General features: G+C 42.8%; 1 protein-coding gene across 1 annotated transcript; it reads left to right on the plus strand.

The window, feature by feature from the left end:
• The first annotated feature begins 12,682 nt into the window (after window positions 1-12,682).
• Window positions 12,683-41,647, plus strand: OPN5 (opsin 5). The gene is made up of 6 exons (XM_073335090.1): window positions 12,683-12,848; window positions 27,853-27,972; window positions 29,870-30,040; window positions 31,974-32,308; window positions 38,969-39,198; window positions 41,584-41,647. The coding sequence occupies exons 1-6, from the start codon at window positions 12,719-12,721 to the stop codon at window positions 41,645-41,647; spliced, it is 1,050 nt and encodes a 349-aa protein (XP_073191191.1). The 5' UTR covers window positions 12,683-12,718.
• The last annotated feature ends 30,442 nt before the right edge of the window (window positions 41,648-72,089 follow it).

Here is a 72,089-nt window from a genome sequence, read left to right on the forward strand (position 1 = left end):
CAAACCCTGTGCCAGTTCGGCTGGTATTGGAAGATTGTGCTATTTGCTCCCCTACACATTTACATAGCCAGGCTCATGACTGAGTGCAAAGAGAATCCACCCGACTGACACTAATAACAGTGAAAAAATTGTAAGAACTGGTGCAGCCTGGGCCTTCACCACTGGTGTGTTTTTTGGGAAAATTCCATAAAATGAAATTTCATAAGCTCATAATGGCCATACTAGGAGCAATGATTCATCTAGCCCACTATCCTGACTTCCCACAGTGGCCAGTGCCAGATCTTCAGAGGGAATGAATAGAACAGGGCAACTATCAAATGATCCAGTCCCTGTTGTCCAGTCCCAGCTTCTAGCAGTCATAGGTTTAGGGACACCCAGAGCATGGGGTTGCATCTCTGACCATCTTGGCTAATAGCCATGGATGGACCTATCCTCCATGAACTTATCCAATTCTTTTCTGAACCCAGTTAATTATGAGGTTTCAACATTTGGTTACAGACTTTTTGAAAATTTTTCATGAAAAAACAGACAGTGAGCGAGGACCAACCCATAAAGTCAGACTCTCTTTCTTCCCAGTGAATATTTATTTATGTAAGATGGAACAGTTTGAACACAAGTGAGTGAGAGCCCCCACCCGGAATAGGCAGTCACCCGATGTTTAGGGAACTCACGTGGGATATGGGAGATCCAAGGTCAAATTTCTTCACTGAATCAGGCAGAGGAGAAACTTGAGCCTGGGTGTCTCAAGTCTCAGATGAATATTGCAGCCATGAGGTGGGTCTTGCCCCCTCTCTCTGGTTTTCATTGGAAACTCCATTCTGAATCGGAGAAGTCTGCTTTACAAAACTTTTGTCAAAACGGATACATTTCTTCCAAAACTTTATGTTTTGGCAATCGGTATCATCTGATGAATAAATATTTTGTAAAAAAAAAAATTTCTTGACTGGCTCCATCTGTGCAACACCTATATCTCATTGAACTCGGTAAGATCTGACCTTTGTTTTTATAGTAATGTATATAGAACCCTATTGGTGTAACCTCTTTTAAATCCTACAGGCATGTTCCAGAAGGATTAAAAACACATTTGCAGAGTTGTAAAACTTTTATTTTCATAAATCTTACAAAAAAGTCACTCTGAAAAATTTATCATTAGAAAAATGGTGAATAAATCCTTCTGCTATACTTATTTTATAAATTATTCCCACCAATATTCTGTATTGCTATTGTTGTTATGTGTATTGTGGTAGCACCTCTGAGTTCGAGTCATGGACCAAAATCCCCTTGTGCTATGCCCTGTACAAACACAGAACAAAAAGATGGCCCCTGTCCCAACTGGCTTAACGTTCTAAGTATAAGACAAGAGACCAACAGATGGATAGAGCCAGATGGGAGAGCACAGAGAAACAATGAGACAATATTAGCATGACAGGCAGTGATCTTGGTACACCTGAAGCCTAACCCTTGTCAAGTTTTTTGTATGCATCATGGCAAAGGCAAGTTTTAGGAAGGGATTTGAAAGAGGGCAATGATGTGGTTTTATGGATGTTTATGGAGCGCTCCTCTCAAACGTGAGGGGCAACGGGAGAAAGCACAAAGGTGCTTTTTTGAAAATTTAACAAGGATCATTTATATAATGTGGATTTGTAACATTTACTTCCAATTCAAGGAAAATAATAAAGAATGAGGAAATGTTGAAAGAATTGGGCATGCTTAGTCTAGAGAAGAGAAGGAAACCTGCAGCTTTCCTCTGGTGACAATTTAAGAACCAGATTTACTGAAGTGGGCTTCTTGTTGGAGTGAAATGTGGGCTGCAGATTTGAAATAAACAGTGTGATTTACAAATCTAGACAATATTCTCCTTTGTGCCATGTAGAGAACTGCTGTTGATGCCGATGGAGTTTTGCAAGCAGAACAATATGCCCCTACGTATGCTGATATTATGTATTTAGGTTGCAACCAAAATGTGCTGGAAGATTCCAAACACAGAGGAAATTATTTCCCCACTCACATAAATGCATCTACTCTTAAGGTTCAAATATAACAGATGTTTAAAAGTGTAAAGCAACTCTGCACGACAGACATAGAAGAGAATGTAAAGAAGGGTTCAGTTTCAAACTGGAATGGGAGGGGGGATTTTGAAAGGCAGAATGTAATTGCCCAGATTAGAATTAATTTAACCAGAATTCCAGGACTAACACTCCTATTCTGAGGAAAGTTAGTCTTGTGACTAAGGCATTGGACTGGGACTTGGATGGCTGGGGTGCTGCAGACTTGCTCTGTGATTTGGGGCAAATTGTATAATCTCACTGTGCCTTGTTTCCCCTACGTAAAATGGGGATCATAGGAATTCCTTTCTCTGTAGACTCTCTTGTAGAGCACTTAGCACCATTATACCCTAATCTTGGTTGGGGCCTTTAGGGCTACAATAATTCAAATAATAGTAATAGTTTCCACATGATATTTTATATTAATATATTCATAGATTTTTAAGACCAGAAAGGGATCACTGTAATCATCTAGTCTGACCTCCTGTGTAACACAGGCCATAGGACTTCCCCAAAAATTATTGCTAGAGAATATTTCTTAGAAAAACATCCCATCTTGATTTAAAAATGGACAGTGATGGGAAATCCACCATGACCCTTGGTAAATTGTTCCAGTGGTTAATAACTTTCACCATTAAAAATGTTTCTGGTCTGAATTTGTCCAGCTTCAGCTTTCAGCCATTGGATTGTGTTATACACCTTTCTCTGCTAGACTGAAGAGCTCATGTAGATACTTGTAAATTGTAATCAAGTCACCCCTTAATCGTCTCTTTGTCAAACTAAATAGATTGAGTTCCTTCAGTCTATAACTCTGAGGCGTGTTTTCTAATCCTTTAATTATTCTTGAGGCTCTTCTCTGAATCCTCTACAATTTATTAACATGATTCTTGAATTGTGTACACCAGAACTGAATACAGAATTCCCAACCGTGGTCGCACTAGTGCCAAACACAGAGGTAAAATAATCTCTCTACTCCTACTTGAAATTCCCCTGTCTATACATACCAGAGTCACATTAGCTCTTTTGACCACAGCATCACATGGGAGCTCATATTCAGCTGACTATTCACCATGACCCCCAAATCTTATTCAGTCACTGCTTCCCAGGACAGAGTCCCTTATCCTGTAAGTATGGCCCATATTCTTTGTTTCTAGATGTATCCATGTATGTTTAATCATAGAATTAGAGAATATCAGGGTTGAAAGGGACCTCAGGAGGTCATCTAGTCCAATCCCCTGCTCAAAGCAGGACCAATCCCCAACTAAATCACCCCAGCCAGGGCTTTGTCAAGCCTGACCTTGAAAACCTCTAAGGAAGGAGATTCCACCACCTCCCTAGGTAACACATTCCAATGCTTTGCCACCCTCTTCATGAAAAAGTTTTTCCTAACATCCAACCTAAACCTCCCCCACTGCAACTTGAGACCATTACTCCTTGTTCTGTCATTTGCTACCACTGAGAACAGTCTAGATCCATCCTCTTTGGAACCCCCTTTCAGGTAGTTGAAAGCACCTATCAAATCCCCCCTCATTCTTCTCTTCAGCAGACTAAACAATCCCAGTTCCCTCAGCCTCTCCTCATGAGTCATAAGCCCCCAATCATTTTTGTTGCCCTCTGCTGGACTCTTTCCAATTTTTCCACATTCTGCTTGTAGTGTTGGGCCCAAAACTGGACAAGGTACTCCAGAAGAGGCCTAACCAATGTCAAATAGAGGGGAATGATCATGTCCCTCAATCTGCTGGCAATGCCCCTACTTATACAGCCCAAAATGACGTTAGCCTTCTTGACAACAAGGGCACACTGTTGACTTATATCCAGCTTCTCATCCACTGTAACCCATAGGTCCTTTTCGGCAGAACTGCTGCCTAGCCATTCGGTCCCCAACCTGTACCAGTGCATGGGATTCTTCCGTCCTTAGTGCAGGACTCTGCACTTGTCCTTGTTGAACCTCATCCGATTTCTTTTGGCCCAATCCTCTGATTTGTCTAGGTCCCTTTGTATCCTATCCCTATCCTCTAGCGTATCTATCACTCCTCCCAGTTTAGTGTCATCTGCAAACTTGCTGAGGGTGCAGTCCACGCCATCCTCCAAATCATTAATGAAGGTATTGAACAAAACTGGCCCCAGGACCAACTCTTGGGGCACTCCGCTTGATACCAGCTGCCAACTAGACATGGAGCCATTGATCACTACCTGTTGAGCTCGACGATCTAGCCAGCTTTCTATCCACCTTACAGTCCATTCATCCAGCCCATACTTCTTTAACTTGCTGGCAAGAATACTGTGGGAGACGGTATCAAAAGCTTTGCTAAAGTCAAGGAATAACATGCCCACTGCTTTCCCCTCATCCACAGAGCCAGTAATCTCATCATAGAAGGCAATTAGATTAGTCAGGCATGACTTGCCCTTGGTGAATCCATGCTGACTGTTCCTGATCACTTTCCTCTCCTCTAAGTGCTTCAGAATTGATTCCTTGAGGACCTGCTCCATGATTTTTCCAGGGACTGAGGTAAGGCTGACTGGCCTGTAGTTCCCCGGATCCTCCTCCTTCCCTTTTTTAAAGATGGGCACTACATTAGCCTTTTCCCAGTCTTCCGGGACCTCCCCCGATCGCCACGAGTTTTCAAAGATAATCACCAATGGCTCTGCAATCACATCCGCCAACTCCTTTAGCACTCTCGGATGCAGTGCATCCGGCCCTGTGGACTTGTGCTCGTCCAGTTTTTCTAAATAGTCCTGAATCACTTATTTCTCCACAGAGGGCTGGTCACCTCCTCCCCATGCTGTGCTGCCCAGTGCAGCAGTCTGGGAGATGACCTTGTTCGTGAAGACAGGCAAAAAAGCATTGAGTACATTAGCTTTTTCTGCATCCTCTGTCACTAGGTTGCCTCCCTCATTCAGAAAGGGGCCCACACTTTCCTTGACTTTCTTCTTGCTGCTAACATACCTGAAGAAACCCTTCTTGTTACTCTTAACATCTCTTGATAGCTGCAACTCCAAGTGTGATTTGGCCTTCCTGATTTAGCCATATTACAGTGCATACTGATTACTTGCACCCAGTTTACCAAAGCCATCCAGCTCAAATCGAATCAGTGACCTGTCATCTTCATTATTTACCACGCCCTGAATTTTTGTGTTATCCCCTTCATCATGTTTTTGCTTTTAAACAAAATAAATCAAATTATTTTTAAATGGCCTGTATATCTGCAACATATTTTCCTAAAATTAATAAACTCTGGCATAGATATAAGGTGTAATGCTACCTGTTTGGGATCTCTGGCACACCCCATTAGACTTCTTGCCACATGTTAGTCACTCCAAAGTTTCCTCTGTCAGCTTGTTTTGGGACTCTAAACTTTTCATTACCGCATGATAGGGCAGGAGAGAAAGAAACATCTACAGTCAGAATAACAGTCTTACTGCCAGATGACTAATTCACGATGCAATGTTGCACTTCTTTCACTTTGGAAAATGCACAAGACCACATCTCCCATGGATTTACTGTATGAACAGGGGTTTATCAGTATATAATGGAGCAGTGTGTGCTCCTGGTGTCTGACTTTCTTTGAACTGATCTGTCTTTTGTGTGTGTGGAGCAGCTAGAGAATGGGACACCCGTTGTCCAGATGTTAGAGGACTTCCACCATAGTTTTATTTGTCTGGTACATTTTCCCCATCACATGTGGCTGTTGTAGAAGAGACGATGGAGAGAGGGAATAGGTGAGATAACAAAACATATTTCTGCGTGTGGGTTGTGTATAGCTGAAAGCTGTTCATTCTAGCCGAACCGTGGGACCCTTAGCTGCACATTATTGAGCTGGTTGTGCAGGGAGAGGCTATAACTATAGAGCGATGTTGAGAGTCAGACAGGGAGAGTTATGTTTCCAGACAAATACCCCTATTTTTCTCCTCTGGAGAAAAACAAAACGTTAGTTAAAGATCTGTAGAGAAAAGTTTATTTCTCGATCATCTTCTGAGCACATTGAGTAAAGTAAAAGAGGGTATTTTCCCCCCCTCTTGATTTGATTAAGTGTACACACAATAAGTACTTCCCAAGGAATTGACTGTGAATTTAAAAAAAAGTTTAGGTCCCTCCGACATTAGGGAAACGTGCTACTCTGTAATGAACACCTAACCTGCTTCACTGGTATAAAACATGGACTAAATAGAGACACTGGATGTATGGGTTTGAAGGAACAAATATGGACACCGTGTAGAATCAAGCACGTGGGTTTATTACGCACAGCGCTGGCAGAGTGTCTCTGAGCCTAATAAGTGAGGTGACAATGTCAAACAATTGATTACAAAGAATTATATGGATTTTCCATAGGCGGAGGGAAATGACAGGGTAGGCAGTCCTAAACCCCTGGATAGGTCTAGCAGCAAGACAAGATAAGCACAGTATCCAAAGGTCAAAAAGTTACATGTCTCCACCCATGGTTTCAGGTTAACACATGACACTTAATTAGTACACAGGTGTTTTCCATTAAACAATATATAAAGTGTGTTAGTATAAAATATACATATGTTGAATTCTGATTTGGGATCCATAGATAATGAAAGGTTTCAGAGTAGCAGCCGTGTTAGTCTGTATTCGCAGAAAGAAAAGGAGTACTTGTGGCACCTTAGAGACTAATAAATTTATTTGAGCATCAGCTTTAGTGAGCTGTAGCTCCCCTGATTGTCCAACAGGTACACACCTAGGAGTTAAAGCAAAGGACAAATGAAAAGTATATAGCAATAAAGATAGTCTTTTAATTATTTATTTGTGTTTCTAAGGCAGGTACTGGCAATGGCTAGGAGGAGAGGTGCACATCTGTGAGAAGGAGGATATCATATCTCATACTGATATGTTTGAGCCTCTTCCATAAACTCAAGGCTGGTGTGTAGGAATGCACCTCTTCTACAGAAGAAACAGGGCCCCTTTCATTCCTATGGTCTGTTCCTAACTTTGAGATAAAGCCCCCAATTATAATTTCCACCTGGCTTCTTGCCTACCAAGCTTATCTTAGCAAAAAACAAGGTTGTCCTTTGCTTGTTCTGCTTCTTAGCTAAAATTGTTCACTATTTGCTAGGCCTCTGTCTTCTTGACCAAACTCTGGATTTTGGGCCTGTAAAAAGAGCGGACACAGTCTATATATCAGGTTGTAACATAAACAGCATATGGATTTTAGCCCTTCACGTTATTACAACAATCTATAACTCCTCCCCTCCCACAGCTTTTTTTCCCCTTTCCCCCTGTGCCTGGAGAGATAATGGGCCACTTCACTTTGAATGGTCCCTTGAACTATGTATTAACTACTTATTCTAAACAATCTGTTCCATCTTGTATTTAGCTGTGACTGTATAATTCCCAGATCTGAAGATGAGCTCTGTGTAAGCTTATCTCTCTCACCAATAAAAGGTCCAATAAAATATATTCTCTCACCCACCTTGTCTCTCTAATATCCGGTAACTAACATGGCTACATCAGCACTGCATGGAACAATGGAAGATATCGAATTTTGCCATCTGAAGCAATGTTCCCTCTAATTTTTCACAGGCCGTGTTCGCAAAAAAATTATTCTGTGCAAATTATTGTGCTTCTATGCAAATTTTTGTGCACGCAGTGTTTCGCCGTGTGCATGAGGTTTAGGATCTGTGTGCGTGCACACAGCTTAGAGGGAACAGTGATCTGAAGTAGAAATTCCACAATATCAAGAAAAAGGAAGCAAAACTTAACAGCGACATCTACTTACTAACCAAATGTAGGACACAAAACATCATCCGCAGGGGTTTCACCTTCTATAACCCTCTGATCACTACATACAACTCCAAATATGCTGAACAGCTCTGCAAAAGGACTTCCACAAAACTGAGGAACCACTTACTGCATCTCAGATACTCCAGAAGGGACCACCTCAGACAGGAAATCATCACACAATCCACGCACTGGAAGAAAAAATCAGGAAAGATACCTGGAAATCATGCAAGAAACCCAAAACAGTTATCAAAAAAACCTGAGGATACCCAACTAATACAAAAACAAAAAGTGGAACCAACTACAACTTAACAGCCCACAGAATACCACCTCTGGGAGCAACCATGGCACCAGGACCCACCACATGGACACTACACGACACCCCAACATCATCAATGTATCAAGACTACCTGAAATGGGGTTGGCACCCACCTCATGTGACCGTCCCCTCTGGTTGGGTGTGTCTGCATTCTTTCAGTTCTGGTGACCCTTTTTGGTGGTTCTCAAATGTTTTTTTCAGCAACTCAGCCCTCCAGCCAAATCACACACATTGTCTGTATGTGAACCAGAACATACCCCTTCTGAGGGATACTGTCCACCCCTCTGGTGATGGTATCTTTATCCCTCCCTGGGCTCAATCTTTAAGTAGCCCTGGTATGGGGCTGTATCCCCAGAGCTTCCTCCCTGGAGACAATATCTTCCCGTGGTCCTCCCCGGGCTCAGTCCTTACTCAGTCCCAGCAGCCAGCTCTCTCACTCCCTTGGTCCCTGCCAGCAGACTGTTTTTGGTCCTGCTGCTCTTCCAGCCTGCCAGGCATGCAGTCCTTTCTTCTCCAGCTCCAAGCAGCAACTAACTATTGCTGTGTTCTGCAGCTCCTTTTATAGGGCCCTCCTGGCTCCTGACAGTTCCAGCAGCCCTTGTGATTGGTTGCTTCCTCACAACCACTCTAGGCCCCTTGGAGAACCTCTCCACTACTTCTTTCCTGGGATGGGTATGGCAGAACCCTGAGGCCTCCAACAGGGGGCCTTTGGGCCTACTCCACCCCATTACATTACCCCTAACCAGCATTGCTATCTGTCTCTCCAAGGGACTGAACTTCTGCCCCTCCACAGAACCTGATACCATACAAACATATTGAGAACTAGAAGAATTCTTTCACCGACTCTGCCTCAAACAATTTTTACACAAAAATGACACCACTGCACACAATTACCACATCCTCACGAACAATCAGAAGAAAAAATAATCATCTGACTGGATGATGGAACTACAGTCTAGATCATTACATTGATTGCTTCAGGAAAAAAATTGACTATGAAATCCTTAACAAACATCACATCCACCACAACCTCTCCACAGTTGAGACGACAGCTAGACAGTCTCTGAAATCCAACTACCAAATAGGAATCAAACCAGCAGACAAAGGGGGCACCATCATAGTCCTCAACTATGATGACTATGTCAAGGAGGCCAACTGACACCTCTCATAGAATCATAGAATATCAGGGTTGGAAGGGACCTCAGGAGGTCATCTAGACCAACCCCCTGCTCAAAGCAGGACCAATCCCCAACTAAATCATCCCAGCCAGGGCTTTGTCAAGCCTGACCTTAAAAACCTCAAAGGAAGGAGATTCCACCATCTCCCTAGGTAACTCTCCAACATCACTTACTAAAAAGAACTCAAAGAACACCCCACACCACAATTTACCAAGGAATTTAAGGATATCATCAAATTCTTCCCCAAACAACAAGAGAAATTTTATATTCTCATTCCCTGTGAGCTCATCCCAGGGAGTTTCCACAGACTTTCCAAGATACACAAACAAGGAACCCAGGCAAAACTATTGTATCTGTCCTCATCACTCTTACTGAAGGAATATTGACAGGTTTCAGAGTAACAGCCGTGTTAGTCTGTATTCGCAAAAAGAAAAGGAGTACTTGTGGCACCTTAGAGACTAACCAATTTATTTGAGCATAAGCTTTCGTGAGCTACAGCTCACTTCATCGGATGCATACTGTGGAAACTGCAGAAGACATTATATACACAGAGACCATGAAACAATACCTCCTCCCACCCCACTCTCCTGCATCCGATGAAGTGAGCTGTAGCTCACGAAAGCTTATGCTCAAATAAATTGGTTAGTCTCTAAGGTGCCACAAGTACTCCTTTTCTTTTTGAAGGAATATTTGGACTCATATAAAACATCCTTAAGTTGCTCATCACACAAAGGGCCAGCTTTCTCCAGGACACAACCAACTTCCTCCAGAAACTCCACAACATGAACAGCCTCCCTCAGAACATCATCCTTGCAACCATGGATGTAACCTCCCTATATGCCAACATTTCTTTTCAATGACAGCATTGTTGCCAGCCTTATATATTTACAAGATAATGGACAACCATCCAATAGCCACCCCAAACACATCACCAAACTCATCCATTTCATCCTCACACATAATTTTACATTAAACTATAAACACTTTGTCCAAACCATTGGAACAGCTATAGGCACTAGGATGGCTCCCCAGTATGCCATTCTCTTCATGGGCCACCTTGGAGAAGAATTTCTGGACAAATGCATCATGAAACCAATGACATATCTGAGATACATAGATGATATTTTCATCCTCTAGACAGGAAATGTAAACTCCCTCCGAGATTTCTACCAAAACTTCACCATCCATCCACTAAACCATCTGTGGAACACACCCACACTAACATCAGCTTCCTGGACACTACGATCAGCTTCAACAATGGAATCCTCCAGTTAAAATATTGAAAAGGTTTGTGAACAGGACATTCAGAAAAAAATGTAGGTTTAGGTCAATGAAAATGTTTCATTTTGATAATTTTAAAATGTTTCATTCAGATTTCAATCTTTTATTTATTTTGTAATTGTTTTTACTATAATCATCTTAAATTTCAAAACAAAAAGTAATTTTGAACTGAAAAAACCAATTTTTTGGTTGAAAAAGCCAAAATAATAGTTTTGATTATTTCAGACCTTTTTTCAAAATGTTTTTCAAGACAAGAAATTAACTGAAACCATCCCTTTCTAACAAAAAAAGTTGGGTGTTGAATCAGGATTTCCTACAAAAAAAGGTTTTTGAAGAAAATTTCCCAATCAGCTCTACTTATTAGGTAGATTGACCATGTGCCTATGGAACTATGGAATGATCCTTGTTTCCTGACTTTGTGTCCGGTTTTGCAAAAGATGCTGTCCTGGCTTGCTTTTTTTTTCTTTTTTTTTTAAACTCACTGCTCTGGCCACTGGTGAGCTGAGACAGTGAAAATAAAAATAGGCTGACTGAGCCCATGATCAGCCAATCAGCCTCTGTCAGGCATGTCACATGTTACCATCCTGCCATTCCTCGGGTAAGACTTCCTGGTCAGCCCCCTTTCCCATGGGACCCTGAGCCAGCTTTCCTCCAGAAATGGTCTGATACACATAGTCTATAGAGCATGACATGAGGCAACCGCATGGATCCTCAGAACAAAATTGGCTTTTTGCCCTTGATTTCCTGGAATTTTCCATTTGCAGTTGATTTTTTTTTCTTCCTTAGCTTGGCCTTTGCTTTCTTCTCCTTCATTTTGGTGATTGAGTATTGGCTTCTGCCATAAGGTAGGTTTGGATGGGACACAAAAGGTGGCCAGGTTCTCAAGCATATTTCTGATTTTCTCAAGTAGGGTGGGTGTTCCTTGCTCAGGACTTGGCACTAAAAAGGTGGTGCTTGCAGCTCCAAAAGGCATTGAGAGTGCAGTGGTTTTGGAGGGCTGCAGTGCAGAGGCCAACTCTGAGGTATCATAGAATCATAGACTATCTGGGTTGGAAGGGACCTCAGGAGGTCATCTAGTCCAACCCCCTGCTCAAAGCAGGACCAATCCCCAATTTTTGCCCCAGATCCCTAAATGGCCCTCCTCAAGGATTGAACTCACAACCCTGGGTTTAGCAGGCCAATGCTCAAACCCCTGAGCTATCCCTCCCCTCCGAAAGGTAGCTCGATCCCAAATTATTAAGGGCTTTAATATCTAGAACCAGGAACTTGAATTGGACTCAGTAACCCTTTGAGATGCCAGGGGTAGGGAATATATAATCTCAATGGGGCTATTACATCCACATTTTTCTGTAGAAGCTTTATAAGCAGAAATACCCCTGCTTTTCCTTTTAGCCTGAAATGCTTTTGATGGACATCAAGTGAGGGACCCAGTCTTGGACCGTCACAACATAATGGATACGGAAGTGAAATCTGACTTTCAGAATAAAGCTGCTACAACTCCATTTTGCATTGCGCCTTTCTTCAAATCTGTGTTCTGAATCTGCATCACTCACTCACTGAGCCAGCCTCTCTGTGCCTCGGTTTCCCTATCTGTAAAATGGGGATGATAATGCAAACCTCCCTTAGCAGGGAGCTCTGAGATGTATGGATGAAAAGTGCTATACAAATGTGAAGTATTATTTACTAAATATGGCATGTAAGTAGGATCAATACTATGGTTTTTGCATCTAAAAGGACCTGCCTATGTGAAAGTGCTTGGATCAAGAGTTGTAAGAGTGGTTGAAGGGGCAGATAAGAGTCTATTGCCACATGAACAGAGGGGCTGGAGAGTAAAGACATTGCTCAAGTATATTACATTGCTGAGATCCTTATAAGTACTGTACCTACATACATAGAGAAAGTCAGGTAGTAACTTGCAGCAAGACACTGGAGGAGGGGGAGGGTTGAAAGCCAGGATTGAAAGCCAGGAGTGCAATTTTGAACTGGACCCTGAAATGAAAGGAGAGCTGGTAGACCATAGATGGGGATGGGGTGATGTGGTTGCGCTCTTCTGTATCTAAACAAAAGTTCCATTGTGATTCCTGGTGGCAATTCTAATCTCTTATGGATTCCATTATTTCACTTTTCAGACACTGCTAATCTGTACGTGAGTGGCATGGCATCAAATCACAGCACTTCGCCCCAAGATGACCATCTTCCTCATTACCTCCAGGATGAAGACCCCTTTGCATCAAAACTCTCTAGGGAAGCTGACATAGTAGCTGGATTTTATTTAACAATAATTGGTAAGGCTCTTTAATTATTTTGTTAATGGTGTTGTAAGTCACTACATGGTCTGTCAGGCACCCGCAAAGAAGGCTGCAGCCAGTCATGTTTGTGGTGCACCAGATAGAAGAAGAAAAGATGTAGTGGGATGGTGGGTGGGGGACTTAAGTAATAGGAACATGGGTATTGCCAGACTGGATCAGATCCATGACCCATCTGGTCCAGTATCCTATCTGTGACAGTGACCAGTACTAGATGTGTCAGAGGAAAACGCAAGAAATCCTTAAAGGACAATTATTCGGTAAACTGCTCATAGGAGTTGCTTCCTAGCCTCGGACAATTAGTGGCTGGCTTCTGCCCTTATAGCATAGGAGTTTATACCGCTTCCATTTTTAAAAAAGATCTATCTAATATAACTATATGGATAATGAGAATAGCCACAAACACCCAATCATATTTCAGTCTTGCTAAGCTCTTGGTCTCAGTGATCCTGCATGTCAATGCGTTCCATGTGTTGAGGAAATACATCACTACGTGCATGGGTTTTATATTTATTGTCTTTCATTGCATTTCCCCTTGTTCTATTTAATATTGCACGTAATACCAGGGGCTCCCAATTTACCTTCTTTATAATCATTCATTATTTCATATATCTCTATCCGACGCTCTCTTATTTGTCTCCTCCCAAAACAAGCTTGATATTTCAATCTCTTCTGCTATGAAAGTCTCTGCAAGATTTGAGTAATTGTTGTTGCCTTTCTTGGCACCTCTTCTACCTTTTGTTATTCAGTAGTATAATGTCACTCTATAAATCAGGGGCATATGCTCATATAGAGTGCTGTGTTCAGAATGTGTTTCCTGGTTTCAGTAACTGAACCCAGTATTCCATGTGAAAGGTACATCATTGATTGACACAGTGACGTTACACTATTCTCAGTACTCTTTTCCTGCTCTCTATGCAGCCTAGCATTTTGTCTGCTACCCCCTGCTTTTTTCTTTCCCGCTGCTGTGTAAACAGATGTCTTCAGTGAGTTGTCCAAAACAAACCAACCCTCAGGTCTTTTTCCTGAGTAAGTTATGTTGACTGAGATTCCAGGAACTATGTAGGACTCAGAGTAGTTGAAAGTATTCCTTTCAAAATACATTGTCTTGCCTTTAAATACAATAATTTTTAAATGTAGATTTCAATATATAAACTTTAAAAGAAACATCTCTCGCAGGCTCTAAGCAGCTTTGAGAAATAATAAAAAATACAATCAGAGGAAGACAAAGAAAAGCAGTAGTAAACTCTCTGCATAAAAGAAACCAGGCCGCATAACCAGAATTTCCCCACCTCAGGTCCCGCAAACCCTAATCCTTTACAAATAAAACTTGAGTGGAACCTTTGAAAGTGTGTGCCCACAAAGATGGCCTTTGCATGTCATACATGAATGGATGCACTCTTGCCAAAGTATAGAGGGCCAGAGAAGTGTGGGGGGCCCTTAAAAGTGGCCTCTGTGAAGAAGCAGAGCATTGTGTCTTTAGTATAAGTAGGGAATTACTGATACTAAAGTAGAGTGATCATCTAGTCATTGGGATATTAAGCAAGAAACGCTTCAAAAAATTACTGTTAACGCCCACGCTAACTCTGAAACCAATAGTACAAAAGGCTTGGTAATCTTGATTTAGTGAAAATGCTGCCAACACACTGTCTACTAGGCCTCTGAGCTTCTGATTATGTTTCACGTAAACAAACAGTGAAGTTAGATTAAAGGCATAAAATACTCTTGCTGGATGGTTGCAATGTAACACTTCTTTATTTCTAAGAATTCAGAATAACACAGAAGAACCCCAAACAGAGAAAGACAAAGCAGACTGCTCCCTAAAATAGAGAGGCACAACTCACCCACCCCGCCCTCAACTCTGATCCCAGCCATACTTCCCTGCAGAGCCCCCTGCCTGCAAGAAGGACCAGGAAAACCACTGAGAATTTAAAGTGATAGATCACAGTTCTAATAGTTTTCAGTACACCACCCTTCTGAATTCAGACTCCTTCTGCTCTGATACTATAGACCCCAGTGTTCATGAACTTGATTCCAAGCATGTGAGCTTTCAGTTATGCGGCTGAGGGGGATTAAAAAGTGTTGGGCTCTACAATCTTGTCCAAAAAAAGGAGGTGGTCGGTGAGGGCATTACAGAGAGATTGTGGGGCTCACAAAGATCATGAAAGGAGCCATGCTAGGTGGTCCTCATCTCCTTTTGTCTGGAGACAGTGGGAAGGGTTCCTCAACAAACCTTTTGTACAGTATAAAATGGTTTTGATTTGATTCAAGGTTTGAGTGAACCTGGTTTTGTTGTAGCTGATCTGGTTAGCTCATCATCATAGGAGACTGCAGTAGACTTTTGCTTGTATTAAAATACACAGCGTCTCATGTGTCCATGTTTATGTGGAAGATAATCATTTAATGACATTCCACCAAATTCACTCTAATAAATCATTCTGAGCAAATCTTTATTTCTCATGCCAGCCATTTCCCTGTACACCGTTTTGTGGTGTCTTTTCCCATGGTATAGCAGTACTTTCAAAACAAAAATAAGGACTATAGAGACATAAGCCTCCCTCCCCGCATAATTTGACCCCTAACCTAAATAGAGAGTGCATATCCCCAGCACATTGCAGAGTTCAGCTTTGCAGATGTGGAAGAGGGGAGGCTATTGTTGGTTCAGTTGAGAGGGGTCTGTGAGTAAGTGCATCTTCTGGCTGAAATCTCAGTCCCTCAGAAGGGTTGCTGGTGCAGTATTTGGCAGTGCCAGAGGAGGGTTGTGATAGTGCCTGAAGGTCGTGACCTTGTTCTAAAAACCTGCAAAGGGGATTTCTTTAAATTTGCCCATAGAACCTACAGCTGACCAGAACATTTCTGACCTACGTCTTCCCTTGAAAAAATGCTGTTTTGTTGTAATTGAAATATTTCACAGGAACGTGTGGATTCCTACAAAACTTTGCTTAGAAAAAAATTGAAATGAAGCACTTTGGGGATGTTGAAACATTCCATTTCAACATTACCAGCGTGGAACATTGTGATTTTTCATTTTAAAAAATCCTCTTTCATTTCAGAATTTATTTTATTTTATACTTTTTTATTGTTTTTTTTTAAAAAATAAACAGTCAAAATCAAAACAAAGCATTTTGACTTTGGTGGGGGGGAGGGAATTTCAGCTGAAACTATTTCCCAAATTTGACCTGAATTTATGAATAGTTTTCATCAGCCCAAGATTGCATTTTCTGGAGAATATACTATTTGTCCCAAAAATTTTGCCCAGTTGTAAAAAGAATAGCTCTGAGGTTTAAACTATAGTATCTTAATGGCAATGTGTACTAACTCAGATGACAGTAATGATTATTTAAATGTCAACAATTGGGTAAAGCATATTAAATAGTGATTGGTAAACAGCAAGGCAACCTGTTATCCTCTCCATTGGTTTACAGTACAAACGGCCTCTGAAGCATTAAAGTAAATCCTCTGAAACATCTGGTACTGGCCATTATCAGAGACAGTATATTGCACTAGATGGATCAATGTTCTGATCTACTATGACAATCCCTGTATTTTTGTTAATAGCAATGCTGGTATATGGGGTCACGTGAATGGATAAATAAAAACCATATTGCCCACCTCACCATATTTGACATTAAATAATTATTATAATGATTTTGCTTGTAGATGAATGTGTTTTCTGATTAGATGATCTTTGCCCAATTATTAAAGTGTTAAATTAGGAATTTCACTTGTTCATAGTATAGACTACATCTTAATAGGCATATTCTAGAGGACTGACGTCCCCTCTCATTCACCTTTAGACTGCCTCTTTCTGCTTCACATTTACACAATGTCCTCGTAGCAATTGCAACCATTGCTTACATATAAAAGAAATATTAAGCCTGCTAAAATCTGTTCAAAACAATATAATGCTTTTAATACACTTTACCAGTTGCAAATAAGGAGAATCCATACATGCAACCAGCTAGCTCTCACACAGGTGGAGAGCCACTGCCTTATGTAATTGCATTATAAGTTGTACAATACTTCATAGTGGTTTTTAATATTTTATTTTTCTTGAAAAGTGTTCAGTAAACACATGCATTTTGTCACAATGAACAATTTGTATCTGCTGAATGTAGCCCTTTCCCTGTTTGAGAATTGTCACAGTTTGAAGTAAATAAAACTATTTGACATACAAACGCATTTTGGCCTCTGGGTTGTTTGTGTACTGCTAATAATGAGAAGTCACCTGAGTTTTGTTGTTTGGAATTATCTATTCGAGAACTGTGATTGGTCACCCAAGTCCCATAGTATTTTGAACAATTTTGAAATTTAAATACCTAAATTTATGCACCTAAATCCATAGCTAGGCCTCTAGTAAGTAGCCTGGCTTTCTGAGTTGCTGAGCACCCACCGTTTTCATTGACTTCAACTAGAATTGCATGTGCTCAGCACCTCTGAATACTAAGTCACATAGGTACCTAAATATCCCAAAGCTGGAATTTAGGGTATGACTGCTCTGCAATCAGGGGATGTGACTGTAGCTTATGTAGATATCCCAGAGCTAGCTTTAATCTACCTAGCTCGGGTACTGGAGCAGTAGCTGTGAGAGTAATTACCCAGGGTTCAGGGTGGACTTGTACAGTTCACGCTGAAGTTCATGCTGCTGCAGGATCAGTATCATTGCTGCAATACCTGAGCTAGCTAGATGAAAGCTAATTCGGGTATTGTCAACATGAGCTACAATCACACTCCAGGATTGCAGTGTAGATACATCCTTTGAGGGCTCTGACACTCTGACAATGTGAGGCAGCAGCTTGGAAAGGGTTAAGGCATCCCTGACTACCTAGGTGGAATTTATAAGGAAGAGGAAGCTGGGTCCAGTGGCCCTTCCAGGTGCTGAAGTAGATCCAATCCCTAGAGTCTCCGTTTGCTGCTACTTGTGTTTCTTATTGTCAGTGACAGAGCTGAGAAAAATTTGAATTTCCATCCTGTGGGAAATTCCAGCATATTGACATTTGTTTTTGTCTCAAATTTTGAATTTTTTCACAGAAATGAAAGTCTGAAAAATCTCAATACAGAAACGGGGAAATTATTTGTTTCGGTTTATTGAAATGGCTCAAAACACTTTGTTTCAAGTCAGTTCAATATTAAATTGCATTTTTGAAAGAGGCACATGGCCTATGTTCATATCATGTCTAGCACAATGGGGCTTTGATCCTGATAGAATTTCTAGATGCTACTGAAATACTGTCACTGAAAATAATGACTTAGCACTTATTAGTCAGCTGTATCTGAAATAAATTTATTGGAATTACTTTTGGATTTCCAGCCTGTTGAAAATTATTGGAAAATATCAGGAGATGACAAGTATTTTTGAGGGGTTTGCCAAAAGTTATCATTTTATAGCACCACAGATGATATACCTAATTTCACTAGAGCTACAATGTAAAAATAGGTTTCAGAGTAGCAGCCGTGTTAGTCTGTATTCACAAAAAGAAAAGGAGTACTTGTGGCACCTTAGAGACTAACCAATTTATTTGAGCATAAGCTTTCATGAGCTACAGCTCACTTCATTGGATGCATACTGTGGAAAGTATAGAAGATCTTTTTTTCATTCTTTGTGTGTATATAAAAAGATCTTCTACACTTTCCACAGTATGCATCCGATGAAGTGAGCTGTAGCTCACGAAAGCTTATGATCAAATAAATTGGTTAGTCTCTAAGGTGCCACAAGTACTCCTTTTCTTAATGTAAAAATTAGGCATAAAAAGGAGTAAGATTACATGTAAACAAAACTGAAGTAAAATCATTCACAAAACCGCAAGGAACACGTTAGTGGGAAAACAGGATTTTTGTATCTTCCTATAATTAAAAATAAATTCCTAGTAGGAAACTATGGCGACATAACATTTTAAGATAATCAGATTTCTTATTTAAAAAAACCCTGTGTGTGTGTGTGTCTCTATATAATTATAAAATTATTATTATTACAGAACTACAGGGCAATATTGATGGCTGGATGTCATGACTGGGAAAAAGGAAATGAAAGAAATTACTTTTGCCTTCGATTCTGAAAGTGGTTAGTTTCATGATCATTCATATCTATTATGATCTTGAGTTCCATAGTCTAGGGTCCAACTCCTGTCAAAGTTCTGTCTCATTCATCCAAGAACCTCCCCAGCATGGGTGCTGGAACTAAGGATGCTGGGTGTTCCCGCCTCCCTGGCTTGCAGGGGTTTCCATCATTTGCAGGGTTTACAGTTTGGTTCAATGGCTCTCAGCACCCCCACTATAAAAATTGTTCCAGCACCTCTGTTCCCTGGTTGGATGATGGTTTCTTTGTTCTTGTTGAACGTAGCTATCATGGGTTCTCTGAGAGGAAATGAGCAATTCATTGGTGGCATTGGAGACTACTTGTGTTTTGCTAGCTTTTCAATCATATTATTTAGAAAATGCGGGCTAGATACATGATAATATTTTGCAAGGTCTCTAGCGTCAGTCAATGGTCTCTTTGGTTTTGGTGGAACTACTGTATGTTTAGGAAGTGTGGCAGATTCCTCTCATAAAGGAGATGTTGATAGTCTTTATTAGTAGGATCTCTGTTATATTCTACTCTTCTACCATGCAGGAGAGGCGGGAATCAGAATCAAGATGGTGATCCTGATTCCTGTTGGTGTCTCCATGGCTTCTGTTTGTTTGAATGGGCTAAAATCTTGGCAGAAGGGCAATGTGATTCTGGTTCTCTGACTCGCTTGTTATCTGCGGTGGCCCATGAAGCCATCCTAGATGTGAGTGATCCTGTCGGTGAAACAAGATTATAATTCCTTGCAGCAGTAGGTGCTGTATTCTGGGACTGAATGGAGGCACTTTGGGTTTGCAAAGCTATTTATGGTCTGATAGACTTTGCTATTTCTATGGTGGAGGACTGTTAAGCTCTTTGTGCCTCTTTCATAAAAATGACACAAGTTTGTAAAATTTGTTTGTGGTTTTCTGACACCAATACTCAAGGTTTCTTCTTTCATGATCTTCTTTCACAAGATGTCCAGTTAGGACAATCTAGATGGGTAGTCCAGCTCTCTGAAAGACCAGATGGCAAGGAAAGGCTTCCCCTTTAAGGGATCACATATCCCACAGTGTCAATATCAGTGAACTTAGAGTCAGTGATGAGCTACCAAAATCTTAACAACTGGTTCCCTCCTCACCCCATGAGGGGGTCGTGGCCTACCCCACCCTGGGAACCCTACCCCATCTGCCCCCCTCCCCGTCCCCTGACTGCCCCCGGAACCGGGCAGGAGGGTCTCATGGGCCACCGTAGTGGGTGCCCACCCAACCCCTAAGAGCCAGAGGGCCCGCGAATCAGCTGTTTGCACAGGAAGCCTGGGAGGGCTGAGAAGCGGGCGGCAGCTTCACGCTCAGGCCCAGGGAGGTGGAGGCGAGCTGGGGCAGGGAGCGGTTCCCCTGCGCGCCCCCCCCCCCAGGGTTACCTGCTGCGGCATCGGTGGCCCTCCTCGCGCCCCCCCCACCGCAGCTCACCTCCACTTTGCCTCCGTCTCCACCTCCTTGGGACTGAGCGTGAAGCCGCCGCCTGCTTCTCAGCCCTCCCAGGCTTCCCGCGTGAACAGCTGATTCGCAGGAAGCCGGGGAGGGGGGAGAAGCAGAGCGGGGCGGCGCGTTCAGGGGAGGAGGCGGAGCGGACCGGGCGTGGGGCGGGGCCAGGAGCTGCCAGTGGGTGCTCTGCACCCACCAAATTTTTCCCATGGGTGCTCCAGCCCCTGAGCACCCATGGAGTCATCGCCTAAGGCACCATGTTTGGCCAGCTGTTAAATTTAGAAGCCCTTTTAGAACCGGTTGGGGGGGTTCAGAACCGGTTTGAACCCCGGTTGGGGGTTGGAGGGACAACCAGTTCTAAAAGGGCTTCTAAATTTAACAACTGGCTCCAGTGAACCAGTGCGAACCCGCTCGAGCTCACCACTGGTTAGGGTGATGGTAGAGTGGCAGCTCCAAGACAAGGCTCTGTGAGTCCCCAGCTGGTGAGTAGAGAGAGATTATTGGATTAATAATGGATAAAAATCCTTTCACCTGTAAAGGGTTAAGAAGCTAAGGTAACCTTGGTGGCACTAATGAGAGGACAAGATACTTTCAAATCTGGAGTGGGGGGGAAAGGCTTTTGTCTGTCTGTCTGTGTGATACCTTTGCCGGGAACAGATCAAGGATGCAAGCTCTCCAACTCCTGTAAAGTTAGTAAGTAATCTAGCTAGAAAATGAGTTAGGTTTTCTTTGTTTTTTGGCTTGTAAATTTGTTGAGCTGGAGGAAATGTGTATTCCTGTTTTTTTGTCTTTTCATAACTTAAGGTTTTGCCTAGAGGGATTCTCTATGTTTTGAATCTGACTACCTGTAAGATTATCTTCCATTCTGATCTTACAGAGTTGTTCTCTTTTCTTTTTTTGTTCTTCTAATAAAGTTCTGTTTTTTAAGAATCTGACTGGGTTTTTTGGGTCTTAAAAATCCAACGCTGGTTTGTGCTCATCTTGTTTATTCTCAAGCCTCCCCAAGAAAGGGGATGTAAGGGCTTGGGGGGATATTTTGGGGAAATAGGAACTCCAAGTGGTCCTTTTCCCTGATTCTTTGTTAAAGCACTTGGTGGTGGCAGCGTTTTACCTAATCCAAGGAAAAGACTTTGTGCCTTGGGGAAGTTTTAACCTAAGCTGGTAAAAATAAGCTTAGGGGGTCTTTCATGCAGGTCCCCACATCTGTACCCTAGAGTTCAGAGTGGGGAAGGAACCTTGACACAAACAAAATGTAAAACACACAGTGAAGTAAGAACTGATGTGTTTTAAGTTCTGTTTGTTGGTGTTTTAACTCTAGAGTAAACCATAGTGAGCTAAAACACATTTCAATGCTTCAATCGTTGTATACACTAAGTGTTCTAATCCTGTGTCTTTTCCCATTGTGAGCAACTCCTCTGGTGCTGGAATCGATGAGAAATGAGTATTTTTTGTACTGTTGGACATTTCTGTTAAGGTTACAGCTGGGTGAAAATTTTCAGTTGGAACTTTTTTTCAGTGAAAAATGCAAATTCAGGACAGCCGAAACATTTTGCAAATCCATGTCTGTCGCAGGGCAGGGCTTCTCCTGAGCTTCCAACACTAGCTGCCTTGCCCTGTCTCCTTTAAGAAGGTTTATTCTCTTAAAACAGGCAAGTAAACCAATAGAAAACAGTCTTCGAACTCACCTTTTTTCTTTCAGGCTTCAGATAGGGTTGCCAACTTTCTAATAATGGAAGTCTGAGCATCCTTGCCCTGCCCTTTCTCCAAGGCCCCGCCCCCACTCACTTCATTCCCCTCCATACGTTGCTCACTTTCCCACACCCTCACTCACTCGTTCATTTTCACCAGGCTGTGGCAGGGGGTTGGGGTGAGGGATCCATCTGGGGGTGTGGGCTCCGGGGTGGGGCCGGGGATGAGGGATTTGGAGTACAGGAAGGGGCTCAGGGCTGGGGAAGTGTGTTGGGGTGCAGAAGGGTGTGAGGGGTGAAGGCTCCGGGCAGCACTTACCTCAGGTGACTCCCAGGAAGCATGTCCCTCTGGTTTAGAATCATAGAATCATAGAATATCAGGGTTGGAAGGGACCCCAGAAGGTCATCTAGTCCAACCCCCTGCTCAAAGCAGGACCAATTCCCAGTTAAATCATCCCAGCCAGGGCTTTCTCAAGCCTGACCTTAAAAACCTCTAAGGAAGGAGATTCTACCACCTCCCTAGGTAACGCATTCCAGTGTTTCACCACCCTCTTAGTGAAAAAGTTTTTCCTAATATCCAATCTAAACCTTCTCCACTGCAACTTGAGACCATTACTCCTCGTTCTGTCATCTGCTACCATTGAGAACAGTCTAGAGCCATCCTCTTTGGAACCCCCTTTCAGGTAGTTGAAAGCAGCTATCAAATCCCCCCTCATTCTTCTCTTCTGCAGGCTAAACAATCCCAGCTCCCTCAGCCTCTCCTCATAACTCATGTGTTCCAGTCCCCTAATCATTTTTGTTGCCCTTTGCTGGACTCTCTCCAATTTATCCACATCCTTCTTGAAGTGTGGGGCCCAAAACTGGACACAGTACTCCAGATGAGGCCTCACCAATGTCGAATAGAGGGGAACGATCACGTCCCTTGATCTGCTTGCTATGCCCCTACTTATACAATAAGTATAAGGCTTCTATGTGGAGAGGCAGCCAGGGCATACTGCTTCTGCCCACAGGAGATGCGCCTGCAGCTCCCATTGGCTGCAGTTCCTGGCCAACAGGAGCTGTGGAGCCAGTGCTCAGGGTGGGAGTAGCGCGCAGAGCCTCAAGGCCACCCTTCCAGCTAGGAGCCAGAGGGACATGCCAGACACTTTCTGGGAGCTGCACAGAGCTGGGTAGGGAGCCTGCCAGTCCCGACTTTTAATGGTCCGGTCAGCAGTTCTGATTGAGCTGCCAGGGTCCCTTTTCAACTGGGTGTTCCAGTCAAAAAACCCTCGCTTCAGTGCCACCCCTCCCAGGATTCTCTGGGGCTTCTGCTCCGGACAGTTCCCAGATCTAGTCAGCTATGTTCCCTTCCTGGAGCAGTAGCCCCAGGGTTGCTTCTCTGAGTATCTATCCCCTTGCTCCAGGGAACCACCACAAGTGTTAGCTCCACTCTGGTGTGATGTCCTTTCCACAGGCACAGCCTGTCCCCATCACTCCCTTCCACCTCCCACTTCCTGCCCTCTGATGGCCCTTTATAGACCAAGATGTATCCCAGACCCCTTGTCTGGAGTAGGCTCACCAGTTACCCCGTGACAGTGTCAAATTGGGTGAATTTTGTGTCAAAAACAAACAAACCAAGTGTTCCAAAACAAAAAGTTGAAATATTTAATTGACGATTTTGAAACGGAAACATTTTGACTTTTCATTTTGAAATTTACTTCAATTTTATTTTTAATAAAAAGGTTTATTTGTTTGTGTATGTGTGATATACATATAATTTTTGGGGTTCACCAAAATTTTTGCTTAGGGTCAACCCAAAATGAATATTTTTTCAGTATGGCCAGAGAACCCCCCAAAATCAGTTATTCACATATCTCTAGCTAGGGTCTTTTCCATTCCTCTCTTTCTTTTCTAGGTGATTGTGATGGATTTGGAGCTGCCCTGTGATAATTTATGAGTACTATATGTTGGTCTGTATAAGGGATCAGGGCGTAGGCAGTCTGGCCTAGCGATCACAGCTGGTTTGGGGTCCACACATCGGGGCAGTAGTCAGTGAGGGGTTGGAGGAATCGCTAGAAGAGTCAGGGTCATCGTCAGCCTGGGGTCAGGGACAGTACCAGGCTGGAATCAGATTCAGGCCAGAATTGGAGATCAGAGGTAGATCTGGGGTCCCAGCAAGCCTGAAAACCATATGATTGCCCAGACGACTTCCTGGGCCACCCTCCAGGGTGAAATAGGGCACTTGGCCAGTCAACACTCTGCAGGGTCCTTTGGGCAGTACTTCCTGTGGTGCCTACTCTCCACAGTGCTACCTGGCTACAGCACTGCATTACCTCCTGGTCGCACTGTGGTTTCATCAGCTAGTCCATGCTCTGCAAACCTAGGGTCCAGTCTACGGGTCCTTACAGCCTGGTTATTGGGATGTTATTTAGCGTATGACTATATTGGTTAAAGTTAATAGGAATTTTTTCTGGATGCAGGCAGCAAGGAGAAGAATGGCTGAAGATAGCCTTCTATCAGCAAACACTTGAGTTGTTAAGGGATGGCAGAACTATTAGCTTTGATGACTCTCTCTCAGTCTCTGCCTTCAACTGGTTTAATGAGGAATGACCAAGGCCTGCCAAACGCAGGAGAGCAAAGGATTTGGGCAGACGGGTGTTAAAGAAGGGCAGCCATTCAGGGACAAAGAGGGTGGTGAGGTGGGACCAGACTCAGACCCAGATACAGGAGCTTGCTGGTGTTGTCTGCAGAAGTTAGGCTAGGGGCTCGTCTACATGGCAGGATAATGAGTTGTATGTGATGGGGGATCTGGTTTCTAAAGTGTACTAATCTGTTGTGCATTACTTGGTCCATGCAGACCCTGTAGTTGTGCACTAAAATTTCCCTAGTGTGCTTTAACATAGAAAAATAGCATGATGTTACAGTATTCCTACAGGGTCTACTTGGACCAGTCAGTGCACTTTAGAAATCACACCCCCGTAGAGCGCACTACCTCACTGTATAGACAAACTTCATTATGGGATGGCTTTAGGTAAGAGAGACACGCATGTAGACTGTTGTTTTAAAATCCTTTTTCTCTTATGCTTTGATCCTAGTGCTAAATAAACAATACTTTTGTTTAAAAAGGCTGATTGGTCACCATATACCACTGGTCACTGGCTCCTGAAGGGAAGAATCGCAGGGGCCAGAATTCAGTCGGACCTTCAGGGTAAGAACAGTTAAGACACATTGTACTGTGGCCCAGGTCGTAGTCTGAGAGTGGAGGAATCGTGTGATTCTACCTTGAGGCAGGTAAGAGCACAGGGCCCAACCATGTGGACATGTACACAGAGAAACCAGAAAGGGGACAAAGATGGCTGCAGCTAGCCCTGTCACTGGAACAACTGTATTCTAAATTGCTACATTTTTTTTATGCTTTAATGTTCGCTACATTCTTTCAATAATTTTAAGCATTTGGTTGTGGTCACTTTAATTTTGACCACAATCTTTACGTTTTACCTTCCTTCAGCTGCTCAACTCAATATCAAAATGAATTAACATGATTTTTAATGTTCCTGGTATTGCTTACTAGTATTGGCTTCATGTACTACAGTTAGGTTCACAGCCCAGATCCTATTGATTTAAATGGTACTGTCAAGGTTCCTCCCCCACTCTGAACTCTAGGGTACAGATGTGGGGACCTGCATGAAAAACCTCCTAAGCTTATCTTTACCAGCTTAGGTCAAAACTTCCCCAAGGTACAAAATATTCCACCCGTTGTCCTTGGACTGGCCGCTACCACCACCAAACTAATACTGGTTACTGGGGAAGAGCTGTTTGGACGCGTCCTTCCCCCCAAAATACTTCCCAAAACCTTGCACCCCACTTCCTGGACAAGGTTTGGTAAAAAGCCTCACCAATTTGCCTAGGTGACTACAGACCCAGACCCTTGGATCTTAAGAACAATGAAAAAGCATTCAGTTTTCTTACAAGAAGACTTTTAATAAAAATAGAAGTAAATAGAAATAAAGAAATCCCCCCTGTAAAATCAGGATGGTAGATATCTTGCAGGGTAATTAGATTCAAAAACATAGAGAACCCCTCTAGGCAAAACCTTAAGTTACAAAAAAGATACACAGACAGAAATAGTTATTCTATTCAGCACAATTCTTTTCTCAGCCATTTAAAGAAATCATAATCTAACACATACCTAGCTAGATTACTTACTAAAAGTTCTAAGACTCCATTCCTGATCTATCCCCGGTAAAGACCAGCATATAGACAGATCCACAGTCCCTTTGTTTCTCTCCCTCCTCCCAGCTTTTGAAAGTATCTTGTCTCCTCATTGGTCATTTTGGTCAGGTGCCAGCGAGGTTACCTTTAGCTTCTTAACCCTTTACAGGTGAGAGGAGCTTTCCCCTGGCCAGGAGGGATTTCAAAGGGGTTTACCCTTCCCTTTATATTTATGACAGGGACCATGATCAAGCTCCTTGTTATGTTTTTTTTTTTAATGAATGTCTGAAATGCATCTTTATGTTAAAAAAAAAATGGAAAAAGGAAACCCAAAGCTGAAGCAGTGAGCACATGTTTTGGAACTAAATCCTCTGTGGAAATAGAAAATGAGCTGTAAAAGTGGAGCCGGAAGGTCTACTGCTGTGGATGATTGTGTACGGGGGGAAACGTGTTTTCATTTAAACTGCCTGTTAAGTCAATGTGGATTTATCCCTGGGGCTGGGGTTAAACGGTGTATAGCAATGCACTTTCACAGTACACCACTGGAGTTGTTTCAAATTGTATAACTCAGATGCCTTGTTACATCCTCTTATTAGTTGCTACCATGGTCTACAACGTTGCTTTTCTCTTTTAGGGGGAGGTACACTGGTTTTTCTCTAGTGGGAACTGTAGAGGGTCTGGGTAACCAGGAAAGGGAAATGGAGTCAGTAGGGCGATGGGAGGAGGACAGATGCTATGATTCAGAACAGAGATGGGGTGTGGTGAGTTGCAGAGGGACAAGATTAAAAATAAAACAATAAGGCCGGTTATACCATTTTTGCACTCACACTCATTTCTAACAAGTTTATACAGGACATATACTGTACACCACTGTTTGGCACATTTCATGCTGAATTTGTCCTGGTTGGGAATTTAATACAAGACAAGAGTGGCATCTGCTTATATCTAGCCTACATTTGGCTGGCTGAATGGGATTGCTGGTAGTGACATAGCAGTCAGCAGCCTCTGGTTTGATCACTTTTTGTCTTTTATAACTTTCTTATAGTACCCTGGCCATAAATCAAAGCTGCTTTTTGTTCTTAAATCACCCACAGTGGAGACAAGCAGTTCAAACGTTGCCTGGCATCCCCCAGAGGATGATTTTTCCTTTCACTACAATAGTTCTCAGAATGGGATTGGATTGAGTGCACTATAATCTCCAGGACTTTGTTTTGTCAAGATCTAATGATGGGACACTTCACTATTCCATAGCCTATTATCTCAGTTAGATGTTGCATCTAAATTCTCCCTTACCTAATTCCAACTTGTCACTCTTAATGCACTATCACACACAGTTCTTCAGTTTCCTCGATTTACAGCCTTCCATGTGATTGTTCCCTAATCCCACCCACTTGGACTGTACTCATTTTTGTTCCTCTGCTCTGAATTCCTTCTAGTTTGTTGACCTCTCTCTCTCTCTCTGGAACTGTGAAGCTCAGAATGAAAATAAAAACACTGTTGTGCCAAAGAATTGTGGGGAAGTGTTTCTCAGCACTTTTGTTTACATGCAGTTTATTTTGATATTTTTATTACAGGGGTTCTTTCAACTTTTGGGAATGGCTATGTTCTTTTTATGTCCTTGAAACGGAAAAAGAAGCTCAGACCCGCTGAGATAATGACTGTCAATTTAGCCATGTGTGACTTGGGAATTTCAGGTAATTCAGTGTTTTATTTCTTCTTTTACATTTCCTCCCTTTTTATTTTTATTTCTTTTTTGGCCATGATATGTGAGGCCAAATTCTACCCGGTGTTGTGCAGATGGGACTCCCCTATGTGAAACAGGAAGCCAGGGGGTGCTTGTGATGGCAGAACTCAGCCCATACTGTTTCCATTCCATTGTTTCTACATTACAAAAAAAAAAAAAAGGAAAGAGTACAACAGAGAAATTTTAGGGAGGAGCAAATCCCCTGGAAAGAGAATGAAAATGAAGAGAAATATGACCTATTCCAGTGGTCCTGAATCAGGCAAATGGCCCAGGCAGGTTCAAATCTCAGAAGCTCACATTATACCATTTGGCATGATGAATACAAAACAGCCTTCATAACAGCTGAAGAACACTATATTTCAGTTTTACCAAATGTTATACCCAGGATATAAACACATACTGAACAAACCCCATAGAACGAGGGATGAGGAATGCTGAGGGCTTTGAGATCTTCAAATCTAATAGTTTTCTACCTAGTTACCCTTTTAAGAATGGGATGCCGCCCCTTTTCCTTCCTGTAAAAAGCCATGCTCTACTGTCTGTGTCAATTTGTAAAGAAGAAGCAACCCATGAAAAGATTCATATGCCCAACTCTCAACCTGAATATGTTCAGGGGTGAGAATAGACACCCTTTAGAAGACTGTGCAGCACTGTGGAGGTGCCTAGCTCTTGGTGATACTTTATTTTTTAATCTGATGCTTGTGCAAATCTCATTACATTCATGAGAGTTGTACATACCTGGGAGAAGAACTGTACACACCTTTTGAAAAAAATGGTTTGGACTGCAGGAGTGGGAGGAAATCCACCCGAAATCCACACCTGATATTCACCCAACTAACCACAGGGTGTCCTCCGTGTGGTACAAATGATAGCTTAAAGGAACAGGTGGCTCCAAACTTCCTTAGATCCCAGTATCGTTATCTCTCATTTGTTAATACACCTTACAGAAAAGTCATTGTCATTATGCTTTTCAGGAAATGGCATGATTGGGTCTGAGAATCTGTACAAGATGATATTTTCTGGCTGAGTGATCAGCCTGTGGATATACAAATAAGTCTCTGCTGTGGGATTTGCTTGTTTCTAAGAGTGTTAGCATAAAAATGTCTGCTCTAGTGTCAAGATAACCCCCTTAGAATGCTACATTAGGTATTTTCCATCTCTAGCACTTAGAAATGCAGCAAATCAATTCTAGATAGGCAAGAAACAGCTCCAATCTCATACGTCAATTATGCCCTGTGAATCCAACTCATTTAATCGTGAAGTATCAGCTTGCTGGTGATGTTTGCAAACATGCATTCATTTCTGATGCCATCTACTGGATAGCGCATGCCTGTAGTGTGCAACTCACAGTATGTTAAGGATTGTGATAACAGCAAGCATTTTATGATCAGGACTTCTGGGTTCTATTCCCAGTTCTAGTCCCTGTTCCCAGACATAGAGTGTGATCCTTGACCAAATCAATCTCCCTATGCCTTTGTGTAAAAGGCCTATAATGAACATTGAGTGAATACTTTGCAACAAATAATTAATGTGATTAGTTCAGCCTTTTTCTGCTTATGTAATACTGTGACTAGCACAGGGCAAAATTGTTTGGATGAATAGTTTATTTACTGAAAAATACAATTTTAATCAACCTGAAACTATTTGCAAATTTGACAAGTTTGACCTTACTCCTGGACAAAAGGCAATTACCTCACTCAACCCTATGTTTGAAGATGCCTATATTATCATTGATCTCCCCTCAGTGTCCTGTCTTCTGAATAAAGGTAGTTTTTTGTTTGTTTGTTTTAAAGATTATTTTGACAGCACCAACTTTTCCAATGACCCACTGTTTCCCCTCTTTGTAGTTGTAGGAAAACCATTTAGTATTATTTCCTTCTTCTCTCACCGATGGGTGTTTGGCTGGCTGGGCTGTCGTTGGTATGGATGGGCCGGCTTCTTCTTTGGCTGTGGGAGCCTTATCACCATGACAGCTGTCAGCCTGGATAGATACCTGAAAATTTGTCATTTAACTTACGGTAAGAAGGAAAATTTGCATTGAGTGACACTATGTAGCTATTTTCTCTCCCCATCCTCGCTGGAGACTTGTTTAGAAGCATTAAGCTGAACTGTATAAGAATCATGTTCCCTATTCCTAGGGTGACCATATTTCCCAAAAGGAAAATGGGGCATTGTGCGAGGCTGGCCCAAGCCGTCCCCACCCTTCCCCCTGGGGCTGGCCTGAGTTATCTCCTGAGCCCTGCCTGCCAGTCCCCTACCCCCCGCCCGCTGCATGGGGCTGGCATTGCTGCTCCCCCTGCACATTCCTCTGCATTGCACCCCACTTTTTTGACAAAAGTGGGCATTTGTCCTGTTTACTCTTGCCAATTGATCAAGTTAGCAAGAGCAAATGCCCACTTTTGCCAAAAAAGTTAGGATGGCCAGGACAGGGCTTAAAAAAGGGACTGTCCTGGCTAAAAAAGGATGTATGGTCACCCTACCTATCCCTCAGAACAGTGGGAAAGTTCCTAAAGGTCAGGTTAGGCCCAAACAGTAATTTAGTTTACAAAATCTAGTGTCAGAGGAAATGCTTTCATGCGCTTTTAAAAATTTCCGTTATTAAACAATGTTTTGCTGTGTTTGAAACCCAAACACTGCAGCACTGAAGGTGCCTAAGCAAAAGTGAACAGGGTTAGGAACAAAACTGACGACTTTGATTGATCTATTTTCATAGTCCAAGTAAAAATTATAATAAGAGAAATGAAGAAATAATATGAACAGTAATGAGTAAATTAGTAAATTTAGATTTTTATAATTATTTTAGTTGTAATAATCCATGGTACTGAGAGTAGTAACTGAGAAACATAGATTTTAAGGTCAAAAAGGACCATTATGATCATCTGCTTTGACCCCTCTATATCATAGGCCATAACATTTCACCAAGTAGTTTCTACATCAAGCCTATAACTTCTAGTTGAGCTAGAATGTATCTTTTATCAGAGGGTTAGCCATCTGTATCCGCAAAAACGAGGAGTTCGGTGGCACCTTAAAGATGAACAGATTTATTAGGGCATCAATTATTGGGAGTGTACCACATAATTAGGACATCAATTATTGGGAGTGTACCACATACACCCTGACTAAATTGGCCTTCAACACTGGTTCTCCACTTGTAAGGTAACTCCCTCTCTTCATGGGTCAACATATATTTATGCCTGTTTCTGTAATTTTCACTCCATGCATCTGAAGAAGTGGGTTCTTTACCCACAAAAGCTTATGCTCAAATAAATCTGTTAGTCTTTAAGGTGCCACCGGACTCCTCGTTGTTTTTTTTTAACATATCTTTTGGGAATACAACCAGTCTTGATTTAAAGACTTCCGGGCATGTCTGCACTACATCTGGGAGTGTGCCCTCTCAGCCCAGGCAGACAGATTTGCACTGGCTTTGCTTGAGCTTGCATGTTAAAAATAGCAGTGTGGACATTGCTACAAAGGTGTGGCTTGGGCTAGCTGCCTAAGTCCAATCCTGCCCAACCCCCTGGGTCTGAGCCCGGGTGGCTAGCCCAAGCCACTGTTGTCATGCTCCAACATCCGCGCTCTGCGTAGGCTAGCATGAGTCTGTATACTTGGGAGGCATGCTCCCAGATGCAGTGTAGACATACCCCAAGTGTTGTAGAATCCATGACATCCCTAAGTACATTGTTCCAATGGTTAGCTAATCTCTCTGTAAAAAAAATTACACATCTTATTTCCAGTCTGAATTTGTCTAGTTTCAATTTCTAGCCATTGCATCTTTCTATCCCTTTCTCTGCTAAACCAAGAAAGGTTCACAAAAATGATAGTGACAAATGCAACAAAGAGTTGGTTTGCAGTAAATGGTCTGACCAGCTCTTAATTGCAGGTGTAGAATTTCAAGTTGTTTTTAGCCAAATATATATAATCTGACATTATAATTGTTGAATTATCTTCCAGGAACCTGGCTTAAGAGACATCATGCCTTTATCTGCCTGGCAATAATTTGGGCCTATGCTACATTCTGGGCTACTGTGCCATTTGCTGGTTTGGGGAACTATGCTCCTGAGCCATTTGGAACCTCGTGCACTCTGGATTGGTGGCTGGCTCAAGGTTCAGTGGCTGGACAGGCATTTATTCTGAATATTCTTTTCTTCTGCCTCTTGCTCCCAACTGCAGTGATTGTGTTTTCCTATGTTAAAATCATTGCAAAAGTCAAGTCTTCTGCCAAAGAAGTTGCTCATTATGACACCAGGATTCAAAACAGCCATGTACTGGAAATTAAATTGACCAAGGTAGGTAAGAGACATTTTTATCAAACTCTGTAAGACCGTAAAACCAGGTGGGAAGAACCCATAGATTCTATAATTGGTACTGAATATTTGTGAAGCTCTAATGTGTCAAAGCAAAAGATTGTGGTGGCCTGCGATGTTAGTTGCAGCCCTTATTCTCGCTGTATCTGCAAGGCACAGCTGAAGGAAGGGGAGGATGGAGTTGTGACTAAGGCACTTAGAATGAGACCCTGGAGATGGGTCCAGTCTGAAGCTGTGTAACCTTGGATCAATCGTTTGATCTGTGCCTCAGTTTCCCCATCCATAAAATGGGGATAATAATACTTCCCTACCTCACAGGTGTGGTCATGAAGATAAATTTAAAAATGTTTTTGAGGCACTCAGGTATCACTGTGAAGGGGGTCATAAAATAGATGAAAACTGTGGTTTTATTATTGGTGAAATAAAACTATGGACAATTTGTATTCTTCTATCAAAGAAGATACACATACAAGAAAATGTGGTGATCATGTGGATTTCTTTATGATTAAAGATTCACAATGAATTTTTTATAAAAGTTAAAGTCCAGACAAAATGCCAAGATGGCCTCTGTTTTCACAAATTTTGGTTACCCCGGCCTTATTTTTGCAGTTCTTTTTTTAAGAAACCCTCCAAGTACCTTGGGAATATAGTAGTGTGTTCCCCATCCGACTGTACCCTTTTTCTGTTTGGCAAACATGTTAGCCACAAGCTTGGCTGACACTGGAGGAATGAACTGGGAACCTCCAGCGCTAAAAGCATCAGTCTCTAGAGCCTGAGACAAAGAGCCAAAGTTTCCAGAAACAGAATCACATCTTCTGTGGCTCGGGTATGGGGGTGGGAGGAAACTTGTAACACACTGACTAGTAGGATACACATTTATTTTCTTTCCATGTTTGGAAATGAACTGAAATTAACAAGTGGTTGCAATGCATATAATAGATTTATAGATTCACAGAGTCTAAGGCAAGAAGGGGCCATTATAATCACCTAGTCTGACCTTCTGTATAACACAGGCCAAAGAACTTCCCCAAAATAATTCCTAGAACAGATGTTTTAGAAAAACATCCAATCTTGATTTAAAAATGGTCAGTGATGGAGAATCCACCGCGACCCTTGGGAAATTGTTCCAGGCATTAATTACCCTCACCGTTAAAAATGCACGCCTTATTTCCAGCTGAATTTATCTACCTTCATCTTTCAGATGTTGGATTGTGTTATATCTTTCTCTGCTAGGCTGAAGAGTTCATTATTAAATATTTGTCCCCCCTGTAGATACTTACAGACTGTAATCAAGTCACCCCTTATCCTTCTTTTGGTTAAGCTAAATAGATTGAGCTCCTTGAATCTATCCCTATAAGGCTTGTTTTCCAAACCCTTAATCATTCATACAGCTCTTCTCTGAATCCTCTCCAGTTTATTAACATCCTTCTTGAATTGTAGACACTAGAACTGGACACAGTATTCCACTCACAATTGCACCAATGCCAAATATAGAGGTAAAATAACATATCTACTCATACGCGAGATTCCCCTGTTTATGCATTACAGACTTGCATTAGCGCTTTTGGCCACAACAACACACTAGGAGCTCATGTTTAGAGCCCAGCAAATCTGCAGATAACTGCTTTATATCCACAGATATTCACATCCATGGATGCAGATGTGGATATCCACGGACCATTTTTATGGACGGTGGATGGATGCGGATCCAAATTTTATATCGAAAGCTTTGCAAACCTGCAGCTATCCGCTTTATATCCACCAGTACCCGTGGATCATTTTTGCGGATCATGGATTCGATGTGGATACAAATTTTGCATCTGCTCAGGGCTCTACTCATGTTCAGCTGATTATCCACCATGATCCTCACATCTGTTTCAGAGTCACTGCTTCCCAGGATAGAATCCCATATCTTGTAAGTATGGCCCACATTCTTTGTTCCTACATGTATACATTTACATTTAGCTGTATTAAAACACATACTGTTTACTTGTGCCCAGTTTACCAAGAGATCCAGATTGCTCTCAATCAGTGACCTGTCCTCTTCATTATTTACCACTTCTCCAATTTTTTTTTCATCTGAAACTTTATCAATGATGGTTTTATGTTTTCTTCTAGGTCGTTGATTAAAATGTTAAATAGTGTAGGGCTAAAACCTGATCCCTGTGGATGCCACTAGAAACACATTCACTTGATGATCATTCCCCATTTACATAATCACATTTTCAGATCTATCAGTTAGCCAGCTTTTAATTCATTTAATGTGTTCCATGTTAATTTTATAACATTCTAGTTTTCTAATTAAAACGTTGTGCATACCAAGTCAAATGCCATACAGAAGTCTAAGTATGTTATGTCAACAGTATTACTTTTATCAACCAAACTTTTAATCTCATCATAAAAAGATGTATTTTCCACTGAATGCATCCGATGAAGTGAGCTGTAGCTCACGAAAGCTTATGCTCAAATAAATTTATTAGTCTCTAAGGTGCCACAAGTACTCCTTTTCTTTTTGACAGGATATGTTTTCCACAAACCCATGCTGATTTACATTAATTACATTACCCTCCTTTTTTTCTTTATTAACTGAGTCCCATATCAATCACTCCATTATCTTGCCCTGGACTGATGTCAGGCTGACAGGCCTATAATTTCCTGAGTCATCCCATTTACGTTAGCTTTCTTCCAGTCTTCTGGAACTTCCCTAATGCTCCAAGACTTACTGTAAATCAACATTAACAGTACAGCAAACTCCTCAGTCAGCTATTTTAAAACTATTGGATGTGGTTATCTGGACCTGCTGATTTAAAAATGTCTAACTTTTGTAGCTTCTGTTTAATATCCTCCAGAGATACTAGTGGAATGGAAAGAGTGTTATCATCACCATATGATGAGACTATATAATCTGTTTTCCTCCAAATACAAAATAGAAACATTTATTGAACACTTCTGCCTTTTTTGCATTACTATTGATAATTCTACCGTTTCCATCTAGTAACGGGCCAATGCTATTGTCAAGATTCTTTTTATTCCTAATATATTTTAAAAATTCCTTCTAATAAACATGTTTCTACATAGTATCCAAAGCCAAAACATCATTGGGAATTCAGACTATGTCAAGTCTGAACTCTGACTTCGCCACTCTGAACTCTAGGGTACAGATGTGGGGACCTGCATGAAAACCCCCCTAAGCTTATTTTTACCAGCTTAGGTTAAAACTTGCCCAAGGTACAAACTATTTTACCTTTTGTCTCTGGACTTTATTACTGCCACCACCAAGCGTCTCACAAATATAACAGGGAAAGAGCCCGCTTGGAAACGTCTTTCCCTCCAAAATCCCCCCAAGCCCTACACCCCCTTTCCTGGGGAAGGCTTGATAAAAAATCCTCACCAATTTGCATAGGTGAACACAGACCCAAACCCTTGGATCTTAAGAACAATGAAAAAATAATCAGGTTCTTAAAAGAAGAATTGTAATTGAAGAAAAAAGTAAAAGAATCACCTCTGTAAAATCAGGATGGTAAATACCTTACAGGGTAATCTGATTCAAAATATAGAGAATCCCTCTAGGCAAAACCTTAAGTTACAAAAAGACACACAAAAAATATACATTCCATTCAGCACAACTTATTTTATCAGCTATTTAAACAAAACAGAATCTAACGCATATCTAATTAGATTGCTCACTGATTTTTTACAGGAGTTCTGACTTGCATTCCTGCTCTGGTCCCAGCAAAAGACAACACACAGACAGAGAGAACCCTTTGTTTCCCTCCCTCCCCCAGCTTTGAAAGTATCTTGTCTCCTCATTGGTCATTTTGATCAGGTGCCAGCGAGGTTGTCTTAGCTTCTTAACCCTTTACAGGTGAAAGGGTTTTTCCTCTGGCCAGGAGGGATTTAAAGTGTTTACCCTTCCCTTTATATTTATGACAGACCACCTGCAGCATAATCAGTCAGGATAATACAGCCATGGAAATAGTTTTGGTTAGTTAGCTGCTGCTGCCTTGACAGTAGAAAGAACCCCAAATTCTGGTGGCCTTATTTTCAGAGATACCGAGTACCTACAGTGCTGCTTTCACAATCATATTTTGCACTTCTATAGCCCCTTCTGTGCAAAGGTCTTGATTCTAAATCTGGAACATTTTGATCCAATATTACAGAAATATGAAATCAGCTGTTATGAGATTTCTGCCATCTGGAAGGGCAGACGTTCATGTGCAATTTCTGTCAGATCTGAATCAGTACACTGGAAGCCATGTCCCATCCAGTTCCAGATCCTAACTGGAACCCAAAATGTTGGGACAGGTTTGGGTCTGGGGAGTGAAATCCCATGATCCACCTTCAAAATTTCAAAGGGGGTTGAATTTGAGTTTCTCTTTTTGGCTCATGAATGTTAGACGGCGCAAAAAAAAAAGGGGGGGGGGAAGGTTTACAATCTTTATGTAATTTACTTCTTCAAGAATATTGAAATCATATCCACTAAGAATATCAACACATGGAACAGAGGTTGAGAATAACACAATGTCTGAAAGGCTTTAGCTGGCTTGAGAACAGAGCATTCACTGAAGATATGTATTGTAATCCTACTAATTACTTCTCCCAAATGACTATTCATGTACTATTATCTATTAGGATGCTGTGCAATACTCTATGAATTATGGTAGTGCTGTCAAACATGGACTTCAGTATACAATATCATGTGATGCAATATGGAACCTGTATCATATTGCATATAGGTGTGGACACACTTGTTCAGGTAAAATAAGTGACTCAAAACTTTAGCTCAATTAGAATATTTTTTGACTTTTGAACAAACTGTATGTAAATCTTCTTTTCCTGACTTCTTATGAAAATCTTTTATGATTTAATAGGAATGTAACCAATGAGGTTCTGCAGAAATTAAATAGGATTCTACAGAAATTATTCCTACAACATCAGAATTTAACAGAGAATGAGATCCCTGCTATGAGCTGGTTAAAAAAAAAATCTGTAGAAGTGTTAAATTCTCAGCAGTGTCATTTTGGAATGTACCAGTGAAATACAATAGTTATGGCTATGCCTACAGGTCTGTCAATGCATGTGTTTGGCAAGTGACAAGTGCACATTCAGTTTCTCACCAGTTCACCCTCCGAAGTAATCAGATTGTCTGCATTTTCTCAGTGAAAGATGGGAAGGATTCTTATTAGCTGCCTGGGCACAGGGAGGACGTGAGGCTGACTTAGGACTCTAACCCTCCTATTACAACCAACCCTCCACCATGACCTATTGCAAGCTGCTCCCAGGGTGCCAGTGATGCTGTCACACAACATCAGTACTGCCTGCAAGGGAGGAAGAATCCTTATGTTGACTCTGGCTGCTGCCATCTGTTTTCCTCTCTCTAGTCCTTTGTCCTCACTGCACTGACTGGCAATGGGGAACAGGGAGAGGAGAATACTATAGCTCCTCCAATGCACACAACACTTGAATAGCAACCTAGTGTTCTTTCTGAAACATTAACAGGAAATATTTCAACCCAGTCCTGGAAATCTCTCTAGAGTCCTTGGTCTTACAAGGTTTGTAGTGTGATTGCAGAGGGGTTCAAATGAGTGGTAGGAAGAATGGCCTTGAGCTTTCACCATAAGGCTGGGCTCCAGGAGACCAGGATTCTGTTCATGTCTTTGCCACTGATTTGCTCATTTGCCGATTTGGCAAGTCACTTAGGTCAAAATTTTCAGACTTGGGTGTACAGAGTTGGGCACCTAAATCCCTTTTTAGGTCTTTCAATAAGTAATTTTATATTGACAGGTGCTGAGCACTAGCCAGCTCCCATTGACTTCAAGCCTTACACACCCCAGTTTGAAATTTTGGGGCTCAGTCTCGCTTGACCTCGGTTTGCCATTTATGAAATAGAGACAAAATAATACTTACTACTTCTCAGGGGTGTTGTGAGGCTCAGTGAATGTGTATTTGGAAAGCAGTTGGGAGAAAGAGGCTGTAAAAGTAAAAAGTATTTCAGATAAGCACCAAATCTGTGGCTTAAGCAGCACAAATTTTTAAATGATCCCAGATCACTTTAATGTTATCTAGGACTTTGACATTTCAAATAATTTCTCTTGGTGTTAAATTCCCAAGAACAAAGTGACTTTTGTTTTTATAAAGGATATATATATATATATATATTATAATATTATAATATATATAATAATATAATATATAAAAGATATATAAATATAAATATCCCTTTTTTAAACATCATCCCCTCTTTGTTCTCTCTGTGTATATATATTATATATATATATGTAGTAAATACTCATTTAATTTAACTTCAAAGAATCATATTTCATTGGCTTTTTGTTCAGTTTCTTCACTTTTGGTCTGGCCTAATGACCTCAAGGAAAGATTTGGGCCAACGGAATACCTATTTGTTCTATAAATGTCAAGCAAAAGTACAGCTGGAGATAGATAAGGAAAAGTGAAATGAATTACAGCATTGGTGCATACTGCAGACCTTATCTGACATGGGGGTCATTTTTCCTTTCTGTTGCATGCACCCTTGCATTGCCTGCAACACTGGGAAAGATGAGTACTGTGCAGTGCAGTGCATCAATAAAAGACCATTCAATTAGGTAACTGATTTCTCTCCTTTCTTTTTATTCTCACAAGGTGGCAATGTTGATCTGTGCAGGATTTCTAATTGCCTGGATCCCATATGCCGTGGTATCCGTGTGGTCAGCTTTTGGACAGCCAGATTCAGTGCCCATTCAAGTTTCAGTCATCCCAACCTTGCTTGCAAAATCGGCAGCTATGTACAACCCAATTATTTACCAGGTCATTGATTGTAAATTTTCCTGTTGCCGCTCATTGCAGAAGAAGAGCTCCTTGAAGAAATCCAGGTAAATTTTGGAAAAAAGTGGGCAGCCCAAAAACATTTTGATTTCTGGATACTCATTTCCTTACTCTAAAATCTTTACAGAGCCTAAGCATTGCAATCCTGCAATACAGAAATGGTCCATCTGGCCTAGTTACTTTTTTTCACATAGTGGCCAGTGCTAGACACTACACAGGAAGGTTTCACCACTCCCCTACTAATACACTTAGCTGTACCACATCTGTAGTATAAAATGAGGGACAATTTCTTCTTGGGTGTAACTGGTGATCAGCTTATCATCTGAAGCACAGAAATAGTTTGTGTAGGTCCTGATTCAAAAAGCATGGAAATGAATGGAAAGATCCCCGTTCACTTCAATGGGCTTTGAATCAGACACATACTCTTACCATCCTAGCTAATGTAAGCACTCAACCCCGAAAGGAACTGATTCCCAGTGAAGTCAGTGGGAGCAGCGTGTGCTCAGCACCTTCCAGGATCGATCCCTAAATGCAGGTGTTAGTCACAGAAGTGCCGAATTAAAAAAAGAATCTTTCTAAGCTATTTGTTTTAGTGATATAATTGAGGCAAAACCAGCCCTTACAAGCCTGCAGTGTCCTGGGGATGCATAGGGCGTATCCAGGGCAGAATTTGGCCTCTTAGCTGTATGGGATGCTAAAGTGTTGGCACCATCTGTGCATTTTATTTTCTTTATTGACAAAGAATATCAATTTGTTGTTCATCACCAAACCTGTGGAGAATGGTGTTGAGGGCCTAGCAATGCTGGGAGATTTAAGCATCAGCATTTCAGATTCCAACAGCATCCTCTGGTGCGGAAGTACAAAATAGAATTTTTCACAGAATTATAGAATTACAGACCAGATCCTATTCATCACCCATTCCCTTACCAATTACAGAACTGCACCCTATAGTGCATTTTCCTGCCTGTTGTCCAGCCTAGGTTTAAATATCCCAAGCTTCCACAGCTTCCTTTGTCCCCCGGAGCACCTGGCAGGCGGGCGGCGCGAACACCGGCTCCAGCCGCCCGGAGTCCTGGCTGCAGACCGCCCCCACTAGCACCAGTCCAGAGCAAGGGCACCAGAGCCCTCCCAAAAGTGTGTGGGGGGGAGGGGCTCTGCCCGAGGTGGCGGCAAAGGCAGCCCCCTGCCCTTGTCCCAGGCCCCTGCCCAGAGTAGGTGGAGGGACCCAGGATCCCCACAGCTGCCCACACAGCTCTTTCCGACCCAGCTCCAGCTGAGGGGGGCATCGGAGCTGCAGCCTGGCCATGATTAGAGCCAGGCAGGCAGCTGTGGGAAGCCATGGCGGCAGATCCACTACCTGCCCGCGGTGCGGGGGGCCCGAGCAGTCCCCACCCCCTGGGCTGCCTGCCCACCCGGGGCAGATGGAGAGTCCGCAACTTCGCAGCTCCTTTCAGCCACCTGCGTGGCTCTTACCGTGGCCAGGCTGCAGCTCTGAGGCCCCCCCATCTGGCCAGACCTGGGCCAGGGAGAGCCACGTGGGCAGTTGTGGGGAGCCAGCGTGGAGTTTCAGACCCTTGTCTTGTCCCAGGCGGCCGGGGAGCCCAGGGGGTGGGGACATGGGTTGGGGGCTGCTCTCAGCCCCCTACCCCACACCTCAGGCAGGTGGAGGGTCCGCTGCGGCTCCCTATAGCTGACCGTGCTCCATGCTGGCCTGGCTGGGGGTTGGGGTCTCGGGCAGGGGGGAGAGCGAGGAGAGAAAGAGGGTGGGGTCTGCCCTGGCAAAAAGTGGATGGGCCAAGTCCATCCACTTTCAAAAAGTGGGAGGACTATGGCCCCCTGACCTGTTCCAGTGGTGGGAAGCAGGAGGGGACTTGGGGGCAGAGTGTGGGTGAGACCATGCAGGCAGTTTGGATAGGCTGAGCCTTCCCCTGTCTTTGATAGCCGCTGCCCATGAGTCAGGGTGTGGTTTTTACACCCCTGACCTACACAGCTATCCCGATATAACTTTTCCATGGAGACCAGGCCTTAGAATGCATCCCTAGTCTACAACTGTCTTTACATTTTACGTGGAAACAAGAACCATCTTATCAACCAGAATTAATGGAGGTTGTCTCCCTCTGCCACAGTACCACTCCGCTATAACCCCCCAGGCTAGTCCATATATTGGTTTTGGCCCTTTCATGTGGAAGGGCTCGGGGAGTGTAAGGACTGAGTGTGTGTCTAGCTTTTGTGCTGGGGTTCCACATGGGAGGAAGGTTTTTTACAGTCTCTCCCAGCTTTTACACCTGCAGAAGGGCTGCTCTAGCCTTAGTGAGGACTTGAGAATTTCTGTATGTTTGGTGATGAATAAGATGATCTGCAGGAATGGAACCTTAATCATTTATAAAGCCAGGTTATTTCAGGCAATATGACTATATTTTTCCTTCCTGTAGGCTGTATACGATATCTGGAAATAGAGAGCCAACAGAAATGAACGAAACCCACCTGGAGTTGTGACAGCAGATGGACAGGTGTATGGAAACATGCTGACAATCATTTTCTTCTCAACTTCTTCCTTTGCAAATTAGTTAAAATACAGTGGCAGATTTATTTTGGTATTTCTTTTTCCCTCTAACCTACATACCATGTGATTTTTCACCCTATCTGGAGTATCAACATTAGAGCAGGGCAAATAGAAGAAGAAAATATAGAGAATATTCATTTCAATTAAAACTATGAATTCACATTGGCCGGATTCATAACCCTTTTTATTTATTTTCTGTGCACATTCATATGAATGACTCTTTTTCTTCATGGAAAGTGAGGGTCTCATGAGTACCCATGCTATGCATTTGTAAGGCTATCTTGAAATCGCTTGATTTCCCTCTTCCTGTTTATCAACTTTATCCAATCCAAGGAACAGAATCCCTGAAGGAAAGGCAACATTTAAGAGAGAAGTTCAGCTAATAGCCTGTTTGAGATGAGTTGTTACACCCAGACTATAGAAGACGTGGTGCTTTTATCATATTGTCATTCCACAGCTGCACTATAAACAGTTCTCACTGTATCGGTTGATTTTCAGACAAGGGACTGAAAAGTGTATGTTGTAGATCCTGGGCTGGGTACAAGGGAAAATACAATTTCCCCTTTTAAAATAGTTAAGTAAGGAAATGAGTTGAGGAAGTTCTGGAAGAGCCTTGTGGTAGGCTTTTCTAGGGAACCTGGGATTCCTCTCCGCCTTCCCCCCCCGAATAATTTCAGTATGACCAACACTGCATTTTGCACAGTGCAACCTACTGACAGCCAAATCCAGAAAGTGGGCTTCCATTTGGCAATGAAACGATTCTGCAGCTCTTAATCAGTCCTTACTCATGTCCATGGATGTTTAGCCTAACTAAGGACTGACTGCGACCTGCAGATTGTGGCCCTACAAATAGAGATTTGTTATATCAGAGTTCATGATAGTGGTAAGAGTTACCAGCATTCTGACCAAATTCCAACAAGGTTGGTTTCATGGTTCCTGCCTAAATTTCTCCTTCAATTTCAAACTTTTCTTCTTCACTTCTTGCCCTGAACAATTAGCTAAATAGCTGTTGTGTCACCCCAGAGGTGGCTGCATTTTGGTGATAGATGAAGCATGTGTTCAAGTGCAGTCCTAGATAGAGATGTTTTCCTGATTCAGGGCCTGAAGCATTAAGTGTATAATACTCTAATTTAAATACCGGTAACTTATGTCAACCCTAATAAGGCCTTGTAGCTCTCATCCAATTAATAGATTTTAAGGCAAGATGGAACTATTAGATTATCTATTCTATTACAGGCCATGGTATTTCACCTATTTACCCCTGCACTGAGCACAACAATTTGTGTTGGACTAAAGCACATCTTCCAGAAAGACATCCAGTCTTGATCTGAAGATGATAAGAGATGGAGAATCCACCACTTCCCTTTCTTGCTTGTTCCAATGGTTGATCATGCTCACCTTTAAAAATAAAATTCATATTTCACAAGGACAGTGTATGAAAATCTTATAAAACTTCCTCATAAGATCCACACTTGTGATTGTTGTAATCTGGGCTGGGATCCAAATACTTGAGTCAAATTACTGAAAAAATAAAAGCAAGTCAGTATGAATGAGTGTGAAATATGACTCTGAAAGACCTTTTTATGATATTTTCAGTAATTCAGTGTCTTAGCTATGTTAAGGAACTTCTTGGTTTTATGCATAAATATTAACACAAATGCTGAATAAATATTATAAATAATATTATACATTTACATATCTCATTAGATGCCTTATATGCACACTCAGATTAAACTGTCCTAATTCAAAGTGATGTCAGGTAAAGTCATAAAAACTTAAACTTGCTTCCAATGCCTCCTGGATAAAGAAAATTATTGAATTCCAGTCCTAAACAGGACAGCATTATCCTTTAATATTCACCTATCTTGGGCACCTCAGTTGGCTCAGTGAGATCTAGCCCTGCTGTCTATTTCAAGGTTACAGTTCAGCTTGCAAATGGTAAAGTCACACAGACCATATGGATGTGAAGACTTTTTGATTAGCTTGTTATGTAGACATAGACAATGGAGAAAATGGAACCCCAACATAAAGTTGTAAGTACTTCCCGTACAGATTTCAAAGGCTACTGAAAGCTCATCTTGGAAGGATTAGCTTTTTATCCGTAAACGTCGATTTCACCATATCCACATAAACCGACGAAAAAAATGTTTCCATAGATGACATTTACAGATAGGCAAAGTAAGAAAAATGTTGTTTGAGAATTTATTAGTGTTTGATTTAAGGATATTGACTTTGTATATTTTGACATGTGATGCTGACAATTTGTGTTTTAACAGTTATAACTCTAAATTTTTTAATCTCGATATGTATTGTCATTAAACAATTCCTATCTGATCCCTGTACTTCCTGGCCCTTCCCCTAATTTCCCACAATGGAGAACATTTAAATTGATAAAAATAGAAAAAAATGCTTAAAACCCATAATTTTGTACATCTGTAAAAATGTAAATCGATAAAAGGCTTAACTTTTATGTTATCCAAAAAATTGAAGAAAGCAATGCACTGAAATGTAAAAAGTTAACAGTATCCCCAGCCTTTGAAGATTTTGAAAAGTATCTGCTCATACAATGTAAGCAGAATTGAAGCAAAGGTCCCCATCCAGGGCAGTGGAAGGAGCATGTGAAATCCTGTTGCTTGGTTGGTTTACTTAGCCTGGGTGCTTGATGCCTTTGATTCTGTTTTGGACTTTTGACACTCCCCCCTCCTCCCTTTGGAACTTGCAAGTGTCATCAGCATTGACCCCATCATTTTGATCTGGTTTACACTCAAGAGGCAAATTTATACCAGCTGAGAATCTTCTCCAACACTGTGGAGAATCAGGCTTCCTGAATTCAATGGAGTTACTTCTGGTTTACAACGGTGTGAACAGAGACTGCCCCATTGCATGTAGTTCTGGTCCCCATGGTTTAGCAAAGATATAGGGAGGGAAAGGTGGAAAAATGCTACAGTAAAAGCAATGGAGGCTCTGAGGAGAAGCCGATACGGTTAAGTTGAAGTAGTCTAGAATAGAGATGGCTTGGAGTGATTTGTCAGTCTCTATATAAGATGATAATGCAAATGAAGGCAGGGAATTATTCACAGTTTCAGAAGATAGTAGAAAAAAACCAAACAAACAAATCCTGATGCTAAAGAAGGAAAAATTGAGCTAAACAGTCTCAGCTACAAGAGCACTTGAGCAATGGAACAGGCTCCCAAGTGAAGCCGTTGGGGCACCATTTCTGTGGATATTCAAGAACAGATTAGATAACCCACCAGTGGTGTCTTTATTATGAGGAGAGTCAGTAGCGACCCCTGTGTATAGGTCGCTATATTGCACACAATGAAGTCATCTTCTTGTGAATTTGCATGCAGTGCAACTGCAACTCCATGGATAGTGAAGTAGAGTGAAGGTTAGAGGTTGTTGCAAAGCTCTGAGGTGTGCAAAGTCAGTTAGGGTTCACTCTGCTTAGAGTTACTTTTCTGTGAAAGAACTGGCTTCCCTAAATAAAGTTCCACTTATTGCATACAGGATATTTATTGGTAGCGCCAAATATGCAACACGTGTCGTTCAGGCTGAGATGAAATATTGCAATTTATGATATAACCCTTACTTTGAAATGTGACAAAATATGTTCTCTGCCTGATACTTATATTGTGAAGCTGTTATTATTAATATTATTTGTGTTACCACCTAGGAGCCCTAGTTATGGACCAGGACCCCACGGTGCTAGGTGCTGTACAAACATGGAACAAAAAGTGCTGACCCCAGTGAGCTTACAATCCAAGTATAAGACAAGAGACAACAAATGGATACAGACAGATGGGGGAGTACAAACAAATAATGAGACAATACTTTTGTTATATCTCAGATCTGGATACACTTAAATATTTTGGCGGGGAGGTGGTGATAAAATAGGTAGACAAATGGTTTTTGATGACAGCCCTATTTTCCCCCCGATATGTGCCTGAGTGAGATGGGACAAAGCTCCCCAACATCAGTGAAAAATAGCCCCATCTCACATTGATTCCTAAACTCAACATGTTTAAACCAGGGCATTTTCAACAATGCCAGTGACTGTTGAGAGTACAATTGTATGTACGGCATATTATGTTTAGAAACCACTAGGCTCATGTATATTGTAACTGAAGGGGAAAATAAATGGTAGAAAATGACATGAATATATATAAAACAACTACTAGGAGCTTGTGGTTATATATTTTGATATTTTAGCGATATAAAATATATTTTTGATATATTCTAAAAAAGCAGAATATAGTAATATAGGAAATGTACCTTGACTTTTGGTGAATAATAAGTGAAATCCAAATCTCATTTCAAAACTTAACTATATATGCTATATATAGAATCATTCCTAGTGCTAGAGGCTCCACTGTAAGCTATTCAGAAAGTAATTTAAATATAGTTTTATATTGATGTTTTCATATTTATTGATTGATTGACTTAGTTTGGCAGACAGGTTAGTAGTTCTAGAATGAAGTAGGTAGTTGAACACTTGTTAGTGTGGAGTTCAGTGTCATGACATTATCCTACCTTGAGTGCATCAGAGCCAAACTCACAGAGATGAAAGAGTTAACTTCCCTCTTTGCTCCATTTAGTGGATTAAGTTCTCTGCTGGTATATATGGCAACAGCTCCATTGAAGTCTGTGGTGCTTCACCCATTTATGCCAGCAGAGAATTCAGCTGGCACTGTGTTTGCATATTAAGTGTGAAATCCTGGTCTAATTGAAATCAATGGGAGTTTTGCCATTGACTTCAGGATTTCACCCTGAAAACGTGAAACAAAAAGGAGCATGGTTTTTGTGATGGTTCCTTACCACTGTGTGGTTTGTGTTCCTCTTGTTTTGCTTTAACAGTGAAATCCACCCAACTCCACAGAGTCAGTGCAAGGCCCTTTCCGCCACTTACATCCCACACTAGTCTTTACTGCAAGGCTGAAGATGGGCTTAAGTACTGTGACTTGATGCTACAAATGTATTCACATCTCAGAACTTTGTTACACCACAATTGTCGCCTAACCTAGCTCTCAACAACAGGCCGGGCGTGCCAACATTTAGTGCGGGCTCATGAAGCTGTTCCTACTTTGAGGGGTTCCATTGACACTGTGGGAAATGCTAAACCTAGTCAAAAGGGCTGTCTGCAGGCAGGGGTGGTCTCTAAATTCAATTTTTTTTATATTTCTTGGACCTTGGCCAGATGGAGGACCTGATTTGGATCTCACTTACAGGGGTTTTACCTTAGTGTAACTCTGTAACTTCAACGATTTGCAAAAAAGTAAGTGGGAAAAAAGAATTACAGTCTGACCAACATCCAGTCTTTATAAAAGTTGAAACAATTAGCCCAATTTTTATTAATTTATTCTGTTTTGAGTAAGTTGACCAGTTCAAAGCCACCTTAAACCCATTGGAACTAGCCTGCTGGATTTCCATCCAGCATGAGGGAATTTTTCGATAACATAAGGCTTCCAAAGAATCTCCTATGCTACTACCTCCCAGCTCCCTTGGCCTAAGGGCATGGCCAGGGAAAAGGTGACAAGCTATCCAAGTATCAAAGAAGCATAAACTAGTTTGAAGCTGCCTGTGTCCACCACCCGTGTCTGGTGCCAAGGGTAGCTTGGTCATGCCTGAGAATCTGAACCAGCTATAAACTGAGTTATAACCAGGTTCCCACACATGGCTTTATTAATGTAACAAGGGTCGTACATGTTTGCTTCTTGTCACCAGGAAACTCCATCAACCGGAAGGCCTGGTATGCATTGCCCTAGGGATGGGGGTTCCACAACCACCACTCCTAAGAGGAGAAGATAGTTGGTAGTGGTGGTTGGGGACTCCCTCCACAGGGGGACAGAGTCATCCATCTGCCGTCCAGACCGGGAAACTCAAGAAGTGTGCTGCTTTCCTGGAGCTAGAGTTCAGGAAGTGATGGAGTGTCTGCCGAGACAGATCAAGCTCTCAGACCACTACCCGTTCCTACTTCTCCACATGGGCACCAATGATACTGCCAAGAATGACATTGAGCGGGTCATCGCAGACTATGTGGCTCTGGGAAGAAGGATAAAGGAGTTTGAGGCACAAGTAATGTACTCATCCATCCTCCCTGTTGAAGGAAATGGCCCAGGTAGAGACAATCAAATTGTGGAGGTAAGTGCATGGTTGTTCAGATGGTGTTGAAGAGAGGGTTTTGGATTCTTCAATTATGGGATGTTGTTCCAGGAAGAAGGATTGCTAGGAAGAGATGGGATCCACCTAATGAAGAGAGGGAAGAGCATCTTCACAGGCAGGCTTGCTAACCTAGTGAGGAGGGCTTTAAACTAGGTTCGTCAGGGGATGGAGACCTAAGCCCTGAGGTAAGTGGGGACGTGAGATACCAGGAGGAAACACAAGAAGGGGGGTATAACAGGGGAGGTCTCCTGATTCATACTGAGAAACTAGTGAAATTGGCTAGGTATCTTAGCTGCCCTTACACGAATGCAAGAAGCCTGGGAAACAAGCAGGAAGAATTTGAAGTCCTGGCATAGCCAAGGAACTATGATGTGATTGGAATAACAAAGACTTGGTGGGGTAACTCACGTGACTGGAACACTGTCATGGATGGGTATAAAATGTTCAGGAAGGACACGAGGGGGAGAAAAGGTGGAGGAGTTTCACTCTATGCAAGAGAGCAGTATGATTGCTCAGAGCTCAAGTATGAAACTGCAGAAAAGCCTGTTGAGAGTCTTTAGGTTAAGTTTAGAGGTGAGAGCAACAAGGGTGATGTCGTGGTGGGCGCCTGCTATAGACCACCAGAGCAGGAGTATGAGGTAGACGAGGCTTTTTTCAGACAAGTAACAGAAGTTTCCAGATCACAGGCCCTGGTTCTCATGGGGGACTTCAAATTCCCTAGCATCTGCTGAGAGAGCAATACAGCAGTGAACAGACAATCCAGTTTTTGGAGAGTGTTGGGGACAACGTTCTGGTGCAGGTGCTGGAAGAACCAACTAGGGGCCGTGCTCCTCTTGACCTGCTGCTCACAAACAGGGAAGAATTGGTAAGGGAAGTAGAAGTGAGTGGCAACCTGGGCAGCAGTGGCCATGAGATTGTCAAGTTCAGGATCCTCACAAAAGGAAGGAAGAAGAGCAGCAGAATACGGATCTTGGACTTCAGAAAAGCAGACTTTGACTCCCGCAGGGAACTGATGGGCAGGATCCCCTGGGAGGCTAATATGAAGGGGAAAGGAGTCGAGGAGAGCTGGCTGTATTTTAAAGAAGTCCTATTGAGGGCACAGGAACAAACCATCCCGATGTGCAGAAAGAAAAGCAAATAAGGCAAGCGATCAGCTTGGCTCAACAGAGAAATCTTCGGTGAGCTTAAACACAAAAAGGAAGCTACAAGAAGTGGAAATTTGGACAGATGAGTAGGGAGGAGTATAAAGATATTGCTCGAGTATGCAGGGGTGTAATCAGGAAGGACAAAGCACAATTGGAGTTGCAGCTAGCAAGGGATGTGAAGGGTACCAAGACCGGTTTCTACAGGTATGTTAGCAACAAGAAGAAGGTCAGGGAAAGTGTGGGACCCAAACTGAATGGGGGAGGCAACCTAGTGACAGATGATGTGGAAAAAGCTGAAATACTCAATGGTTTGGTTTTTTTTGCCTCGGTCTTCACAGACAAGGTCAGCTCCCAGACTGCTGCAGTATGGGGAGGAGGTGAGCAACCCTCAGTGGTGAAAGAACAGGTTAAGGACTATTTAGAAAAGCTGGACATATACAAGCCCCTGGGGACGGATGCAATGCATCCAAGGGTACTGAGAGAGTTGGCGGATGTGATTGCAGAACCATTGGACATTCTCTTTGAAAATTCATGGCAATTGGGTGAGGTCCCGGATGACTGGAAAAAGGGAAATATAGTGCCCATCCTTAAAAAAAGGGAAGATGGAGAATCCAGGGAACTACAGACCGGTCAGCCTCACCTCAGTGCCTGGAAAAATCATGGAGCAGGTCCTCAAGGTATCAATTTTGAAGTACTTGGAGAGGAAGGTGATCAGAAACAGTCAGCATGGATTCACCGAGGGCGAGTCATGCCTGATCAACCTGATTGCCTTCAATGATGAGATAATTGGCTCTGTGGATACGGGGAAAGTGGTGGATGTGATAAACCTTGACTGTAGCAAGGCTTTTGATACGGTCTCCCACAGTATTCTTGCCAGCAAGTTAAAGAAGTATGGATTGGATGAATGGACTATCAGGTGGCTAGAAAGCTGACTAGATCTTCGGGCTCAGCAGGTAGTGATCAACAGCTCAATGTCTAGCTGGCAGCCAGTATCAATCAGAGTGCCCCAGTGGTTGGTCCTGGGGCTGGTTTTCTTCAACATCTCATTAATGATCTAGATGATGGGATGGATTGCACCCTCAGCAAGTTCATGGATGACACTAAGCTGGGGGGAGAGGGAGATATGCTGGAGGGTAGGGATAGGGTCCATAGTGACATAGATAAATTGGAGGATTGTGACAAAAGAAATCGAATGAGGTTCAACAAGGACAAGTGCAGAGTCCTGCACTTAGGACGGAAGAATCCCAAGGCACCGCTACAGGCTGGGTATCAACTGGCTAAGTGGCAGTTCTGCAGAAAAGGACCTGGGGATTACAGTGGATGAGAAGCTGGATATGAGTGAACAGTGAGCCCTTGTTGCCAACAAGGCTAACGGCATATTGGGCTGCATTAGTAGGAGTTTTGCGAGCTGATCGAGGGAAGTGATTATTCCCCTCTATTTGGCACTGATGAGGCCACATCTGGAGTATTGCATCCAGTTTTGGGCCCCCTACTACAGAAAGGATTTGGACAAATTGAGAGAGTCCAGCAGAGGGCAACGAAAATTATTAAGGGCTTGAGGCATATGACTTATGAGGAGAGGCTGAGGGAACTGGGCTAATTTGATCTGCAGAAGAGAAGAGTGAGGGGGGATATGATAGCAGCCTTCAACTACCTGAAGAGGGGTTCCAAAGAGGATGGGGCTAGGCTGTTCTCAGTGGTGGCATATGACAAAACAAGGAGCAATGGTCTCAAGTTGCAGTTAGGGAGGTCTAGGTTGGATATTAGGAAAAACGATTACACGAGGCTGGTGGTGAAGCACTGGAATGGGTTACCTAGGGAGGTGGTGGAATCTCCATCCTTAGATGTTTTTAAGGCCCGGTTTGACAAAGCTCTGGCTGGGATGATTTAGTTGGTGTTGGTCCTGCTTTGAGGAGGGGGTTGGACTAGATGACCTCCTGAGGTCTCTTCCAACCCTAATATTCTATGATTCTATAGTTCTAAATAAGTTTTCCACCACAGCAGCTCCTTCAGCATAAGTGGAGTTGCATCTAATTTATACCAATACAACTTAGAATAGAATCAGACTCTGCTTTCATTATGTCTACCCATTATGCCTAGGCATAACGAAAGAAGACTGTGGTCCTGGTTCTTTACTCACCTACATGTCATAAATCAGGAGTAGTAACTTCACCAATGTCAATGGAACTACCTTGTAAAAAATGTGGTGGAAGTTAGAAGAGACTCATGTTCTATTAGTCCAGCCTCCACAAACGTTTGCCTTCAGTGTACATTATACAAGAGATGGCTGATGTATTGTCGCATTTTGAAGGGGTAGTTTTCGTGGTCTGACTGTTTTTGGTAATAATTAAATGGTACACAAACATTTAGAAGTGAGAAGTAGCCAGATCATAAGCAGCTGAGAGCTGATGTTGAGCGGAATGCACTCAACATTCTACCCCGCTGTTGGCAGACAGCTGACAAATGTCAGTGTTAAAGTGCCAATGTCAGCAAGTATCATTTAATGCTGCCCACAGCTGTAAGGTGAGAAATTGTACAAAATATTTACCAAATATTTATTACTACGTTTTGTAATATAATGTAAGATCAAAATAATGTGGGAAATATGAACAAGACTATTAATGCTCCTGAGACGTCATAAACTGCTACAACTTTGTAATTAATAGTAACTCATTAATTATTATCTACTGTAAATATTTAAAATGCTACTTAAATATATGGGATGCACTTGTAAATACCATCCACATAATTTCTCAAGTGATGTTGCAGATTGACTCTGTTAGCAATATATAGCAATATGTTGTGTAGTAACATAAAACCCTGTGCACGGCCCGCCATTGTAACTGTGGTTTCTGTCATTGCATTGGAACAACAGGTCATTTATTTTCACCTGCTTTCTCGCTAAACATGGACAGTCTAGACCAACAGACTCACTGGTAGACTTTGTTTTTTGTTCCACAGTTATGTTATTGGAGTGTGGTTTTAAATAAAAAAAAATAGCACCGCATTGTTGCAAGTTGTTTCATTTCCGTGTTAGGATTGCACACTTTAGACTAAAGGAAGCAGCGATATGAAATTTTATCTCAAGCATAGATACGAATATAGAGCCTGATCTGTATCCCAATGACATCAGTCAGAGTTTTGCCATTGATGTCAGTGGGAGCAGGAATAGGATCAGGCCTACTGTGGTATAATGGAAAGAACATAGGACCTGTAAGGTGAAAATAAATAATTTTTGTAGAAGATGAAAAGGAATCTCCCATTGAAGAGTTAAAAACACCAACGCAAAATCCCCCAGAAAGGTAAAATGGCTCAGTTAGAGTGTAAAATTAAAGGGAGACCATCCAATGCAAAATCAGACTTCTGTCTGAAACTATTTTTACCTTCTATTGTTCTGAGTGTGAGGTGTGGTACAGACCTTTTGAGATCTGAGGGGTTCCCTTGTGGACATAGTACCTCCACCTCCCAGCTTACAAAACATCAGGGGAAAGGGGGGGGAGTTTTTATTATTTCTATCGTGGTAACACCTAGAAGCCACAAGTGATGGGCTAGGACCCCAGTGTGCTAGGTGCTGTACAAACATAGAACAAAAATACTGCCCCATCCTGAAAGAACTTACGGTCCAACTAAGTAAAAAGAGTGTGATTGTTTCCTTGCTCAGGGTGATGAGGAGGCAGGAGGGTGTCTGATTGAACTGGATGGATAGGTAGGGTAGATTTCTTGCCTTAAAGGAGGTGTCCATCCACTGTGATCTGTGTATATATGTGATCTGTGTAATATAGCATCCTGGCCTGTGATACAACCACACTGTCCCTTCCTTACAAGTCAGGGGAGAGATAGAGAAACTCTCAAACTGATTTTGCAAGTCAGCATTTTGCAGCATGCTGGGCCAATGCAATGCTGTGATGTTGAGGCTGCCATTTGTTGTGTTGTACAAACTCGAAGGGACGGCTCTTCCTCTGGCTAATGACTAGAAGAGGACACCCCTAGCACATACATTCTCCAAAAGAAGTCTCTGGCCCTGCAAAGACTCATGCACATACTTCACCGTAAGCACATGGGTAGGGCCATTCAAGTCAATGGGACTCCTTGAGTGCAAAGAGTTAAGCATGTGGGTAAGTCTTCATAGGATCTGGGACTTAGTGGTTCCTTGAGCACCTACAGCTTGAATGAATATTTACAGGAAGTGCAATGGTGTGAGGCTGTTGATGGTACAACCTTGATGCCAATGACAGCTGTGGGCTGACAACACCTCTGACAATCAAGCTACTCATTTGGGTGCCTAAATTTATAAATTTTGTCCCAACTGCCTTGTTCTCCCTCCCTTTTCCCTCACAGGGGGTGTATGACCCAGGAATCTCTTGGTGCCAACTGGCAGAAGACATAGGGGGTGCATAGTTATTTGTTCCTACCTACACACACACACACACACACACACACACACACAGAGTAATAATTCACTAAAGGCTGGCATGTGAGGTCTCTACCAAGAGCCAGTAGCTCAGTGGTCGTCATAATCAGTGTGAAATGTATGTGCAGATAATATTTAAGAAGCTATCTATCTATATAAAATTATGTTCTTAGTGACTTGGGATTAGTATAGGTCAACAGGAGGTGACTTACCTCAGGAGTGTTCCTTTCAAGGAGGAGGTAATAGATCCTTACTGCTCTGCCTCGTCATGTACATTGGACATTGTATGTCTCTCAGAGGATGTCTGTTTGCATGCTGAGCCAAATGCTACTCAAGAGATTGCAAAATCCTCCAGAGGAAGTTTACAAGAAGAAATAAACAGCAGGAGAGGAGTCTGTTTATGAATACAGACAAAGGTTTGTTGGCATGTATCTGGGGGTGAAACAGACACCTGGAATCTTTCACCTAGGAGGCAAGCTGAGAGCGTGAATTGGCTCATGCATGGAGATCACAGCCTACCCTGGCTGTACAATGCTGGAAGGACTTTGGGTCACCATTGCTCTGTAAGACATAAAAGTGTCCAGTTAAATAAGTCTAGGTTCGAGAATGTGCGTTATGATTGTATTTGATATGGAACCACCTGCTTCCAATACTTCTCCCTGCTATCACTTGCATGTTGGTGCTTTGTTACATAAACTTATACTAGTTCGCACTGTAAAACATAGCTATGTGCTGTGAGTTAAGTGGAGCAGTGATCTGAAGTGTAACTGCTAAGCTGGGATTTACTGCTGCTTTGGGAGCCACAGATCAGTGAATATTGAGAGCGTCCGGTGGACCAGGGGCTGGACACTTCAGGGAGATGCTCGCAGGGCTTGGGGGTTGCTGTGTGTCTATCGCTAAGCTGCAGAGAGAGAGAGAGAGCGCGGCCTGTGTAGGCCCAGAGGGGAATGTTTGTGTTGCCCGTGGCCAGTGGAGTTGGGAAGTTGACCCCTGGCAGACACAGACAAGGCTTCCTCACGCTAAGGGCTGGCAGTGGCGAGGTGCCTCACAACCCTAGGAACCCACAAGAAGTGTCACGGAAGGGCATGGCTTATCCCAGCAATATACTGTCAGTATACTAATAAAGGACTCTGACAAAATCTCCCTCTGAGTATGTGCCCAACTCCATGTAGTATGGTAGGGGATGGGTATTGGAGGTGTGCACCCGAAGAGAGCTGGAACAAAGGACTGTGGAATCCATGCATTGTTTTTTTTTTCCTTTGAGCAAAATGACCAAAATCAGGGGGATGGGATAATGCCATCTTTCAAATCACTTGTGTTCACTTGCACTTGGCTGGGAATATTTGGCCCCGGGCTTCTCCTGGCTTTCACTGGTGGAAACACCCCATGGGCCCCCAGTGAGAAAAGTCTCCCAGGAACACGGTTGCAGTTGTCCATGCTGCCCTTTCCACCTCTTCCACTCTGGGATGGGAGCTGACCAAGAGACCCCACACAGTGGGTATAGCTGACTTAAGCAGAGGTGGAGCGAAAGACCCAGTGGATATAATAATTTGGGCAGCCTCAGCTGGTGAGGTTTGGCCTGGCTGGATTTTTAAGTTGGCCAACCCTGACTGGACATCTCCCCGACCCCCAAGAGAGGAGACATGGTAGCTCCCTCTCCCCCAGAGTGAATTTCCCCCTTTTTTCTGTACAAGACCCAGGTGGATTACGTGTTGGGGTGGAATGACTTCATATGCCATTAGCTGCAGCTCTGGGGCTAGTGCATAATGGTCATAGGCAGCAGTGTTATTTACCAGCTTTATGCTGAAGAGAAAATCGTTGCCACTGTCTAGGTTGGGTTTATTATATGACTTGGGAGCAGCACAGGGAAAAGCAGCATTTATTATTTAGCTACAAGGAGAACCAAGTGGTCGAGTCAGACAGTCGGGGAAGAGCAGCGTCTCTAGCCCAGGAGTAGTGAGCAGCCGCCGGCAGGCAACTCGCCTCGGCACTAAGCTGATGGCAGCGCAGCACAGGTGTAGACACAGCCAACACTGTTGCTGCTGCTGCCCCCCTGTCCCCACCCCCCCCACCGTGGACTTGCCATTTCCCGTCCTTCCTCCCTTTGGCTGCAATGCTTCATAGTAAACAAAGAAGCTGCAACTGGAGGGGGGGGGCAGGGAAGACTGAGTGGAAAAGCTCATAAAGCATCACTGGGGTAAATTTCCCCCTGCCTCTGTGTCCGGTGCACTTGTGGTTGGGCTAGCCTGGTTCTTGTGCACTGTGGAACCCAGCTTTATGGGGAAACACGGTATCCCAGTGCCCAGGGAGGTTGGCAGAGCGGGTAGAGGCCTAGTTGCTACTAAACGCACTACTCCAGCCCCGAGTCTGCAACGGCAACCGTGGCACTATGTTGTTGGCTGGTGGAAGATATTTCTTCCCCCCCCCCCCACCAGACCTACCTTGCCTGAGCCTGGCTATTCGGGCTTGGCAGGGGAACAGGCATTGCCCTGCTGTACATGCAGCCAGCCCAACCATATGAGGGCAAAGGGCAAGGCTGCAGGAGCTTGTTCTAGGGAAGATTCACCCTGGCGTTGCCACCACCGCCATTCTCGCAGTGGGACTCTCTCAATAGGGCAAAAGGTTCTAAGACGAAAAGCTTTCTCACCAGGCTGGAATTGCAGTCGGTGCAGCTCCACAGGCAGCTAGTGGCTGCCCCAGACCCTCATGAGGTTTTCCTCTCAGGTTCTCTCTCTGCCTCACCTAAATCCTGCCCTTATCCTTTTCCCACATTGCCCTGCACCTTATGTAGAGGTTTACATGGGTGTCAAAGGGCGGGGAGGGTAGTGTTTAAACACCCACAGTGTGTAGGGCAATGGAGAAATGGGCCCACAGACTCTTAGTTGAAACCATGGCAGTGTCTGGGAGCAAATCTCAGACCACCCCTACTGTACACAGTTGTCATTAGTCAGGACTTCTTGACAGCAGAAAGGACAGAGCTTGGAACCTCCTGCTTCAAAAACCACAGCCCCAGCTGCTGTTGTAAGACTTCAGCCTGAAATGGCAGAACTTGCTTATATGCAATAAATGCTACAATGATTGTTCTCAGGAGATTTCAGCCACAGCAGGAAGACAGGCCCTTTCCGATGTGGGATCTGACCCAGAACCCTGAGGGATGGGTTCGTATCTAGGTCTTTTAATCCACTTTCATGCCCAGATTTGAAAGAGTTAAGATTTAAGGGCCAGGGCTGGCACATCTCTGACCATGTCATCATGACACACACATCACCAGTTGTGTGGGAGCACTTTGGGCACTCATCCCAGGTCTGAATTGGCCTGTGATAACTACCTGAGAGCTCATACAAAGAGTAAAGCACACAAGTGATACGATTGTTGGTCCTGTTTTGTGCAGGGGGTTGGACTAGATGACCCCCTGAGGTCTCATCCAACCCGAATATTCTATGATTCTATGATTGCACCATTAAGTCATAGCTTAAAGATTGCCTGCTATATTTTCATACGCTGAACTGAATGTAAAGCTTTTGCAGGAAAGCTAGTTGAAAAAGAATTCAAGCCTTCTTGGATCTGAGAGTTGCAAGAATGGACTGGTTAGAGCAGCTCCTTACTGGGTCTGGAGCAAAGGAAATATTTGCATTTTGACTTCTTTGATGCTAGACGACTTTGAGGGGATCCAATGATAATAATTTTAAGTTAATAAAGAACTAAGCAAGTTTATTTTTTCTTTAAAGGTCACCCTTGTAAATGACATAAAAGGAATTTTCTGGAGATAACGTTTCTCTTAGATGTTTCAAAAGATCGTAATACAGCTCTTTATAAAAGAAGGAAAACTTATTCTTCAACCCAAATCTGTTACTCTGATATGCTGAAATAGAAACAAAGGTGTTAGCAACAGAAGTTAAATTCGATTATGAAAAAAAAAATCAAAATAAATTACTTTAAGATCAATAGGAAACCTCTGAGTTCAAAACAGACCACCAGAGCAGAGTTATACCCCATGGAGATTTGGAGATTAGTAATTTCCTCCCTTTAGTAAGCTTTTCTTTAACAGAAGCTAAAAATGGGGAAAGAATTGATGTAGGATTTAAAAGCAATAAGGCTCTGACTAACGTAAAAATGACAAGTGAAGATGGTAAAACAACCAGTGTTTGCAACTAAGCAAATTATGTGGTTTGGCCATCCTTACTAAGCTCTTAGAATCACAGAAGATTAGGATTGGAAGAGACCTCAGGAGGTCATCTAGTCCAACCTCCTGCCCAAAGCAGGACCAACAGCAACTAAATCGTCCCAGCCAGGGCTTTGTCAAGCCAAGCCTTAAAAACCTCTAGGAATGGAGATTCCACCACCTCCCTAGGTAACCCAGTCCAGTGCTTCACCACCCTCCTAGTGAAATAGTGTTTCCTAATATGCAACCTAGACCTCCCACACTGCAACTTGAGACCATTGCTCCTTGTTCTGTCATCTGCCACCACTGAGAACAGCTGAGCTACATCCTCTTTGGAATCCCCTTTCAGGTAGTTGAAGGCTGCTATCAAATCCCCCCTCACTCTTCTCTTCTGCAGACTAAACAAGCCCAGTTCTCTCAGCCTCTCCTCGTAAGTCATGTGCCCCAGTCCCCTGATCATTTTTGTTTCCCTCCTCTGGACTCTCTCCAATATGTCCATATCCTTTCTGCAGTGGGGGGCCCAAAACTGGATGCAATACTCCAGATGTTGCCTCATCAGTGCCGAATAGAGGGAAATAAGTACTTCCTGTGATCTGCTGGCAATGCTCCTACTAATGCAGCCCAATATGCCGTTAGCCTTCTTGGCAACAAGGGCACACTGCTGACTCATATCCAGCTTCTCATCCACTGTAATCCCCAGGTCTTTTTCTGCAGAACTGCTGCTTAGCCAGTTGATACCCAGCCTGTAGCGGTGCCTGGGATTCTTCCGTCCTAAGTGCAGGACTCTGTGTCCTTGTTGAGCCTCATCAGATTTCTTTTGGCCCAATCCGCCGATTTGTCTAGGTCACTCTGTATCCTATTCCTACCCTCCAGCATATCTACTTCTCTGCCCCCAGTTTAGGGTCACAAGAACTTGCTGAGGGTGCAATCCATCCCATCGTCCGGATCATTAATGAAGATGTTGAACAAAACCAGCACCAGGACCGACCCCTGGGCACTCTGCTTGATACTAGCTGCCAACTAGACTTCGAGCCATTGATCACTACCATTTGAGCCTGACAGTCTAGCCAGCTTTCAATCCACTTTATAGTCTGTTCATCCAGTCCATACTTGCTGGCAGGAATACTGTGGGAGACCGTATCAAACCTTTGCTAACATCCAGATATATCTCATCTTGGGAAAGTGTCATTAGTATTTTCAAAATGTGCATTTAAATTCATTTCATTTTGATTCTATTGCACAGTATTACATGTTGCAACCATAGCTGTGTGACCTGGGGATGGACAACCTTCATAATGTTGGGAGCTTGCATTTTGTGTCTGCTAAACACGCCCAGAGTTCCAAAACTTTTTCCAGATGAATTGGGCCTCTTGAATTCAGACAACTGGGACAAAAATCTCCATGGAAACATTTTTTTTGAGAGATTGATTGAGATTTTTGTTAGGCTATCATCGCCCCAAAACACCCTTCCTTATGATATTTTGGCATATGTGAGTCTAGTGAGAAACAGATGTTTGGAGTCTTAGATACTGCAGTGACTATAAATACCCGTACATGACTTCTTGGTCTCATTGCTGGGTTAGCACTGCCATGCAGTGTCTTTGGAATAATAACAATGGCAGAAGGTCAGTTTCATAACAGAACATATTTTTATTATTGTAGAAGGGTACAGAGGTGGCTTCTAGCCTCCTGCTGATACACTCAGCTTCCTTCTACCTCGAGGCAGAAAATATGCACTCTTCAATTTCCTCTCAGGTGCTTCCTGAAACATGGACCCTTCCCATCTAAAAGGAGCCACACCTGTGTGACACACAGCGCCAGACAGTATAGTAGCTCTCTTACAATGCCATAGGGAGATAGGTAAATCAGAGCCCAATTCACTTAAGCACAAGACTATCTCACTGACATTTGGCCAAGTTTTCAGAAATTGGCAAGTGATTTTGGGTGCTCAATTTGAGCTGTGCATTTATATCTCCCTACTGTATGTTCCACTCCATGCATCTGATGAACTGGGTTTTAGCCAGTGGTGAGCTGGAGCTGGTTCGCACCAGTTTACTGGAACCGGTTGTTAAATTTAGAAGCCCTTTTAGAACCGGTTGTCCTGTGAGGGACAACGCATTCTAAAAGGGCTTCTAAATTTAAGAACCGGCCAAAAGTGGCACCTTAGGCACCGACTCCATGGGTACTCCGGGGCTGGAGCACCCATGGGGAAAATTTGGTGGGTGCAGAGCACCCACCGGCAGCTTCCCACCCAGCCCCTGTCCCCGCCCGGCCCCAGCTCATCTCCTCTCCACCTCCTCCCCTGAACGCACCCCCCCCAGCTTCCCGCGAATCAGCTGTTTGCACGGGAAGCCTGGGAGGGCTGAGAAGCAAGTGGCAGCTTCGCGCTCAGGCCCAGTGAGGTGGAGGCGGAGCAGAGGTGAGCTGGGGCGGGGGAGGGGGGGTGAGAGGAGGGCCGCCTGCGCCTCAGCAGGTAACCTGGTCGGGGGGCGCAGGGGAACTGCTCCCCACCCCAGCTTGCCTCCACCTCCCTGGGCCTGAGCACGAAGCCGCTGCCTGCTTCTTAGCCCTCCCAGGCTTCCCACACGAACAGCTGATTCGCGGGAAGCAGGGGGATGGAGAAGCAGAGCCGGGTGGTGCATTCAGGGGCGGGGGTGGAGGTGAGCTGGGGCCGGGCGCGGGGCAGGGAGCTGCTGGTGGGGGCTCTGCTCCCACCAAATTTTCCCTGTGGGGGCTCCAGCCCCGGAGCACCCACGGAATTGGTGTCTAAGGCGCCACTTTTGATGTGATCAGTGGGGGGAGCGGCCGCTCCCTCTGCTTCCCCCCTAGCTACGCTACCCTGCCCCTAGGAGCCAGAGGGACCTGCTGGATGCTTCCTGGGAGCTGCCCCAGGTAAGCACCACCGGGACTCTCCACCTCTCCCCCCGGCAGGTCCCTCTGGCTCTTAGGGGTGCAGTGGGCACCCACTACGGTGGCCCACGAGACCCTCCTGCCCGGTTCTGGGGGCAGTCAGGGGACAGGGGAGCGGGGGTGGATGAGGCAGGGATCTGGGGTGGGGCATCACGGAACGCGGGAGGTTGGATGGGGCAGGCGTTCCGGGGGGGCAGGGGTGGGCCATGACCCCCTCGTGGGGTGAGGAAGGAACCGGTTGTTAAGATTTTGGCAGCTCATCACTGGTTTTAGCCCACGAAAGCTTATGCCCAAATAGATTTCTTCGTCTGTAAGGTGCCACAAGAACTCCCCGTTGTTCTTTTAATGTTCACCTGCCAGATAACAGCACAGGATTAGTGACAGGCAGAGAGGCAGGGGTCCAGAGACCTGAGCGTGGAACTGGATTTTCTCTTCTGGCTCAACTGTGTTTGGCACAGGAATAATGATAGGGAAGAGGGTGTGCAAAGATGGCTTCAAGCTACTTATGTGCTTCCCTTATTCTTGGCTCCGCTGAAGGCCTGCCCATCTTCAGGGCTTCCCTAACTCACTCTTGGCAATAATGGCCCCCAAGGACCATTCTTGCAATCAAAGGTGGAGCACAGTAGCGTTCTGGTCCCACCTTTAACATATCACTTTCGGGCTGTAAGTGCGGCCATTTCACCATCTCCATAGCACTGGAGTATTTCCCAATTACACCTTCATTTTGACCTGCTTACTCCGCTGGAGTGGAATAAGGGGACTGCAACAAAAGAGAGACTCGGGCCCAGGAACTCCTGAGTTCAAATATCATCCACATAATTGACATGCATTGCAGCCCTGGGCAATTCAGGTAGCTTCTTGTGTCTTAGTTTCTTATACTGTTGAATGGGACTGGATTATTCAAAAATTGCTTTGCAGGGGCGTTGTGAGGAACGCTATGGTAAATGACTGTAGTGCACTATATTGGTGCAGAGTGGTGTTAGGCCAATAAAACCTCGCAAGCTGAAAAGTTTGATGTCAAACCTGGAGACTGTGCTAGTCATAGATGATACTGCAGGAACTGAAGTAACAGAGCCAGTAAATCAGTTTGCTGAGCACTGCAGTGTTATTTAGGAAAAAAAATGTACCCCCTCCATTTACGACAGCAAGAAAAGCAATGTTGTCTGTGCAGATGAATAGAGAGACATGGCCAAGTGCCAGATATGCTCCCAAGCAGTTGCGTGGAGTAACTGTTCAGTAATGCCTGAAACCTTGCAGGGGAGGTATGTTCTTATTATGCCATACATATCACTGACGATTTCAGTAGAGTGACATAAGGGACAGATTAGGCCCAGTAGCTGTCCTACTTTAACCAGAGATATTTATGTTCTTTGCAGGGCTGCACAGCTCAAGAGAGATATCACATGAAGCAAAACAAGGAAATTGGGCCACATCTTCATAAAAGGGAAAATTGTGCATTGACTTAATGGAGCGGCAATAAATGGTTAGAGTGTGGAGCACTGAGTGCTCTTACATAAGCTACACAAATGTATCAGTGAAAGCCCATGAGCTTACACTCTCCATAGTTAAACCCTTCTTTTCAGATGGGTGGGTTGGCTGCCTCTTCCTTGAGCTACATCTGAGAACTCCACTGTAGAGTTTTCCTGTGTGACAGAATTCTCCCGTTCCTGTTTTGTAGGGATGCTTCATTAGCTGGCTTAGTCTGTAAGCCCACATAGCACTAAGATTTGTGTTGTACTCTATGTTTATTTTTACAGTTCTGCTGTCAACTCTGGGTTTTGCAGAACAGATTGCATGTTTTGCTTAAATATGCAAGCCTTTCACACCAGCAACAGTCCCTTCTTTGGCTTGGCAACCCTCCAGAAAGATTCAGTAATGGAAAAATCATTTCACAGAACTACAGAAGGGTACATTGGCTATCTTATGAAGGGCTGTTTATTAGGATCACTCTTGCAGGCTTTAAAAAAAAAGAATGTTGGTGTAATTTATCTTCGGTAGATCAGTCCATTATATCTGTTTTTCTTGATGTAAAATTCCTCTGCTTGATTCAAGATGACAATTGCCTGAGAATGAAGCGGGGGATTCTTTCATTCCCCCTTCCCAAATGAGATTAATGTTCTTCCAAGATCAGGTTCAATTGAAAATAGGACAGTGTGACATCTCCAATAGATTTGGCTAATAAAGGGGTGTAGTTGTCGGATGAATGTTGCCCGAAAAGAGAAAACTAGAATTTTAAACTAATGAAAATGCTTAAGAAAGCAGAATTAGAGTCCAGGAAAGGACTCCAAGAATCTTGGTACTTATCATGGATATATTTTCCCCTTCTGCTGTTAATAGGGACAAGCCTATTGCCAGAATCTAAGAAGAGTATCAATAAATTTAAACACAAATCATATGTAGAGAGCAGTTTTTATTCAAGCAGACTGATGTTGGAGATGCTGCTGCCTATATAGCATCAAAAGCTGGCTTGGAACTCATAACTTTGAAGAGGGGGAAGTTTGCATTTATCCTACAGAAAGGATGTGGACAAATTGGAGAGAGTCCAGTGGAGGGCAACGAAAATGATCAGGGGACTGGAACACATGACTTACGAGGAGAGGCTGAGGGAACTGAGCTTGTTTAGTCTGCAGAAGAGAAGAGTGAGGGGGGATTTGATAGCAGCCTTCAACTACCTCAAGGGGGATTCCAAAGAGGATGTAGCTCAGCTGTTCTCAGTGGTGGCAGATGACAGAACAAGGAGTAATGGTCTCAAGTTGCAGTGTGGGATATTAGGAAACACTATTTCACTAGGTGGGTGGTAAAGCATTGGAATGGGTTATCTAGGGAGGTGATGGAATCTCCATCCTTGGAGGTTTTTAAGGCCCAGCTTGACAAAGCCCTGGCTGGCATGATTTAGTTGCTGTTGGTCCTGCTTTGGGCAGGAGGTTGGACTAGATGACCTCCTGAGGTCTCTTCCAACACTAATCTTCTATGATTCTGTGATTTACATCTCTCCCACTTTAAAACCAGACTTATCAAACCTTAACTCCTGAGACAAAAGTTCAAATCCAGCTACAGTGAGATAAGGTTGGTTATCTCAGCCTCGTTTCTGGTGGATGTTTGCCAAGCATACACATTTGGCACAAAAGAGCAAGCAGTGTCTGTTCTTTGGAACTGATCCAAAGTCTCTTGAAGCCAGTGTCTTTCCAATGACTTCAATGAGCTTTGGATCCACTGCTCAGAGAGGGGTATTACTGTGTTTCTGCAGAACTGTGCAGGGATTGGGAAGCTTGCAAAGCACTTGGCCCGCACCCTGTGTCAAATAGCCAGATCTGCCTTCTTTGTTCACATTGAGTACTACCTTACTTCTGAAATAGTCCCCTTCATTTACATCCTAGACTGTGAGCTCTCTGAGACAAGGACTCTTTCTTGTACTTGTTTGGACAGTAATTTATGTAATAGGGTCTCTAAATGCTGCTGTAAAAAATAATTGATTTAAATTAGGCTGCTTGCAGAGTAAGGCCACAGCCTGAGTCAAGGAGGCAGAATCTGGACTTTCATTTGGTTGATGGTGTTATCTTGTTTCAGGATCATGGAAATCCCATCAATTGCTTTAAATCACTTGGAGATTGTTCAGTTTTGCTTTGACAAATGTACCATACTACAATGAAAAAGGGTTGGCTTTCTTTGGGTCAACAGCTATGTTCTGTCTGTTATGTCATGCACACTATTGACATATCACCTGGGAGATCAAAGTCTTGTGAGTGTTACAGACACGCCAGGTATCTGTGTGTGCATGGATTTTTACAGGCAAGAGAAGCAGGCTAACATTGATTAGTTCCTGCCATACAGTGCAAAAAGAAGAAATATTTCTTTTTATTAGGGCTGTCAAGCAATTAAAAAATTAATCTCAATTAATCGCACAATTAATCGCACTGTTAAACAATAATAGAATACCATTTATTTAAATATTTTTGGATGTTTTCTACATTTTCAAATATATTGATTTCAATTACAACACAGAATACAAAGTGTACAGCGCTCACTTTATAGTTGTTTCTCATTACAAGTATTCGCAATGTAAAAAACAAAAGAAATAGTATTTTTCAATTCACCCAATACAAGTACTGTAGCGCAATCTCTTTATCGTGAAAGTTGAACTTACAAATGTAGAATTCTGTACAAAAAACCCTGCATTCAAAAATAAAACAGTGTAAAACGTTAGAGCCTGCAAATCCACTCAGTCCTACTTCTTGTTCAGCCAATCGCTCAGACAGACAAGTTTGTTGACATTTGCAGGAGATAATGCTGCCCGCTTCTTGTTTACAATGTCACCTGAAAGTGAGAACAGGCGTTCACATGGCACTGTTGTAGCCGTTGTCGCAAGATATTTACGTGCCAGATGTGCTAAAGATTCATATGTCGCTTCACGCTTCAACCACCATTCCAGGGGACATGCATTTATGCTAATGGCGGGTTCTGCTCAGTAACAATCTAAAGCAGTGCGGACCGTCGCATGTTCGTTTTCATTATCTGAATAAGATGCCACCAGCAGAAGGTTGATTTTCTTTTTTGGTGGTTCAGGTTCTGTAGTTTCCACATTGGAGAGTTGCTCTTTTAAGCATGGCCCACACCTCATCCCCCTCAGATTTTGGAAGGCACTTCAAAGTCTTAAACCTTGGGTCGAGTGCTGTAGCTACTTTTTGAAATCTGACATTGGTACCTTCTTTGCGTTTTGTCAAATCTGCAGTGAAAGTGATCTTAACATGAACAACATGTGCTAGGTTGTCATCCGAGACTACCATAACATGAAATATATAGCAGAATGCAGGTAAAACAGAGCTGGGGACATAAAACTCTTCACCAAGGAGTTCAGTCACTAACTTACAATAGCAAAGTGGGAACTATAATGACAAAACAATACAGAAGTGAGGATTTCACATCCCAGCTATTGATAAGTGAGTTCTTGCCAGACAGGATGCTATCAAACTAAGTTTCCTTTTACATTTTCTAGGCACTTCCCTTTCTCTGGAGGTGATAGGAATACAATCCTGTCCTGATAGTGCCTGGCAGCCCAATAGCACCTTATTTCAATGTGACTAGTTTGGAATGTGAAGATGTGACTGTTCGCTTCCTAGCTTATGGCTGCCTCTGCTGCTTAGCCAAAGGCCTTAGCCTAAGAACAGGGCCTCAAACTGTCACAGTAAGAGAAGGCCCTTACACCAGCAGACAGTGATTTTGATTCTTTCTTTTATACCTCTAGAACTAGCCAAGTGATAAGAATACCCCTAAATTCTTAAAGTACAGGCCTTTGCAGACAGGCTTGAATATCTATATCCTAACACCTTTCTTTTTGAGATCTGTTTTTTAACAAGAAAAAAGTAAATTAAAAAGATGTCTGAAAAATGAATAAGTTAGGCAGAGTCTGTTTAAAAACATAAAAACTAATGATGCAAAAGAAGTAAAAGAATATTTTGAAAAACTGACTTTATCTAAATCAGCTGGTCTGAATGGTATGTATCCTAGAGTGTCCAGGGAATCAGCTAAAGAACTTTCTGGGTGTCACAGACATTATTCTGGAGAAACTGTAGAGCAGAGGATATACAAAGAGGCTATAGGAAAGACAGTATAATACCATTTTTCATACAAGGAAAGAGGAACAGGCCTGGTAATTTTGATCATGAAACTGAACTTTTACCCTAATGAAACAGATTGATTTACGTAATTTAGCAAATGAAAATGGACACTTTCTTATGCCCCTTAGGATGGCAATGGGATTAGATGTTTATCTATAGAAATACTTTTCACATGCTGGATTTATCCTGATTGCCAAAATGGGAGGTTCGGAAGGGATTTTCCCTTAAGTTCCATTCACTGGGATCTTCCTCTGAAGATCTGAGTAGGATCAAGTGGCCATAAGTTACCTATTACATTTCCTGTGGTTGGAAGGAATGGGGATTGGTCCACCTCAGTCCTTCCTGTGTACCATACAGCCAGAGCTTCGATTGCTGGACCCTGCTGTGTTTAGCACTGGGGTTGCCATGTTAATGGCGCTCAGGAGAGCATGGAACACCTATAAATCCTCTGGGGTTTTGAAGACATACTGTGCTCCAGAGTGTCTACGGTAATGAGATGCTACCTAGTATCATCAGACTTAACAGACAGCAGTGGGGCTTGGCAGAGAAGCGGCTGCCCTCACTGGGATCCTACCACTTGCACTGCTGCTGTTGCTTGCTGGATCTCATGGCCAGCCTAGATGCCACCACCTGTTGCCAAAGATGAGAAATCTCCCTGCCAGCAGATATTTAAACCGATATTCTACCTCGCTTGCTGACAAATGTTCAAACATACACACACACACAAAAGCCAATGGATAAAAATGTTAAGAGCACCTATGTGACTTAGGCCAGGTCTATACCATAAACGTATATCGATACAACTACATCGCTTAAGGGTGTGAAAAATCAACACCTCTGAGCAACACAGTTATACTGACCTAACCCCTGGTGTGGACGGGGCTTCTCCCATTGACATAGCTACCGCCTCTCATGGAGGTGGGTTAACTACACTAACAGGAGAAGCTCTTCCATCAGTGTAGTAGCATCTTCAACTGAAGGGCTGCTGCAGCATTTTAAGTGTAGACCTGCCATTAGGAGCTTACGTCCTATTTATTTCACTGGGACTCAGACTCTTAAGCCACTTAGGCTTCTTGGAAAATAGAGGGCATTTTAATCCACTCCCAGAATAGGCATCCTGCTGCTCTACTGGATGGATGCTAGAGTCTGTCCTGGAAGGGCTGTCTTGCTAGCATCACAGAGCGGGGACATGTCCAGCTAGAAAAGTCAGAGAGTCATGGGAAGAGCTCCGCATAGGTGGAGGTCGAAGAACCCAGTTGGTGGTAGATGGAGTCGGTGGTTCAAAAGTTAATTTAAGGTTAAAATGTGCGCTGAAACTTGTGGTTGCTTCTGTGTATTGAATCTATGAACCTTCTGAGGTTAATCCACTGCTAATGACCAACTGTCTGTCACACTTTCAACTGCAAGGAGGATGTTTTTCATGTGTAACCATTAAGTTCAGTCAACATATAATATTTAATCTACAAATTTAGCATAAAAAGTGGAGCGAGCCCCTGACTAAACCCGAGTAAATACCCAGAAAAGCCAATTAGAAAGGAAAACCAAACCAAACCCTCTAATCCTTTCAAGTCACTGCATGTGTGTTATTTTGTTTCATTTTTCTTTATGTTCCCTTTATAGTCATCCCTTTATTAACTTCCAAAGGGAAAGTGATGCATAACCATGCACCTCCTTTGTGTCTCAAATTAATGCATTGGACACACCCAGTAATGGGATCAATGGAAATGTTCCATCCCATTACCCTTAAACCTGGCTCTTTGAAAGGTAGCACTGTTGACAAAGTCATTGTTCCTCTGGAGAAAGCCAAAGCACAAAAGTTATTGTATTTATTGGCCACTTCGTGGCTCAGGCCATAGTTATGAAAAAAGTCATAAGTATGAACTTTGTGTTGTGTTTTGGATTTTAATGAGAGAGAACTTACTGATGTTCAGTTTCTACATACATGATGGGTCTGATCCTGCTCCCAGTGAGATCAATGAGACTTTTGCCTTTGACTTCAATACAAGCTAGATTGGGTCTAATAGAAGTATGTGAGTATGACTGTCTCTAAAGCAGAGTCAGATTGATATGGCAGCACTGCACCATCCTTGTGTACCCTTTATTCCAGAATGGAGATGTAGTCGTTTGTTCATTCAGTTGATTACTTCATGAGAGAGAGAGAGATTTACAGGGGCCCACATTCCTCTGAATCCTCCAGTCCCCACTGGTTGGGACTTTACCCCATGCACTACCAGCAAGGGCCATTCTGAACACCAGGGGCCTGATTCTCATTTACACTAAGGCCCCTTTACACCATTCTGGCAGCCAAGAGTGGCCCTAGGCTGGCATCAGTTACATCGATGTCCGTTTTAAGGCCAGCTTTACATTGCCAGAGCAGGGTATAAAGGAGACTAGTGTAAATGCCACTCAAGTCCTGTATTGATTATCGTTTAGCTGTTATTTATTATGTATATTGTACTTATTTCCCACAGATTTGCTCACCGGGAAACAGTTATAGAACAGAGCTTCACCAACCTCAACGGTGCTACTCTGATTTCTGTCAACTCAGGATCTAGCCAGACATTTTTTTTAAATATTTCAGAAAACAGCAGTAACAGAAAGTTTTCTTTCTTTCCTATAAAGCAAACCAAAGCTTATTAAACATTTTCGTAGGCCCGGTAAAGTGTATTGTTGTATGCACTGCAAATTGTTTCTGGAGTGCAGGTCTTTACAGAGAAGGGAAAATGTCTAAAATAAGGGACCTGATCCTGCCAGTTCTTCCTGCCTGGCCAACTCCTGAGCTCCTTACTCCTTAATTTGTCCCTATGTGGTGTTTAAGCAGTGTTGACCTGAATTTGATGGGTTAGTTGTTATAGCTCACCACTGATTGCATCTGACCAGAAGATTTATAGGTTCTTATCCAATTCAGACTACAGAGCTCAAGAACTCAAAGAGTTCTATGTTGGGAGAGGACTCTCGGGGTGCTTGGCAAGAACATGTACACTGAGGACAATACCAAATTGATAAAACCTTTATTTAAATTAACATAAGAATAATAAATGCTATGAAACGTATAACTGCAAAACAGTAAAAGAATTCCAAAACTCATGGTGGTAACATTTCTATTATAAGTACCTTAACCTAACATACTCACACCCTTCCTTTAGGACCCGGTAATAGGAGATGAAGGACTAGCCTCACTCCTGGCATGCCTGATGACACGATGGTGTTGGCTTCCCCAAAGGTTAGGAATGTTGAGTAGTTCTACTATACTGCACAAGCTGAGCTGATAGCTCAATAGAAGATGGATAGTCTACAGAATATAGGAAAACTGGAAAAAGCACTCCAAGAAACCGAAGCTTCAAGAGTTAAAAGAGCCAGAAGAGCCTCCTGACTCTTCTTTATAAGGTATTTTATAGGTTCTTGAGACTCTGTAATTCAGGCCCAACCTACTATACCCAAATCTTATTTCTGTAGCCTAAGAAATTTATGGGTACCCTTCTCCTATAGGTTAGTGGATTATGACACTTACTTTCTAAATATATTAATAAGGATTATCTCACTCCAAAACTGCCAACCTAGGCTCTCTTGGTGACCTTCAAGTTGTGGTGTAGATGCTGGATAAACCTGTGATGTGATGTGGATAGTCCCTCCCTTTGGTTCCCCAAAGTTCAGGAACCATTCTTATCTGTGCCAAAGGTTGCCTGCTTTTATGCTGACATATTCAGAACTGATTATACTTTTTGCTATATAGCAGGTCTTACAGGACCTTACAGGCTGGTAGACTTGCATTTCAGCAAAACTTATTATTAGGAAACACATGCCTCAACACATCCTAAATTCTAAGAAATTAATACTGATAAAATATAAGAATAAAATGGATTAATTTCAGAAAAAGAAACATATTAATTGATACTGCTGTCTGGATTAGTAGGATATAATAGCTAGCAAAATAATCCTATGGGCTACAGCAGAGGGTCAGTCTCCCTGGTATCTAGGTGCTGGACACAGCAGAACAAAAGGCCAAAAACCAGAGCTGAATGAAAAACAGAATTTCTGTCATTTGGAGAATTCTGATGTTTTGAAATGTGTTTTTATCCCACATCAGGGTGAAAAGTCAAAGTATCAATTTTTTTCATGGAACGAAAAGTTCAGAAAAATTTCAATTCAGAAAGATCAACATTTAACCACATCTTCCTCAGGTGCCCATGGTGACCCATGGGAGTTGTAGTTTGTGTGCCTCATGTCCTCATTCTTTCCTGTGATCTGACTGCATTGCCAGACTGCATCTCCCATAATGCACCCACAGTCTTGTGACTCCCATGATGCACCACACCTTTCAGTCAGAGGGAATACTGTAGCAAGGGCTTTGTTGCTCTCTTTCGGGGGTCAATGGGCATTGGTTTGAAGATGGAATGAGTGAAAATTGACTTAAAAAAGAAGAAGAGGCAGATGATCAGGCTTTGTGCCATTCCAGAAAGCCTGCAAGTTTGGATTCAGGCAAGGTATAAGAGCTATGTGCAGTTTCACACCTGAACAAAACTAATGACATTTGGTATTTAGCTACTTATGTGAAAAACAATAATGAAAACAAAAACTGCCCCCAGCTTATCTTGAATGCAGCTCTACAAGCTTGTGCCGCAAGCAAAATTTTGTGCTAGTGAATAAAATCAATAGTATAGATAGAAAAGTTAGATCCCAAGGAAAGTAAGACAGCAAAAACAAAAAGAAGCTAGAGAAAACAAAAACAAAACACAGGGCACATAAATGAATAATAAAGTCTAATTGGTAGAAGTTGCAAACTCAGGTTTCTTGTTCTTCCCCTTGATGTAGAGCTGCTTTCAAGGTGGAATTCTGGGTCTTCAAATCTCTAGGGAATAGCGGTGTTGTCGGTTTTAAATTAATTTTGTTAAAACCTAACAAAAGATTGTTGTCTGATTTGTCAATCACCTCCACATATCAGTATGGTAAATGCGCTGTTTCTGCTTAACAAATGCAAAGAGCTTTCTCCTATTTGGCTGTCTATTTTAAATGTAAATATGAAGATGTACTTTGCCTTTGTTTTCCACCATGTCTGATAGCTTCTGCAGCTGAGATTAATCTAAACTGACACTAGGAGCTTTTCTTTCCGGCTGATATTTTTGCTAAAACTTTGGCTAATTGTGAAAACTGAAAAAAGAAAAACCAGATAGTGGAGCCTGCTGTATAAATTCCAACACTTAATAACCTCAGTATTGGCCATGGATGTTCAAACAGGCCAATAGAGTCTTGGATCACAGATTTAAAGACCTGTTGGAGCAGAATCCGAATTTTTTTTTTAAGTAAGATTTTCTTACTAACGCAGGACTGTCCCAGCACTGTCCCAGAAAGAGGAGGACACTCCATCCCTGAGGTTAGAAATTAACACAGGAGCCACCTTTCCTTTGTGTGTGGGGGGGAATCTGAGATTTAGCATCATTTAGAGATGGCAAGGAATTTACTTCAAGGTTGAAAAACTGCACTGATTAAACCTAGCTGCAGGAATTTTTCATTTGCAGCCATTAGTACAAAAGATGTGCAATTTGGTGCATGGAAAAACAAATGATTTGCATCTATTCATCCCATCAGTTACTACTAGATGCAGTAATAAGCAGAGAACACAGTGTGGATCTGAGGATCACATTCTGTCTTTGGAGACCAGATATGTCACGTGATTCCTCAGCTGGGAGGGCAACACGAGGGGTAATCAACTGCTCCACATGTCCACCCCATTGGAGACATACCAGGATTGTGACTATATTAAATTCCCCCCTCATTTACACTCATGCAAACCCTATTGACTTCAGTGGGTGCAGGCAAAGGTAGAATTTGGCCCCTTTGGTTCTGATTTTTTTTGTGGGGGCGAGGGGAGGTTAAGTAAACACTAAGAGAGAGAATCTGATCACAATTGATCAAGATTCGCCCCAGGGTAACTGAGCTCATAATTCTCTCCAGTGCATTCTGTCCTAGTGGCTT

This window comes from Lepidochelys kempii, chromosome 3, assembly GCF_965140285.1.
Source record: "Lepidochelys kempii isolate rLepKem1 chromosome 3, rLepKem1.hap1, whole genome shotgun sequence".
Classification (NCBI taxonomy): Eukaryota; Metazoa; Chordata; order Testudines; family Cheloniidae; genus Lepidochelys; species Lepidochelys kempii.

Coding starts and splice junctions, on each gene's coding strand:
- OPN5 (XM_073335090.1), top strand. CDS start 12,719: ATGGCATCAAATCACAGCACTTCGCCCCAAGATGACCATCTTCCTCAT. Junction 12,849..27,852: donor ATTTTATTTAACAATAATTG/GTAAGGCTCTTT, acceptor TTTTTATTACAG/GGGTTCTTTCAACTTTTGGG. Junction 39,199..41,583: donor AGCTCCTTGAAGAAATCCAG/GTAAATTTTGGA, acceptor TCCTTCCTGTAG/GCTGTATACGATATCTGGAA.